Raw genomic sequence first — 72,089 nt, forward strand, 5'->3', positions numbered from 1 at the left:
GTTATTTGGCGTTATGCCAAATGTGATATACTTCATCTTTTCTATTTGTTTTTCATGTAATTATAATTTAATGTGATTATTTACAGTGTGCACCATAATGTTGGAGATTTCAGCCCTTCATGAAGTGAAAGTGTTGGTGTGTAAAAGCTGATTATTATGTGAGTGTTATTTTCTCTAATTTCTCTCAAGTGATAAATAAGTGGGTAATATAAAAATGTACTTATGTTGTTTTGTTTTCTTTGAACAGTATTCCCACTGCCGGATTGTGAAGGTTTAGAATTGTTGCATTACTCTCTTATTTTTTATTTTTTTTTAGCATTTTAAAACGGTTGTATTCTTGTATTGCCGTGTTTAAGAGAGAGAGTATTGTATTCGTTATACACCAGTGGACTGTGATACTCAAGCATACAGTGTATCACAGAAAATATTGCACCCTGAGTAATGTAGAGCAGTGAGGTGGTTTAAATTTTATCACCAGCTCTGAGAACCTCAGTTATTGAATTTTGTTTCTTTTCTTTTCTGTTTCTTTTGTGATCATTTAAACCAAACTATTCCTTGTCAATTAAATTGATAAACAACATCGGAAAATAAGTTATTTTTCTTTATTTCACATCACATGAATAAACTTAAAGTAAATAGAACCCCCTTATGTGTTCCCGGTGGTAAATCTAAAATCCCCGGTCACATCAAGAACTTTTGTCGAAGTATGACAGAAATAAAGTCAAACTGGTAATAATAAGTGCAACAATGTGTAATGACTCGAAGTCAGTTGTAGTTCTTGTGTTTCTCTTTTTTCTGTTATTGTTTTTTCTCTTTCGGTCAATGATTCTGCTTATTAACATCAGGTATCTTCAATAATGCTCAATCATCACTTAATCACTTAATTATCTCATTAACTTCAACACTGCTTCAGTGTTAATTTTAACACCCTGTAGTGTGACACATATGTACACTGAGGAGTGTTAATTTAACACTGGGGATTTTGCTGTGTGCTATTCAATACAAGCATAACTAATATCACACTAAATGTCTTACTGTGTTTTTGAGTTGTTGCTTCGCTCTGGCTGAGTTTTCGGTCCTTATTAGCATAAATATCTTCATCTCTGTCCAGTCCCCTCTCGTTGCACTTGCTGTAGATCTTGCTGTCAACATTTTTATTAATGCCCTCCAGCTCCATTATGACTTCTGCATCTCTTCAGTTGAAGTGTGGACTTTAGGAGGACGAGTGCAGGGTTTAATATAGAGAACCTCTCCTAGAATTTACATATTGCTGACCAACAAGAATTCAAACTTTGATGCACTGTACATCTTAATGCAATGAATGTCAATCATGCTGGGTTCATGACCCCCATGTGCTGTGTTAAACACATATGCACACTTCCTTCCAAAGAAACTTACTTTTACACCCTGCTGAGCTTGTTCATCACACAACATAAGGTTACTCTATGTTGAAGATTATAATATGCATTATGCATTTCTGCATCAATATTGAATCAGTTCACTCTAAAAGTGTATTGTTTTGGGACAGTAATCAGAATAGATGACCTTGCTAGACTTCTTTTATTAGGACATTTGCTTAAACATTGTAAGTCAAGCTGGTATACATTATTTAATTTGCTGAGTAACAGGATAGTTATATAAAAAAAGCAACTGTCAAAATTAACTCATGTTTAACATACATTGAAAGCTGAAAATTAAGCTATCCTGAGTTTTGTAATATGATCTTGTCATCAAAAGCTGTAGTCTGGCATTAGGGCCGCTTTGACTGATTATCTGCAGCCGAAGCGCAGATCCTGCTGGAGACTCAACATGCCGTCGTATTTTTCTTTGAGTTCAGCGCTCGTCTTGCTCTGCTCCAAACTGGGCCAAAACTCCACCCAGAGCGTACCGACCGCTGAAGAGGAAGCAGAGGAAGTACATGTTAAACAAGGTCTTACATGACAAACTTTAATGAATGAATTAAATCCTTTGTCCTTGATCATTCTTCAAGAAAGTCTCACATTTCTTTCACTCTTACAGAATTTGAATTGTTGTGTTACAACAACTTAGCATTTTTCTAGCATGACTTAGCATAGTTGTTTAAGTGCCCCTGTGGTGAAAAGCCAGCTTTTAATGTTGTTTATGTCTATGTGGTGTTTTAAAATGCTTAAAGACAAACCATGTGCTAATTCATAAGTCGACACCATTGCTGAGTATTTTCTCCTTAAAACTGCAGTGAACCAAAGACAATCTCAAAAACACGGGTTGAAATCGCTGGTGTTTCTGACGTCACAAACTACCTTGTAACCAATCAGATCAACGTGTGATCGTCAATGAGTGGATCTCTGAGCTGAGTGAGTGAGTGGAGGCAGGGCTCATTTGCATATTCATAGAACCGCGTATACTAAATGAGGCAAGGGTGTAGAGTTACATTCAAGCTATTTTATGAGATGAAGAACTTTTTTTCCCTAGAAAAAGTCTTTTAAATATGTAATTTTAGTGATCAAAGGAGAGTTGTTTGGGATAAAATGATAAAATGATTGACTACAGTCTGTGGGACTTTAACATTTTCTAGCATGATGTAGCACGTTGTCAGCATGTTTGCACATGTTGCTAGCATGGTTCTAGCATAAATTAACACATTGCTGGTTGTGCCGATAGACGATAGTATCGTGTATCGATGATATAGTCAGAGATATCGCTGCTGGCAGATGCCTTTGACGATATCAATAAGATAATTGGCTTGTTTTCCCATTAATGTATTAAATCATTATTATTATTATTATTAAGCTAGTATTGTTATTAAATTAGGAACTACAATAAATTTGCCTTGCCTAAATTCATAACGACATCACCACATAACTACACTTGCGACATCACTGACACACGCATATGAGGACTCCTCAAAGAAAATGTTTTTAAAACAGACTAAAAAACTACTTCCTACAACAAAATTTAATTGCAAGGTGATCCATTCACAAATTGTCAAGAGTGCTTGTTTTAACAGACGCATCATTCTTATACAGAGCCAAGATGAAGACGGCATCGTTGTTCGTCAGTATTTTGTTTCCATAGCACATTAACAAAACATTTAATGACACTATAATAACAATAAAACAATACAATTACAAAATATTAATGATAATAATAATATCAATAAAATGATATACACTGTAAAAAACAAACCGTAAAAAAAACTATTTTCTGGCAGCAGGGGCACCAGAAAATGTCTGTTTAAAAACAGAAAAATACTGTCAGGAAAAAAAACAGATACACTGTAAAAAAACATTAATTTCTTATCCTATAATTATGGTTTATTACTGTTATTCTACTAAATAAAATCTTTAAAAAACGGTCAATGACTGTCAGCTACGGCTGCCAAACAAAAAACGTAAAAATAAAGTAAAATATCCTAATTAAAAGTGCAAAAGACTTTTACAGAAATCTTTTTTTTAACAGAAACACAGTTATTTCACATTTATTTTCTGATTTTATTACTGTAAAACATGCAGTTAATTACATGCATGATTTGCTGTGACGTCACTGCATCAACAACTACACAGCTACTGTCTCTTAAAAAAGCAACATGTACGGATCTACAATGCATGGCATAAAATGTCGTTGGGTAGCAATATTCAATTTGAAATGTAATATGCAAACTGACAATGCAATATGTAAAATGGCAATGCATTTCTGTACTTAAATTTTAATTTTCCCATACATTTGTGCAATGTTTGGTGCAAAATGAAAATGAAAATTCAATTATATAATTTACATTTGCCATTTCATACACTAGTTTTGATATGTAAATTGAATACATATTTTTAAAGCTTAAAATGCATTACAGAAATCATTCGATATGTTTAACATGTTCAAGCAAAAACTGTGGCTATACATCACTGCATCACTGTATTTTCCTGCTCATCCTGGACTGAAGCTCAGGCTCTACTCTTCAACACAATGGTGACACACGAAACACACCATACAGAAACACTTTAAACCCCAACAGTACATTGTTTTTTACGGTAAAAAAACGGCAGCTGTGGTTGTCAGTACTTTAAATACGGTAGCAACGTTATTGGTTTTACAGACTTAACTTAAAATTTACAGTAATAAACCGTAATTCATTATCTGATATAATGTGAATTTAACATCCTATTGAAGTAATAATATCTGTTTTGTACCATTGTAATAATACACTGATAACCAACAATCACAGCAGTGATGAGAGTCACATGATCAATCAAAACTCATCACAAGCAGCTCTTCCACAAGAAATGTAATACTAATATAATAGAAGCTGCACAGTGTCATTCACACAAAAATTAAACACCATCATGGTAACACACATGAAATTTTAAAAATGCAATAAACATTAATTTTAATATTTATTGAAATATTAAATATGTCGACACGCGTTCACGGAGATGGATGCTGGCGTAGGACGTAGCGAAGGAAGCGTTGTGACGTAGAACGAACGTGACAGCGCAGCCAGAGAGCAGAGCAAAACAAAACTCTACGTTCGTTCTACGTCACGACGCTTCCTACGCTACGTCCTATGTCATACGCCAGCATCCATCTCCGTGAACGCGCGTCGACCGCTACCGGACGCTAGTTATTTTCGTTTATAAAGTTTTAAATATGTATATTTTTACGACAAAACCGCACGGATTACCCTCAGAAGGACTTCATTTATCCCCCTGGAGCCGGATGGATTACTTTTGTGAAGGATGCATGCACATTTTGGGACTTGAAGGAGGTGGACCCCATAGCTTCACATTATAACCACTGAAAGATCTAAGACATTTTCTAAAATAACTAAAAATGTGTTCGTCTGGAAAAAGATTGACATATACATCTCGAACGGCTTGAGGGTGAGTAAATCATGGGTTAAATATCATTTTTGGCCGAACTATCCCTTTAAGACGAGTGAAATGAATATTATAAATAAATTTTAAGTTGGACTGAAAATTTTTATTCTTGCCGGTGTGATATGTAACCACTTCCTATTTAAAGTTAGTACTTAAAAAAACAGAACTGTTACATTAAATCTTTGAACATTTTTTCTAAGAACATGTCAGAATTTTGGCTTGTAACCGTTTAATTACAACGAAATTTGTTAATTAAAACGAAATTATTGAAATATACAACGTATCTACATTCCGGAAAGAACAAAGAATAACCAATAAAAGTTTAAATACTAAATAATAGCCTGTGGTTTGTGTTTGTTTTGTTAAAGGGGCATTTCACCCATTTGAACATTGTTTTTTATTTAAAGTGGGTCATATATGTAGTCGAAATGTAAAATAAATTTTGAATTTGGTGCCTTTGTGACCGAGAAAAGACAAAAAATAACTTCAGGACGCATTTGTATGAAAGACAACAACTCCCACAATGCACCACATTGCACAGCTCCGCAAGCCACTCCCACTAATCCAGAAAGCGCATATCTGCCTATAAGAGAAATCACTCTTCCGTCTACAAGGCTAGCCACCACCAGAGCTTGAAATTCATTTCACATTCACACAAAATGTCTAGTTAGTTGGCAAACTCATTAGTGCATTACTCCTCGTTTGTATTTCTTTCGAAAAGGTGAATTATTGCATGGTACCTGGATGTTCAGTCAGAACATATGCGGCGCGAAACTAGGATAGTTCACAACACAAACGTCCGTGTCCTCGTCTGATTCAGAGATTTCGTCCAGGAGAAATTGTCATCGTTGAAATTCTTTGCCGCAGACGGACTCTATCTCTGTGTTCGTAGCGGTTCGTAGTTGCATAGTGAGATCACCGGCGCCACCAGTCCGCCCTAACTCGAGCCAGTCTGGGCTCCTCGTCTGCGGCAGGCAGGTCTTCTGCCTCAGGTGCTCTTCGCTATAATGCGGCTTGTAAAGGTAGCCACAAACACCTGATTCAAGCATCAGACTTCCGAAATCCTCTTCCTCTATATCATATTGAGTACTCTCCTCCGCTATTGTCATAACTTTACATCTGTCTCCACAGCGCCTGTTAGCTTAGCTTCAAACAAGATGGAGGATATTGCTTTCAGTTTCAGAGAGTAAAGTCCCACCCACTGATCTGTAATAGGTCTGTAGCGTGAGCGGGTCCCGCCCCCTGGGAAAGATGAGGAACGAGTGTCTGTAGTCTCAACAGAAATCCCCCCCTCTTACACTTCCTCCTACAATGACGCAAAATGACGATTTTTGCGTCATTGTAGGAGGAAGTGTAAGAGGTAAATAACGGATTTCTCCCATATCAGGGGAAAATGAGAGAGTGTTGCACGACCATTCAATAGTATGACTGGGTTTCTAACAATGCAAAGCTTAATGCAAATGGGTGAAGTGTCCCTTTAAATAACCCAGTTCCCCGCAACCTGGTTAAATGTTCTGGAGAATCAATATGGTTTTGTTTTCCTCTCCTGAGTTTTTCCTCAACTCTTAAAGGTGCTATAAGCGATCTCGGTTGGCATAACCTCTTGTTGATGTTTAAATTATTATCAAACAAAACGGAGGCTAGCTAGACCCTCCCTCCTCCTCATCCGCGCACTAACCCCCCGAACCCCACCCCCACATCATTCTTGTCGGTTATTGGCTGCACTGTTAGACCTTACCGTTTTTTTTTACAGTAAAATACTGGCAACACTGTTGCCAGTAAAATACTGTTAATTGTACAGTTCTTTACTGTAATCTAGTTTGTTTCTGTAAAAATGCACTAAATTATAGTTAACTAATTACACTTGCAGAAACCGACTGCCTTAAATTGACCAACTGTCATTTAAATGTATTAACTAAAATGTATAATGCATTAATAATGTGAGTAAAGTATTACTGTGAACTTCTTTTATTTGAGACCACTAAAAAACTATTGTACATAAAAAGATTTCCACTGGCTCAGCAACTACACAGTCACCGCCTGTTAAATAAAGCAACATGCAGCATATCATCAATGTTTGTAGATCTTCTGCTGGACTGAAGCACAGGCTCATTTGCATTATTAAAATGACTGTCCACGACAGCCAAAATATCGCATCAGATCTCGCGAGACAATAATGCCTTCAGAAATAAGGGTCTGAGGAGCTCTGTGTTTATTTTTTTTCCACTTTTATTTTTTAGAAGGGCCTGAAAGACTATAATAGAGCGTTGGGTATCCAAGGTAATACAAGGTTATGACTCCTTTAAGGAGAGTGTTTGGATTGGTTTATCCGATACTGAGAACGAGGGCAACATGAAATGGGTGGATAATTTCACCACTGAAAACCACTGCGTTCAGTGTACATTTGTTTGTAAATGCATCTTCTCATATTTACTGTCTGAGTGCTTATATTTTAGAGCTGTACGGGAATTGAATCTGATCCATTTTATTCAGGTTTTGGGACAGCGGCGAGCCGAATAGCTTTCATGGTTCAAACGAGGACTGTGTTGAACTGGATCCTGCAAGAGGCAGTGTGAACAACTAGAATGATCTCTCATGTTCAGATATGAGGAAATGGGTTTGTGAGACTTAACATCTATTTCTTCATCTTCATGATATTTAATAATGATTTGACCCATATTTTTCAGCTTAATTTCTTTTCTTTTTTTTCTCTTTTTTTTTTATTTATTATTTTTGGGGAAGGTTCAACTAATCAAAACTAATTTCTTAAAATAATTAAGATTTTGTGGTTTCATTTGTTTTGTTTTTTTGTTTTTTTTGTAAATGTTATGTGTTTTTCCAATATTAATGATTTATTAATTTATGGAATCATTGTGAGGTTCCTGTATTCTACTTTCATCATGCAAACTGCTGCTTTGATGTCAGATTTAATTTATTGTTGTAATTAATAGATTTCTGTAATAGAAAATCAAGAGCGGAAGGAAAATGTAAAATTGTTGTTCACAACACTCATAGTCTATGGGCCCTATCTTGCACCCAGCGCAATTGACTTTGTACACTGACGCATGTATCATTCCTATTTTGCACCCGCGCAAAGCGCGCTTTTCCCTCCACAGAAGCACGTCGCTAAACTAGGGAATGAACTTGCGCTCCCTGGGCGGTTCAGCGCAAAAAAGGAGGCGTGTTCCGGCGCAAACGTTCCTTCATGCTATTTTGCAGGTTTAGAAAACAATTGCGCCACTAACCAGGAAAAAATAGTTTAAAGTCAGTGGCGCGTTGCGCATGTTATTCATATGCTATTTTAAGGGCGCATGCTTGGCCATAATCAATGTAGCGTTGGGTGCACAACGCGCATACACTTTGATTCTCTCATCTACACAGAAGCAGCAGTTTTCATTTTTGCAAATCATACATTATTATGATAGATAGATAGATAGATAGATAGATAGACAGATAGATAGATAGATAGATAGACAATTTATTATAAAAGCATACATCTAGCTTACACATTTACCCAAATTATCATACTCCTTTTTAACCGAAGTTAATTTGGGTGGGTTTCTCCATCCCCAACGTCCCTGACGAGAGCGTTGCTCTCCTTGGCTGTGAACCGCTCCTGGCGCGCGTCTGGCAAATCCGCCGTTATAATAGGAATCCGCTTTAGAACAAAGCGCGTCCCCACATAGCAACATTGTGTCGGCCCAGATCCGGCCCACATCTGGCACACGTGGAAAGATGATCTGGCCCACATGCAGCATGGATCTACGGCACTTGAGTGGCCCACTCCTGTTTGCCAGATCTGGGCCACAAGCAGGCCATAGCAATGCCACATGTCAGCCAAGAGCAAAGAAATAAACCAGAACTGGACCTTATCTGAGCCACAAAGTCTGTGTATATTAAATATGAAGTCATCTCAGCCTTAATAAGTTAACAAAAAGAATCACTGAAAGAAAGAAGAGAACAGAAAAAAGAGACAAGCAGAAACACAAGAACTACAACTGACTTCAGACACAGCCTTAGAGGAAATCAACTGAAGAGAAAAGAAGACATTAAATCTGTGAAGATCTCAGCAGAGGAGGATTAAACAACTCCACAAACAGCATTACCAGCTTCACTTATTACTAACCAGACTGACTTTATTTCTGTCAGACGTCTACAGAAGTTTTATTGAGAATTAACAGAGGTTTAACTCTAATGTGTTTCATTTGAAGTCACCATAACAGTGATGAGTGCTTCCATTAGTTGGGCTCTTAACTCGTATTATATCTTTTGTCTTCTTTGGCCACTGTGACAGTGTGTTTGTCAAACACATTTGCAGCAGCAAAGAAAGCTAAAGTGAAATGAGATCAGGTGATGATGGTTACCTGTTGATGGTTTTATAATCATCATGAAATAACTTGTTTCACTGATGTCTTTGAAATCTAACAATTGTTTTGTTCCATTAATATATTCTCATCACAAACCCTGTGTTACTGCAGCATGAGATTTAGCAATATTATAACAATCAGTTAGAAGATTTTAACAAACATGAGCACGAAAACTGAAGCAATGGTGACACACAGAGACATGAGAAATCAGCACATGAATCTCAACAATGGTGACAATATTTTTTTTTTTAAATAAACAGAATAATTCAGAACATCACTGAAAAGCTACTAAATGTCACAACAAAAACAACAGCAACAAAATAAAAGCAAATATTTAGAATCAAACAAAATTATAGGACAATTCAGCTGCATAATTTATTCATGTTGCAATGCATGCTGGGAGTTTTGTACTATGATGGTACCCAGCATGCATTGCAGCAAGGTACTTTTGATTGTCACCATTGTTGAGATTCATACGTTGATTATTGATGTCTGTGTTTGTCATCGATCAGTAATGTTTCATGCTCATGTTTGTTAAAGTCTGCTAACTGATTGTAATAATATTGCTGGACCTCACGCTGCAGATGTTACGTATGTATGCAGATGTATGTAATGTGAATATATTAGTTGAACAACATAATTTTTAGATTTCAAAGACATCAGTGAAACAGGTTATATCATGATGATTATAAAATCATCAACAGGTAACTATCATCACCTGATCTCATTTCACTTTAGCTTTCTTTGCTGCTGCAAATGTGTTTGATAAACACACTGTCACAGTGGCCAAAGAAGACAAAAGATATAAGAAGAGTTAAGAGCCCAACTAATGGAAGCACTCATCACTGTTATGGTGACTTCAAATGAAACACATTAGAGTTAAACTCTGTTAATTCTCAATAAAAGCTTCTGTAGATGTCTGACAGAAATAAAGTCAGTCTGGTTAGTAATAAGTGAAGCTGGTAATGCTGTTTGTGGAGTTGTTTAATCCTCCTCTGCTGAGATCTTCACAGATTTAATGTCTTCTTTTCTCTTCAGTTGATTTCCTCTAAGGCTGTGTCTGAAGTCAGTTATAGATCTTGTGTTTCTGCTCGTCTCTTTTTCTGTTCTCTTCTTTCCTTCAGTGATTCTGCTTGTTAACAGGCTTATTAAGGCTGAGATGACTTCATATTTAATATACACAGACTTTGTGGCTCAGATAAGGTCCAGTTCTGGTTTATTTCTTTGCTCTTGGCTGACATGTGGCATTGCTATGGCCTGCTTGTGGCCCAGATCTGGCAAACAGGAGTGGGCCACTCAAGTGCCGTAGATCCACGCTGCATGTGGGCCAGATCATCTTTCCACGTGTGCTAGATGTGGGCCGGATCTGGGCCGACACAATGTTGCTATGTGGGTCTGCTCTTAAAGGGAATGTGAGATGACGCTCTGATTGGTTTATTTCACGTTACGCCCAAACCACACCTATGAATAATGAAGCTACTTCAGACCAACCCATTTTAGATTTGCGCCTGGCGCAAGAGTCATTTATCCCGCTGGGAAAATAGCAACAGCGCCAAGACCCGCCCAGAAAGTTACTTGCGCTTTGAGCTTTGACACTTGCGTTTCAGATCGTTAAAATAGGGCCCTATAATTGTGATTTTGACAGTATATCTGTTTTTTGTTTTATATATAATTTTCAATTAAAAATGGTCAGTTGCCATTACACGTGTTTTCACAAGATACTGTGCTTGTGTCAAACAAACTTCCAACTGTTTTCTATGCGCGACACAACACCTGTTTTTGAGCAAGGAAAGGTGTCTATGTTCAGGAGAGGCTGAGAAGTTTCTTACAAGTGATGGAAATGAAGAACATTTATCCTCATTTTTATGCCTGCAGCACCAAGATCGAGACCCATTATAAAATTCAAATTATGTTACTATATTGTTTGCAATTTTCTGTTGGGGCTTACTGAGTAACTAATCAATTACAATGGACTGATTTTTAAGCTACTATAGATTCCCATCATAGTGAAAATGGCAGAACAGTGACATCTACTGAGAAAAAGAAAATGTGAATCTCCTGTTGTCACTCACCTGTGTTTAATAACAGGAAGTCCTCATCCCACAATCTCTATTTCCCATCATCCTCTCTGTTCCTGAACACGACAGCGATGCAAATCATCATTCACTTCCAGTTCATGGTCATCAACACACAGGTCCAGTTTGGCCTGTTTTAGGGTGTTTGAGTCAGTTTAGGTGATCACAGATTCCTCTTGTTGGACGTTGTAGACGTTGTAGAACTTGATCACAGGGAAAACTACACACAATGCTTTGACTATATTATATATTATATTATACTTTATTATACTATATCATACTGAAAAATATTTTAATCAACATATTGTGTTACATATTACAGTATATTGAATAATAGGCCTACATAAGGAATTGCCACTTTTCATATATGGACAAATATATTTACAATATATTCACAATGTAAAATGTAATTCCTTGAGTGTACTTAGAGAACGTGGAAAACGTTTGCCTTAAAATTCTCAAGGATGTTTTACTCAACATCTTAAAGGGATATTCCACCGTTTTTTCATATTAAACTATGTTATTCCCTTAACTAAAATGAGTTGATACATGCCTCTCTCATCTCAGTACGTGCACTGAGATTTAACAGCAATTAATTTAGAAGTGACCAAACACATCAACGTTTTCCCTTTTTAAAAATACTTTTGGAAGTACTTCGACTGGCGCAGTAAAAAGTCACGCCTGATCCTCTTCCTCTCACTTCTGTCAATAGCGGAAAGAGGATCAGGCGTGACTTTTTACTGCGCCAGTCGAAGTACTTCCAAAAGTGCTATTATGCCATACATTATAGTTATCCTTTTTAACCTGCTTAGAAAAGCGCCACGTTTTATTTTGTGTCACCATACTTGGTCGTATACCTACTCGTGTAACTGTTTTTAGATGGGGAAAACATTGATGTGTTTGGTCACTTCTAAATTCATTGCTGTTAGATACCATTGAATATACTGGGGTAAGCTAAGTGCTATCAAAGTGTCACCGCGCGCCAGAGCGATTAAGTGCACGCACTGAGATGAGAGAGGTAGATGTGTGGAGGCTTTCCACCCAACTGACAGAGATTATGCTTTTTACTTACTAAAATTAGTCTATTTAAGAACAGATTTTTTTTTCTTCTAATTTCTAGCTCCTTGCTACCTGCCACACCATCCTGTTTAATTGATAGCATTCTGTTAACAGACCATACCATGGTCAGACTACAAATGACCCCATATCAGGAAACAGAAAGAACACAGATGTGGCTTTTTAATTCATCTTTATTACAAGATGTGGGATTTAAGGAAGATCTTCGAGCCCATATTAGGCTATATTTGGAGACCAAGGTCCCCACACACAGCTCCCTCTGCCATAGTGGCCTGGGAGGCCATGAAGGCCTTTCTAATGGCCTATATTTATTATTCAATATTCTTCTCATAAGAAGAGGGTCAATGCAGCTAAACTCATAGTAAGGAGAATTAAGAACACTGAAGCTAAATCAAAAAGGAATATATCTGAATCTATTTTAAAAGAATTTACCCACTTTAAATATGAATATAATATTATAATATCAAAAAAAAAAAAAAAAAAAAAAAACCCTGAATATCTTTTGTCCAGGGCCAGGCAGACTATTTTTGAATCGGGGGATAAAGCAGGGAAATTTTTGGCTAGGTACATTAAACAAAAAGAGTCCAAATCTTCGGTAGCAGCAGTGATGACTGGGGATGGAAGCCTGGCAACTAAATCTAGGGAAATAAATGATGTATTCAAGAAATTTTATATAAATCTTTATACATCTGAAAACACTACCACAGACAATGAGATAATGTAATTTCTCAACAAATTATACCTTCCTAAGCTGAGTGTCTCACAACAGTAGGACTTAGATTTACCTATTAGTTCACAGGATACTTTACAGCAGAATTTTTTTAATGTTATGCAGAAGACACATTACCATTATTTGAAAATATGCTTGCAGAAGCATTTGAATTTGGCAAATTACCTCCCTCCTTAAACCAAGCAATTATCAAACTTATACTTAAAAAAGAAAAGGACCCAACTGACTGTTAAAGCTATCGTCCACTTACTTTTACATCCTGCTGAGCTTGAAATATTGGAAAATTACACAACATAAGGTTACTCTATGTTGCAAATTATAAATAATATAATATGTGCAATTAGTAACCTTATATTGTGTGATGAACTTTATGTTGTGTAATTTTCCAATAATTCAAGCTCAGCAGGATGTAAAAGTAAGTTTCTTTGAAAGGAAGTAGCACTTCAGTCTGAAGTTCATCACCTCATAGTGACACTGTAATCAGTGATTTCTAATAATAGTAAAAACTTTGTAAAAGTTTTCGAGAGAGTTCCACTTGTAATACTTAGCTGTTTCATATGCAAACATGTCAGCCAATCACAGGTGTTTACACTGAAGTCTCACACAGACACGCCCCTTCAAACAGAGCATTCAAATCAAGGCTAAAATCATGCTAGGAAAAATGCCTTTTATTTCTAAATTAAAAAAATCATACTAACATTATAAGGGAACCCCAGCAAACATTATAAAATAATAAAATAATCCAGTGTATGACCCCTATAAATCAGTACCCTCTAAAAGTGTAATCAGTAGGGGTGACCCCAAATAGGAAGATTCGATGCTTCGATTGGAGGAGCCTGATTCGACTACCGATCTCACGGTCTAATCTTCGCAGAGGTGTTACGAAATGAGGATCATGCCACTTTGGCTATATGGGGGCGCTCAATGTCTGATTTCACATAGAACTACCGGTTTTCTGTCAATGCGTTAATATTCAGCCTATTATGATAATGCTGTATATAAAAATGAAATAAAGAAATAAGCTTTTAAATAATACATATTTTTTAACGTGCGTGAATAAATCCAAACACTCCGCGTCCCCGTGACAGATTTAAGTTTCACTTTCAATCCGTAACCGACAGAGGAGCGTCTTGGCGGCAAGGATTTAAATCTTTAAAATAACAATGTCTGGGATAAGAAAATATAAAGTGTGGATGTACACCGTCAGAAAGGATATTCTCCAAGGCTGGATTTAGCATCAGGAAAACCATGATCGCACTTCTGCCGGCCAACTTTAACAAGTTTCACGTTAGAATGTATTTTATCCGCGCGCACAATTTGAAAAGACTCCAACGGACACAGACAGAGTGAAAGACTGGATTTGTTCTCTCGATCAGGTAGGGTACAAGTGATTTCAAAACTTTTTAGCCAGTTCTAATTTGATTTTTGGATGCTGTGAGTGTGAACATTTTTAGCTAAAAAGACTGTCACTCCAGTTTAGCATTTTGTCTCTGCACACTGTTAGACCTTACCGGGTTTTTTTACAGTAAAATACTGGCAACACTGTTGCCAGTAAAATACTGTTAATTGTACAGTTCTTTACTGTAATCTAGTTTGTTTCTGTAAAAATGCACTAAATTCTAATTCAAGTTAACTAATTACACTTGCAGAAACCGACTGCCTTAAATTGACCAACTATCATTTAAATGTATTAACTAAAATTTGTAATGCATTAATAATGTGAGCAAAATATTACTGTGAACTTCTTTCATTTGAGACCACTAAAAAAATATTGTAAATAAAGAGATTACACCATCTGTTAATTAAAGCAACATGCAGCATATCATCAATGTCTGTAGATCTTCTCCATGACTGAAGCACAGGCTCTACTCTTCTGCACAATGGTGACCCAAAAAATAAATTTTACAGTAAACTACTGGCAACAGTGTTGCCAGTATATACCTGTTTTATAAATTACAGTTTATTTCTGTTAAAATACATTTTGTGGGTGTCTTTTTTATCTTAAACTGTTAACCCTTTCAACCCCACAGGAAAATCCACACTACAATGAGTAAAAAGTAACATTGACAGTGTTGCAGTGAGATAATTAAGGGAATATGTAAGTGATTGTTGAGCATTAGTGATGAACACCTGCTGTTAACAAGCAGAATCACTGAAGTAAAGAGGAACACAATAACAGAAAATAGAGAAACACAAGAAATACAACTGACTTCCAGCCATTACACATTATTACACTTATTATTAACCAGTATGACTTTATTTCTGCCATACAGAAGTTATTGAGATGTTTAATTGAAAATGTTTGATTTGAAGTTACCATTATAGAGATCAGTGCTTGCTTTAGTTGGGATGCTGATGCTAAAACATTAGATTTTCATTTGCTGCTTGAGCTGTGTTTTTGCAAGTCACACTTGTACACCCACAGTTTATGAATGATTACGGTTGTAATGCTTATGATGACAAAATCATCATATTGCCTGTTCATTCACTAAGGAATTAATTCTTATTCATTCAGAGTTTTATCCTCGATCAAAAGTGTTACATTAGCACTACTGTAAAACTACAACAATAAATTACTATGACTCTTTTTTTTTTTAACACATGATGCATAAACCAAAAAAAACAGACCTACACTATGTTTTAGAAACACAGAGATATCACAATTTAGCACATTAATCTCAACAATGGTGGCAATATTTCTTTTTTTTATTATTCATGCAGCAGTGCATGCTGGGAGTTTTATATTATCCTGGAACCCAGCATGCATTGCGACATGAAACTTTTCACCATTGTTGAGATTCATATGCTGATTGTTGATATATGTGTGTGTCTGAGCCAAGCAGGAGTAAAATAAAATTGAATGCACTATATGATTGTTATTGTTTATTTTTCTTGATTACAGAAATATTGATATCATTTTGTAGATACACAGATTTATGCTAAATATGACATACCCATAAATTCAATAAATATATACAGAAAACATCTGAAAATCAGACATGTCCAAGATGATTGTGACATCATCACAAAAGAATAAAAACACCTAATCATCTTCCTCTTGACTTTTTCTTGCCATAACAAATGTGTTTTATAAACTCACTGTTACAGCAGCCAGAGAGAGATGAATAGTAATAAGTGAAGGGACAAGAGACCAACTAAAGCAAATACTGATCTCCATCATGGTGACAACAAATTTTATTATTAACTAAATCTCTGTTAATTCTCAACAAGAACTTTTGTACATGTATGAAAGAAATAATCGTAAACTGGTTTGTAAACTGGTTTCACACTCAGTGTTGCTGGAAGTCAGTTGTAGTTTTTGTGTTTCTCTTTTTTCTGTTCTTGTTTCTCTGTCCTTCAGTGATTCTGCTTATCAGGTGTTCATCAGTTTCTCAATTCACTCACTTCTTTTCATTCAAGTGGACTATATTAGTGAACTAATGTAGGGAATAGTGAATGAGGGTATAGGGTGTGATTGGGAAAACAGCCTCTGATTGTCGACTTTGAGCACTGTTAATTCACAGTATATTCCTGTAGGCTATTTTTGTTTTCTACGGTATATTACTGTTTTAATGGAAAATGGTATGATACTGTCTGAATTTGGCCTTTTTTTACAGCAAGGGTTAACAGTGCATGTAATAATTTACTGCCATAAATTAGGGCTGGGCGATATATCGCACGATATTGTTAGGCGCATCTCATCAGTAAAGCCGGTTCCTTGATTAGTAGTAAATCACCATCACCTGCTTTTCAAGAGTGTTAAAGTTAATGAGATAATTAAGTGATTAATTTAGTGATGATTGAGCATTATTGAAGACACCTGATGTTAACAAGCAGAATCACTGAAGGAGAAAATCACAAATTGTAAGCCACCGTTATGGTGATGGGTGTTTGCTTTAGTTAGGCTCTTGACCATTATGATTAATTTAATAATTTTCTATTATTCTTTTTTCTTTCATGTCGGTGAGGCCATCTAATTTGTAACTTTTTTATTATAAGAATGGGGTAGGAGTTTATAAGATTTTTTTTTTCTTCATCCTACTCCTGTTCTTCTTGTCATGGAATGTATTTTTGTTGTGTTTGTTGGATTGTTGTTGTGGCATTTCGTGTTGCATTACCATGAAAAGAGAATAAATAAATGAAGTGAAATGAAATGAAAAATTTAGATAATGCTGTAGATAGAGCTTTTACACTACACTGTTAACCCTTGCTGTAAAGAAGGCGTAATTCAGACAGTATCATACCATTTTCCATTAAAACAGTAATATACCGTAGAAAACAAAAATAGCCTACAGGAATATACTGTAAATGAACAGTGCTCAAAATCGACACTCAGAGGCTGTTTTCCCAATCACACCCTATACCCTCATTCACTATTCCCTACATTAGTTCACTAATATAGTCCCCTTGACAGAGTGAATGAAAAGAAGTGAGTGAATTGAGACACTGATGAACACCTGATAAGCAGAATCACTGAAGGAGAGACAAACAAGAACAGAAAAAAGAGAAACACAAAACCTACAACTGACTTCCAGCAATACTGAGTGTGAAACCAGTTTACAAACCAGTTTACGATTATTTCTTTCATACATGTACAAAAGTTCTTGTTGAGAATTAACAGAGATTTAGTTAATAATAAAATTTGTTGTCACCATGATGGAGATCAGTATTTGCTTTAGTTGGTCTCTTGTCCCTGGACTTCTTACCATTCATCTCTCTCTGACTGCTGTAACGGTGAGTTTATAAAACACATTTGTTATGGCAAGAAAAGTCAAGATGAAGTTGATCAGGTGTTTTTATTCTTTTGTGATGATGTCACAATCATCCTGGACATGTCTGATTTTCAGATTATTCCTGTATATATTAATTGAAATTATGGGTATGTCATATTTAGCATAAATCTGTGTATCTACAAAATGAAATCAATATTTCTGTAATCAGGTCTTCTGAAAAATAACAATCATATAGTGCATTCAATTTGATTTTACTCCTGCTTGACTCAGACACACACAGACATCAACAATCAGCATATGAATCTCAACAATGGTGAAAAGTTTCATGTCGCAATGCATGCTGGGTTACAGGATAATATAAAACTCCCAGCATGCACTGCTGCATGAATAATAATAAAAAATAAATATTGCCACCATTGTTGAGATTAATGTGCTAAATTGTGATATCTCTGTGTTTCTAAAACATAGTGTAGCTCTGGGTTTTTTTTGGTTTATGCATGATGTGTTAAAAAAAAGAGTCATAGTAATTTATTGCTGTAGTTTCACAGTGGTGCTAATGTAACTTCAAACAAACATTTTCAATAACAACTTCTGTATGACAGAAATAAAGTCATACTGGTTAATAATAAGTGTAATAATGTGTAATGGCTGGAAGTCAGTCGTAGTTATTGTGTTTCTCTATTTTCTGTTCTTGTGTTTCTCTTTTCTTCAGTGATTCTGCTTGTTAACAGCAGGTGTTCATCACTAATGCTCAACAATCACTTACATATTCCCTTAATTATCTCACTGCAACACTGTCTCAATGTTACTTTTTACTCTTTGTAGTGTGGATTTCCTGTGGGGTTGAAAGGGTTAACAGTGTAAGATAAAAAGACACACCCACAAAATGTATTTTAACAGTAATAAACTGTAAGTTATAAAACAGGTTTATACTGGCAACACTGTTGCCAGTAGTTTACTGTAAAATTAATTTTTTGGGTCACCATTGTGCAGAAGAGTGGAGCCTGTGCTTCAGTCCAGGAGAAGATCTACAAACATTGATGATATGTTGCATGTTGTTTTTTTTAATAGGCGGTGACTGTGTAGTTGCTGGTCCAATGGAAATCTTTTTATCTACTATAGTTTTTTAGTGGTCTCAAATGAAAGAAGTTCACAGTTTTACTTTGCTCACATTATTAATGCATTATAAATTTTAGTTAATACATTTAAATGACAGTTGGTCAATTTAAGGCAGTCGGTTTCTGCAAGTGTAATTAGTTCATTTGAATTAGAATTTAGTGCATTTTTACAGAAACAAACTAGATTACAGTAAAGAACTGTACAATTAACAGTATTTTACTGGCAACAGTGTTGCCAGTATTTTACTGTAAAAAAACCCGGTAAGGTCTAACAGTGTATATACTTTTATAAGACAAACACTGATATACAATAAAGTCCAAATAAGAACACAGTTTAAAAATAATCCATGTTAATACATTAAATATAAAGACAGAAACACTGACATATTGCTCTCAGAATATATATTTTAAATTGTATGTAACACTTCTCATTTCCTCAAACATTAGTGACACCATTAACAACACCATCTGTGACAAATTCTTTAAAGTAATTTTCTGCTTACTGCGCATTTCATCTTTTCCTTCATCCTGGTCATTACTCTGTGTTGGAGATACAGTTGCGTTCCTAATATCTCTGCGTTCAACATTTTGATAAATGTCCTCTGCATCCATTATTCACTGTGTCGGACAGTACGTCTTCACAGATGAGCTGTGATCTTTAGAATGATGAGTGTTTTTTATTTGGTGCCAACTCTATAGGAAGTGGTTTCATTTCACACTGGCCTTCGACAAGAATAAACACTTAAGTCCAACTTATAAACTCATTGCAGACTTGTACATTCAACCACGTTATCAGCTTAAAAAGTCAACAAGAGGAATCTGTGAGCACTCAAATAAACTTAAACACACTTAAACAGGCCAAACTGGTTGTTTGGCGCACTGGGCCCTGTCCCAAATGGCACAGTTCATATGCACTTTTCGTCTTGTGGATTAACAATGGCTGCTACGTACGTGTGTCTGTTAAGTCCATGAGACTGTAGGGTGTCCCATTTGTCATTTTAGGTCTCAGAAGGGTGCTCTGTGATCGATATGTGCCCTCAGTGCGCACTTTTGGCGAACAGCACTGATGTGAACTCCACAGCAGACATCTTCCCGACAGTCAAAGCGGCGTTACGTCATGAAAGTGCAGACTATCTCTACTAGGAAGATCTCGAGTGCTTAGGGTGCCATTTGGGACAGGGCCCTAATGCGCGGTCGAGACTCAAGTGCCTCAAACAAGGTGGAGTCAACTCGCCTATGCCCTGATCTAGTTCCCCTTCTGGTGCACCAGAAAAGGGCTACTTCACTGAATAGCCAGGGTGACCGGAGGATTACAGTGAATGCTTCCCCGCCCGGTAACCAATCTGTGTGGGCCCCTCATTCCTCTATCGCATCGCAAACATGCTGAGACTGCGTTCGTGGGTGGTTTATGTTCTCTCATGAGAGCATGATCACATCGGCACGGTGTTCGTCTTGCCTTTTTCATAAGGGCTTGAGCGCTCAGCACGTGTGCCGTCGAGTTTGACGGCCATGTTCACTATTTCACATGCCTGGCAGCTTCCGGATGGGATTGCTGGTCCTTCTCATGAGGGTCCAAGCATTTCATTCGGGGCTCCAGGGGAGGATCAGATGTTGATCGCTGCATCGGAGAGGCCTGTTACGCTCTGGAAATGAAGATGATGCTGAGCTTCCCAATATAATGGTGTGCATGCTCATGCTGAATAAGATTCAGACTTAACAGCCATGCTTTCCCAGGTTTCTCTGGGGGTGCAGTGTGCCGCGTAAACGCCTTGCCCCGCCCCGTGCCTTCCCGGATGTGTGTAAAGAACTTTGGCAGTATGGATGCATATTGGTGCCAATATGGATGCATATTGGTGCCAATATGGCAAGCCAAACATGACTAAATATGCAGAATTTTTTTTCCTCAATGATGGAGCAGCTGTGCTACTGCAGACCGCCTCTTCCCTGCTTGTGATGGCCACCCTGCAAGTCAGTGGAAGGCCAAAACACTCGTAGTTCTGAGTTGGGGTTGAGCTGCGCATGGTGACTGACTGTGATTTAAGACACATTGCTGGCCCTCAGCCAGACGATGTCCACCATGGTGGTCCAGATGCGCTTCTCATGCAGGGCTGAAAGGAGAACAAAGACTTAAGACTGACCAACTGATATTGCAACAAGTCTGGACGAAAAATATGAAGATGACATCTACACACAACAGAAAACATGTTATGGACTGTGCCACCGTTGGACTCCATGTGTGTGGCCAACAGTGCCAAGCAGTGAGTTGTAAGATTGAAGGCCAAGATACACTGTAAAAAATAAAATCGTAAAAAAACGGTCAATGACTGTCAGCTACGGCTGCCAAACAAAAACCGTGAAAATAAAGTAAAATATCCTAATTTAAATGAAGTGCAAAAAACTTTTACAGAAATTTTCCTTAAATGTTTTACAGAAAAACACTGTTATTTTACAGCTATTTCCTGAATTATTACGATCAAACACCTTCATTGTAAAAAAAATCCCATTAAAAAACAGTCAAATGACTGTCAGCAATGGCTGCCATACAAAAACCGTAAAATTAATGTAAAATATCCTAATTTAAATAAGTGCAAAATACTTTTACAGAAATCTTCATTAATCTTTTTTAACAGAAACACACAGTTAAAACACAGTTATTTCACATTTATTTTTTGACTGAAAAACATGCAGTCAATTATATGCATGATTTGGTGTGACTATATGTCACTACATCAGCAACTACACAGTTACTGTCTGTTAAATAAAGCAACATGCAGCACATCATCAGTGTTTCTCTGCTCATCCTGGACTGAAGCTCAGGCTCTACTCTTCAACACAACGGTGACACACGAAACACACCATACAGAAACACTTTAAACCCCAACAGAACATTAAACACTACCAGATCTCTCAGGATCTCAGCATCTTCACTTATTACAATCCAGACTTTATTTCTTTCATACTAACATTCTTATTGAGAATTAACAGAGATTTAGAAGTTGAAGTTTTATTGAAAAGAATAAAGTTTGATGTCACCATGATGGAGATCAGTGTTTGCTTTAGTTGGGCTCTTGACCTTTTAGTGTTTAACTTAAGTTTTTCTCTGGCTTCTTTAACTGTGTGTCTCTGATGCACATTTGTAATTGTAGCAATCCAAGAGAAACTCAGATCAGATGATGTTGGTCACTTTTTAGTGATAATAGTCATCATGTGTCCTGCTTTATAAGTACCACCTGAAGTGAAATATCTGATTAAATTGTTAAATATTAGTTGTTCATTTTGCATGATAAATCTGCTATAGAAGATCCTGCAGTGCTGTGATACTCAGACTTTGTGAAATCATTATACAGAAAATGTTTTGACAGGATCATATAGACTCACTCAGACATCAATAATCAGCGTATGAATCGCACAATGGTGAGAATGAAAAAAAAATCTGAATTACTAAAAGGCTTTGTTGGTTGTCACCATTGTTGAGGTTCATATGTTGATTCTTGATGTCTCTTATACTACTTAAAAAAATTAACCAGCTCAAAACTTTTTCTGTACGATATATATATATATATATATATAAAAATATATATATATATATATATATATATATATATATATATATATATATATATATATATTTATATTTATATTTATTTATTTATATATATATATATATATATTTATTTATTTATATATATATATATATATATTTATTTATTTATATATATATATATATATATATATATATATTTATTTATTTATATATATATATATATATTTATATATTTTTTTTTTCAGATTGTTTTTATACTGATGCCACAATAGCCTATTTCAAGGATTATGCGAAATATTACAATATTAATTATAGACTTTGTATAAAGCTATACTCCATCTACATATTATGTAATCTGAGCTAATGTATTCATAGTTTTGACTGTCATATCAGTGAATCAGATCATCATATGATGACATCATCAAAGAATGACCAAGATCATCTGATATTTTCTCCTGCATTTATTGTTATAACAAATGTGCATCAAATACACAGTTAAAGCAACCAGAGAAAAGCAAAAGATAAAAACTCAAAGGTCATGAGCCCAAGTAAAGCAAATACTGATCTCAATCATGGTGACATAACATTTATTTTAAAGTTTTTTACACTTTATTTAAATTAGCATATTTTACTTTAATTTTATGGTTTTTGTTTGGCAGCTGCAGATGCCAGTCATTTGACCCTTTTTTTACGATTTTTTTTTTACAATGAAGGTATTTGATCATGATTATTCAGGAAATACCTGTAAAATAATTTTATCATTTAACTGTTTTGTTTCTGTTAAATTACAGATTATATTTGTCATTTTACATACATTTTTATGTAAATTGAGAAAACAGAAAAAATACTGTATGAAAATTACAATCAATTTTCTGTATAAAAAATGTGAATTACTGTAATTTGTCATTAATGTCACAATACCTAAAATAACAGCTGAATTTTTATTTTACAGATATTATTTGTAATTTTACAGTGTTTTGAGTACAATTTAAAATTAAAGAAAATGATCGTAAAAAAAATCACAGTTATTTTCTGTAAAATTAGGATTTTTTTTTACAGTGTATGTTTACATCGGATGTCTTCTAATTGTCACACCTTTAGTACGGTGGGGGAAGTTGTAATAATCTGGCCATCCCATCCTGGCCATTACTCTGTGTTCGAGGTCCAGTTTTGTTCTTAAAGAGGGGGGTGAAACACTCAGTTTCAGTCAATCTCATGTTAATCTTGAGTACCTATAGAGTAGTATTGCATCCTTCAAATCTCCAAAAAGTCTTTAGTTTTATTATATTTATAAAAGAAAGATAGGCTGTACCGAGTCTTTCCGGAAAAAAACGAGCGGCTGGAGGTGTGCCGTGTGGGCGGAGCTAAAGAATCACGAGTGCTGTTCACTGTTTACTTGCTGTGCTTACGTGCCGATAGCTAACAACACAGACATTTGAAGCAGTTTTACTCACCGCCTGCGGTTCCAACGCACGACCGTGAACCTTTATCGTTGGGACTGCTCCATCCTTAAGCATTAGACGATCTGCAAATCCGGCGTCGAACTGGGCCTTGTTTATAAAACAATCATCGTCGAAATGCAGGGAATAAACAAGAACACTTGCACAACTCCGTTGATGCTCTGGAAAAACAAACTCCATCCACTGGTCCCTTAACGCTGGGTTCTTTGGGAATCTGTGCAGGGTTGTCTTGCCCTGGCAACCAAAAACACACTTCTTTGGTGACATTGTTTATTTCTTTAACTTCCCTAAAGCCGAGCACAGCGCTTCGATGGGCGTACTGCTTCCGCTCTCTCGCTCTGGTCTACGGGTGCGCGCGCGCGCCCTTCCGGGAGATGCCCTTAGGACCCGTATAAGGAAATTCCGCCCCATCTGACGTCACACATGCCCATACTCGAAAAAAACTTTCCGAAACTTGTGACAAACCGGAAGGAGTATTTTTGGCACAGAAATACTCCATCAAACGTCAAATCAAACTTAATTTTTTAAACTTTGTCCATGTTTAGCATGGGAATCCAACTCTTTAACAGTGTAAAAAACTCAGTATGCATGAAATAGCAGTAAATAGTTGTTTCCACTAAAAAAGTATTAATTTTTACAATACAAATCTTTAAAGGCTGTTTTCTCAAAATGTTTTTTTTTCTCATACTCTGAGCCAGAAATCTCCACTTCAGCAGCACTTACATAAACCAAACGTTCAAGTTGTATTCCTATCTATATTCTTAAGGCTTTTTACAGAGGGGTTTGGTCATATATCGTTCAAATTCTGATTTATACAACATTTTATACCTAAAAACAGGGTGAAACTGGATTTTTTTTGGCTGTTGACAGTCTTTTCTGATTAATGGAGTGATAAAAAGAGATATCCAAAATCCCCTCTGTAAAAACCTTTGACTTTAATATCTCAACAAAATGAAACAAAAATTTTGAATCTGGCTTTATCCAATGTTCAGATTTCTCTTCTGGAAAATATGTAAATTGGCGCATTTTTAATGAGACAATACCTACTTTGCATATTTAAACATAAATATTCTAAAAACTTGCAATACAAAAGATATTTGTCTTAATGTCAGTAATCAACTGGGGAAGCTTCATGCTGATATCTATTAGTTATTTTTTATTTTATTTTTTCCTATTCACCTGGGGTGTCTCCCCTTAATATCTTTGTGTTCAACATTTTGATGAACACATTATCATTTGAAACACAATCCATTATTTGCTGTGTCTAACAGTATGTCTTCACAGATGAGGTGTGATCTTTAGAATGGTAAGTAGTGTTTTTAAAGTAGTGTAAACCCTAAACAGGAAGTGGTTTTATTTCACACTGGCCTTCGATAAGAATAAAGACTTGCAGTCCAACTTAAAAACTCCCTGCAGACTCACACTACTGTGTTTGTGTATTGTACATTCAACCACATGTTATCAGCTTCAAACGCCAACAAGAGGAATCTGTGAACACTCAAATAAACTAAAACACCCTTAAACAGGCCAAACTGGACCTTTGTATTGATGATGCAGAAACAGCAGAAAGTGCCTGAATCTGATGTTTCTGTTCCTCTCTGATCACTTCAGTCTGATAAACCTGCTCTCTGCTGCCCCTGCTGGACTGGAGCAAATATAGCCATAGTGCAATAAAGCAGATACACAAGAATGAAATAAAAACAAAATTTCTGTGATAACAATGACAAATGACAATTTTATTCAAAGAGAAAGTTTCAAAGACACACATTATCAGAAATGTTGTGATTATGTGTTTCCATAAAACAATAAAAGAATGTAAGAAATAAACAAAACCAACATCACTTCAAAACAAATCAGTTGCTCTACAGACCATCTATTTCTGAAAAAAAAAAAAGAAAGAAAAGAAAACGGGATGCTGTTCTATGATTTACTATTTCCTTCAAAAAGATTAAAGCTAAATAGCCACTCCAAATTTTGGATATTACACAAAATGATATTACACATAAAATTAGATATTATTTGGTGACAAGTTTTGCTCACAGTAATCTTCAGCAGAAATGATGCAATTAAAATAATAAAGTTGAAAAACATGAGTCAAAGGATTATTAATCATGAACGTCTCATTTCTTTCCCAAAACCTGAATAACATACAATCAGATTCAGTTCCTGATGTGTTATATGTGGTCAGTGTATGTGGTTTTCTGTGAGTGTTTTATTCAATAAAGGATAGCTGAAACCCCATCTCTTCCGTGAGCACTTAACCGTGTGTTTGCCAGAAGTGGTTAACCACTTAACCACAAAAAATATGCTATGCTTTCACTTTCCTTTAATCCCTCCATCTTAACTCTGAGCAATGTCTGAAACTTTGTATTTTGAGCACTTCTTGTGTTTGTTTGCCTCTTCACAATGAATCGCTTGCTGTAGCCTATTCCTCATTTATACGTTGCTTTGGATAAAAGTGTCTGCAAAATGATTAAATGTAAATGTTTTATCATTTACCCTTGTTTCAATGTTGGATTATTCACCCATGTCATGTTGCCCTCGTTCTCAATTGTTACCTTTTTCTCTTCGGCGCTCTCCGTCTCAGCAGCCGTGTGTGTGTGCGTAACAGTTCACTAGTTACTCAAGTCCATGCAAATGATGAGTTAGACGAACTGTCCTGAGTATGCTGCTTTATTGATCTCTTCGGCATGCATTCACATGGCTTTCAATGTTGCAGTAAACATAAATACTCGGTTCATTTCCACTGAATATAACAAGGAATATAAGGAAACATATCTACTCTATTCAGCGCTGCACACGCGACCATGCGCGTTCTCAACTACACTATCCATAATTCCCTCCCGCGCGAACTACAATTTCACGTCCTTACGGCATTGAATCTTTTCTCCTTTCTCCCACAACACGTCAGACAAACCAATCCACACACTGCATGAAAAGACTCAAATCCGGCAATATCCGGGCATGGTAAACTCCTGTGTAATTTGATGTTTGCCGGATGTATGTGGGAGAAAGCGGTTCAGAGTAACACGGAACAGTATATTTCCAGACAAACCCGGAAACCTCACATATGCGGACATATACAGGAATCCGTGAAATTTCACGGACATATAGGCCTACAGCTGAAACACTGCTGGGTGTGAGAGGACTGACAACTGTTAGGTGTGAAGACCTTTCATATGTTAATGACTGACACTAAAGGTGCTGGGTGTTCTCAGAGGGTGGGGTGGCAGGGGAGGACTTCAGGATTGAGAATTCAGAAATAAATAAATTAAGGTCCTGAAACAAAAAAACAACGTCAAAGAACTAGCAATGACTAAAGCCTACTAGGGTTGGTTCAAGTCGCCTGTGTCAGGGCCTTAAAACAACTGCATGAAGAAAGTATATCTTAAATATCTTTTATATATATGTGGCGAGGTGATGGATCGGGTAAGTTACGGTTACACTTATGAGGAAAAGTATAACTAAATGGAGAGCAGACTACGCCACCCCGTTTCACTAAACGGAGAAATTTATACAAGACACGCTGGTTCGTGACCACAGACGACAAGAGACGTGGATCAGAATACAAAAAAACACTTTTTTTATTTTATCAACAATAATTTAATATATAAAAACTTTGAGGTGGACAAAAGTTTTGCATTGTTAAGTGTGCACCAGGCCAGAAATAAAGAAAAAAACAAAAATAAAGAACACAAAAACACTTTTGGGCTGAGGCTTGCCAGCAGGGAGCTAGCTGGACAGTGAGTGTCCTAAGATCACACCACTCATCAAATTCCACTCCACACAACACTCACACTCACTAGGTGAAAGACACACAGGTGCCAACGGCAAAACACTCTGTGAAGGAACCACCACCAAAAGAGGACAGACAGCTAGCTTCCCTGCACGGGGCGGGCCTTCAGCTCCTGAAAGAAGCAAAAAAAAAACAATATAATATACTTTCACAGTTGGCTGCAAACGTATGAAATTATAATAAAACAAATTCAACAAAGAAATCGACACTCTGCAAATTACTGGGCACAGTAGTTAACCTGGCTGGTGGTGACCTAGAGCCACGTTACAGCCGCCAAAGGCTATGAACAAGAGTGAAATGAACCACAAAAAAATACAATTAAACATTAAATCACAAAAATCGAATCCAGGATTACAAAAACAAAAAGAAAATGTTGCTCCCTTCACAGTCTTTGAGGAACGCACAGGGCGAAGAGCTCAAGGATAACCAAACGGCTGGTGGTGATATACATTAAGTGGGGCTAGATTATGCCATCACATGTACGTCATGCATGGACGGACAGCTCGGAAACTAGCCACACACTAGTACCACCAGCGTTTACAACCATATGCAGATACAATATAAACTAACGGAAACAAATAATGAATCACGCTGGTCACAGTGATATTAAATGGCAGCAGAACAAAACAGTGCCGTCTTAGCGACATTGTCAATGGAGCATTTTGCCCCCAGTCCACGGTGATGAACCGCTCACAAGTGGTTTAATGCACTAAAAAAAAAAATGAAATCAATTAATAAATGAAATTAAAAAAACACCCACCTCAGGTTATTCAAGTGGTTAGATTTACCTACCCAATGGTAGATCGCTAGACCCACAGAAGATTCAGTTACTCACACGCAGTCTCGTTCACAATAGGCAACCCGCAAGTGTACAGAGATGTTGCATCTGCTCAAACACATTAGCCGCGCTATGATGGAAACATGGGTTTACCGGAGATCACATCAAAACAAACGTTAGTCTGTCAGAATAAACATACCTCGGATAGGGACAGCCTGCACCCAAAAGCAACGTCGCATTGATTCGAACAGTAACCTGGCTAAAACATGTACACATTCACTATTAACGTGGGAATGCATTAGCAACAACATTAGCCAAACAGCTAGGTACATACCTCCCACGGAACTGCGCACGCACCCCCAACAAGTCACTGAAAAGAGCCGGCTCTTTTTGACTCACAAACGGCTCTTTAAAAAATATATGTTTTAACTCGCTGAAACAAGTCCACCACACAACTGTGCAACGTGACTATTCACATATTTAATTGTCCATAACAACCCAAAAACTATAGCCTGCTTGTCTTGCACATCTAATTAATGGGCAAAGTTATGACTGACTATTTTTCTTACCTTCTTTTTTTACTTTTTAATGTGGATATTATTGAGCTTGTAGAAGTTTAGCTCTTGCGTTCTTCTGAACATCTTGCGCTGCAATTGCCCGATGTCATTTCTGAGTCATATCAGACCATTATCTGTCTCTCTTTTAAATGCATATTCCACAGTGGTAGTAGGCTACGATTGGCTGTTTTAAAATATAATTAATATCGAAACAAAATAACCCAGGCGGTCTCATCTAAGAGACGTTTAGGCCTCCTCCATAGTACTGACAGCTGGGCATAGCTTGCAGGTTTGCTTAGTGGCAAACTTTTTTCATTTGTTTGGTTCAACCGCCACCCGCCCGAATTTAATTAAAATATTATTTTTCGTCACGTCATCCGCCTGATCCGCGGTTTATCCGCATCTCTAGTGTGTGTGTGAGTTTGCTCGGCACTCCCTCATGCAGTTTAATTGGTTGACATCGCGTGTATGATTGACAGGAACAGAATGTGAGGCTGATCAGACAGTCGAAACAAATGTGTGTGCGCCTTTAGGCCTATATAATTATGTTTTTGTTGGTTTTTGAATTAGTCAATTATTTTAAATGCAATTAAAATCATTCATTATTTCATTATTAGCCTACATAATGATTTAATTTCTATAGGCTATATTTTTAAAAATAGAGTCGGCTCTTCAGATATGCGAGCCGGCTCCCGTCGTTCACCTACAAGAGCCGGCTCTTAGATCCGGCTCATTCGCGAACGACCCATCACTAAACGTCCGTGACAATGACGTATACCAGGTGGCCTGAACTCCGCCTTAAGTAAGCCAGGGGTGGCTGCCGATAGGCTGTCACCCCCGTCACTCAACACAAATCACAGGGCGGAATCTAGCCCACCTTGCCACATATATATATTAAAACAGACTAAAGACTAAAATAAACACCCTGTCTGAACATAGTCAAAAAAACATCAGAATATTTAATTAAATAAATTTAATTAAATAAACAAAGGAAATGAATAGAACAAATAAAGGAAAATGAGCCAAACATTTCAGAATATCAAATTTTATTGTGAAGTTTTACAAATCGCATTGCAAAATGCATTGACACCATTATATGAGATCTGAACTGAGATGGACAATGACATCACGGTTTTCTCCAAAGTGGCGCTAATATATATGAAGAGCTCAGATGCAAAAGCCTCTAAGTGCCATCTGAAATTTTCTTCTAGAATGATCATTTTAATCAAGCTCATATATTTAAGTTCAGTAATTTCACTTAAATGACAATTAATAGGTCACATATTTCATTACCATTTAAGTGAATTTACTGAATTTCATTACCATTTAAGTGAATTTACTGAATTTAAATATGCAAGCTTGATAAAAATGATTATTCTAGAAGAAAATTTCAGATGGCACTTAGAGGCTTTTGCATCTGAACTCTTCATATATATACATATATATATATATATTTTTTTTTTTTTTTTTTTTTTTTTTAAAAACATTAATCACCACTGAACCTACTTAAGCTGGACTTGTGACGCTATTTTCTTCTGGAAACAACTTTGTTGCATTATCTTCCTGTTATCTCTGTAAAGCTGCTTTGAAACGCTGTATAAATAAAGGGGACTTAAATATGCAAGCTTGATAAAAATGATTATTCTAGAAGAAAATTTCAGATGGCACTTAGAGGCTTTTGCATCTGAACTCTTCATATATATACATATATATATATATTATATATATTTATTAAAAAGGTAGAAGGAACCTGAGCTTTTCTACTCCACTGAATTGAGGTGCGCAAGCAGGCTCACTCGTCTCGGCACACTGTGCCCGAACAGCACTACTAGCTTATAAAGACTGAGGTCACTACAGTTAAAATCTCTTGCTGAGTTAATACACCTTTAAACTATGAACAAATATGTATTTTTATGTTTGTGTGCCTCAGCATTTCTGATCCACCGAGAAAAAGTGGCGCGTTTCCACCGAGTGGTACGGTACGGTACGGTACGGGTCGGTACGGGTCGGGTCTGTTAACCATGATTTGGCTAGCGTTTCCACCGCCAACAGTACCCTTACTTGATAGGCGTGGTGTATTCCAGAAAGTAGTGATAACGTCACTTGATAGGCGTGGTGTATGACGGAAAGTAGCTTGACGTCATTCGATCGCGCGGGAAGAGGAAAGTTCACCGCAAACAACAATGGAGGACATACAGCAGATCCTATTCTTGCTTCTCGGTGTGTGGCTGTTTATCTCAAGGAAGAGACAATATTTGTTTGAGCAAAGGCTACATGCTGCAAGGAAAAACACAGCGGAAAAATACAGGGGAATTCGGGAAATTTTAAGGAGCTGGGACGAGACAGACAACCGCGCGAGTAAAGACAAGGCAAGACAAACACGACGGCGCAGGCGGGTAAGCTTGAGCTAAGCTAACTTTTTTATGTCATGTATTAATGTATTTCGTCTTATGTGCTAACTAAGCAATATTGTTATAGATTAAATAACCCTACACTGAATAAATAAGTACAATAAGCCCTGCCTGTGAAACCAGATTTTAACTGTGCCAACTGTAAACTACAGTCTATTCATTAAGCACTATGAAGGTTACTTTTTAAGATCATTAAACTTTTACATGAATCTGTTGATGCCTATATTATTACAAGTGCAATACTAGTTGTGGTTAATGATAGATTAGAAGTATAATTTTGAGAAAATAGTTATATCTGTAAGCTATTTTTTCTTTGTGCTTTAATGACACCAAAGTTCCCTCTCTGGTGCAGTATATTAGATATTTTAACAAATTTATATATTCTATCGTGTCCAAGGGTAACTCTTACAATGTTTATAATACTTTATATAATACTTTATGTATTTTTTCATCCGGCGTATGATAGTTGCACTTTTAATTAAATGACCCACCATCACTGCGACATTGTATTAATCTTAACTTTTTTGTTTGTTTGTTTTCTAGATACTCAATCTGGTGCAAAATCAGCGCCGCAGACCAACCGTTTGGACTTTCAGCCGCTCAAATGACTGGTGGGATGTGATCGTTCCAGGATTCACACACACACAGTGGTTGAACAACTTCAGGATGTCTGAAGAAACATTTATATTCCTTTGTGCCATGGTGCATCCAGCAATGGAAAAGCAGGACACAAACTACAGAGAGTGTGTTCCCCTTAAGAAAAGAGTTGCCATTGCACTATGGAAGCTTGCAACCAACAGCGACTACAGAAGTATTGGCCATCTTTTTGGAGTCAGCAGAACAACAGTGTGTCGGTGCGTCCAGGAATTCTGCAAGGCCGCTAGCATGTTGTTAGTTCCAGAACAGATATGTTTCCCTGACCAGCAGAAGTTCAAAGAGATGGCAGCCTACTTTGAGAACCGGTGGGGGCTTCCACAGTGTGTTGGTGCCATTGATGGGTCACACATACCCATAATAGCCCCAAAGGAGTACCACTGCGATTACTTTAATAGAAAAGGCTGGCATTCCATCATCCTGCAAGGAGTAGTTGACGGAAAAGGACTATTTTGGAGTGCATATGCAGGAATGGCTGGAAGTTTGCATGATGCTCGGGTTCTGAGACTATCTACATTGTGGGAGTTGGTCGAGCGTGGAAGCCTCTACCCAGCTTGCACCAGGAACATCAGTGGGGTGAATGCTGGCTTTTATGTGCTAGGAGACTCTGCCTACCCTTTGCAGAATTGGCTCCTAAAACCATTCCCTGACAATGGCCGGCTGACAGCAGAACAACTGACCTACAACAAAAAAGTGTGCAGGGCTCGGGTGGTGGTAGAAAATGCTTTTGGGAGACTCAAAGGAAGGTGGCGGTGCCTTATGAAGAGGAATGACAGCGACATCGAACTGGTGAAGTCCATGGTGTTGACTTGTTGTGCTCTGCACAATCTTTGTGAAAGGCATGGAGAGGATTACCAGCACGAATGGGATACACCTGTTGCTGCAGAGCCTGTGGTGCCACTGGCACAGGGTGCAGAGGAGGAGGGCAGGGATGTACGCGAGGGTCTGATGCGTTATTTGAACAGTTAAATCTGTTGTACAGATAGCAAAGGCACACCTGTGTAAACGCTAAGTTTTGATTTTATGGACATGAATAAATCCTTTTTACTTTTACCCTGCCTCTTCATATTTTGTGAAATATTTTTGCCGCTGCCTCTTATGTAGATGGTGTTTAAACATGAGGTATAATTCATTTTGGGTAACTATATCAAATGGCCAATCTGGTAACGCTTAAGATAATACTGCGCAAGTACACATAATTTACAGCATACCTTTTGGTAATTATAGAGTGTGTACATGTAATTATAGGGGAACAATTTATAATATTTGGTGAATAAAGGAGTAACAACCATGAAAAATACAAATAAAATGCAGTATTTCATAACTAAGCTACCCAACTAAGGGCTAATTATTTTAATATTACATGGTATGTAGCTTATGACCTATTATGCTAAAAAACATGGAAAATTACAAATAATTTATGCAGTAATTCATGATTACAGCCCGGAAAGTACTGCGTAAGTACACCGAATTTACAGCGTACCTTTCTGTAATTATTGTACATACTTTATAAGTACACGTGTAATTATAAGGGAACAATTTATAATATTTATAATATTAATTTATAATATTTGGGGTAAAGGACTTATTACTCTGCAATACCTATGACTGTAAAAATAAATAAATTCAGATTGTGTTTGCAATAAATGTAAAGTAACACATTGCTAACTATTTTGTATTTAAGGCAAGCATAATCTCCCAAATGGCCATTATGGCCAAGGTAGCAAACAATAGATGTCATTGACACCAGATGACAGGAACATTAATAAAACGACCTCAATTTATAGAATGGGTAAGGGAGGAATTGTGTGAGATGGCCATTGAACACAGGACACATGAGGTAATGAAAAAGTACTTTAATTTAAAAAGTCAAACAAATGCTATTGACAAAAAAATGAGCTGTGCGACAGAAAAAAGGTTTTGTAAACAAGTGCAAACAAAAATTAAAAGTGCAAACAAAGTAAACGAGTGCAAACAAAAAACTAAATAAGTCCAAAAAAATTAAACAAGTCCAAAAAAGTAAACAAGTCTAAAGTGCTGTGTGCAAAAGAGCACAAGTGGCTGGATCATGGCACAGGGTTGGGGCGACTACTCAACGCCTGCACCAGCTGACTGAGCGTGCCGAGGAAGGCCTGATTGAAGCTTGCAGACTGCTCCATGTGTTGGCGAGTTAGTTCAGCCTCATGCCGCCTTGCCTCACGTGCATCCTCCAGCATAAGTTCGAAGCGCCGGTCACGGCGTTCCTCCATCCTCTCCAACCACTCCTGCTGCTTCTCATCAGCTGCCTGCATCTCAACCAGGGCCGCATGAACATCCTGTTGCCCCCTTTTCCTCTTGCCTGGAATGCAAAAGAGACAGGAATGTTGGTTTGTTTAGCGAAGCATTTTGATCCTTGTGATTTGAGCCAACCAATATTATGGGGAGATATCTACAGTACTACAATACAATGTCTAAATTGGACATGTATATATTAACATATGACGATAATGAACTCGTGATACAATATTGCGATACTCCACGACATATGATAAAAGGTAAAAAAAAAAAAATTATTGTCGATTAAAATGAAAACTTGGATATTACATTGTGGGTTTAAATGGATAGGCTTGGACTTGGTGCTTGTAACCCAAGGACAATGGTGACACCAGAATAAAAATATTCATGATTCTGAAGCTGAAAATACTGAATTATTTTAGACGAATATTCTTAACGTTCTGGTAATAAGACATTTGCCATTATGAGGACCCACAAATATTCCCCCATTGCATTAGTATACATCATAAGCAACATTATATAGTAATTTAATGTAGTACTGACACTCTGAAAACATGAATTTTTTCTCACATAGTAATTTTTATTTTGGGAGAACTATCCATGATACATATTGTCAACATCCACAATACGTATTGTTGCGCTTTTGTATTGCGAAATATATTATGGCACGATATATTGTTACACCTCTAGTATATATTATTACAGTATTATACATTTCTTTTCACTCTGGTGTTCATGTCTTACCGATTGTAATACGCCGAGGTTCACTCGAAGTTGATGGAGCAGATTCTGGTGGTGGTGTCGGGGTTGATGTCCTGGCAGGCGAACTTGAGCTTTCAAGGGTGGAAATCTCATCAAGTGCCTCCATTTCCTCCTGACAGCTAGGATGCTCAACTGAAAATTTACAAAAGTCACGTTAATAACACAAACGGCAACAATGCGGTTGAGATAAATACAGAACATACAACGTAGTAGGACTGAGTGGGTAGCCAAACAAAGCATTTTTACTTTGTATAATGTACATAAGTATTTTTTTTTTTTCAAGTATCTATAATTTTATAAGAGTAACTTTTATTGCACTACATTCCAAAGCATAATATTGTACTTTTTACCCCACAACATTACTGTACTGTTTAAGCCTATTGAATGTGGACATTTTCACCTTGCTCTGATATTTCATAATAATTTTCAGACGGAGTTCTTACTCTTTCCTTAAGCTATATCATTGGACCCATCTCTCTTTAATATATATTTAGTAGAATATGTTTAGTAATAAAACAGTTGTATTTTATTAGGGTATCTGTAGGCTACAAGTAACGTTACTGGACATGTACTCCGTCCACCACAGGCTAATAAACTAACGTTAGCGTTTTGCTAGCTTGCAAATGATCGGTTGATACCACACTGGCTGGCTGACAGACAAACAACAGACTTGCACAAAAGTTGTGCATTGAACGTAAGCTTTCCCGTGATCGATGTATACTAACGTTATATTTCACAATTACAAACTTACCGGGAGGCTCCATCATCGACTCCAGCAACGAGGTAGCCGTATCGATGCCTCCTTCTCGTCCCAAACTCGCCGGTCTGTGCCCGTAGATGGCGTCCATCATTTCTAGCCACTTCCAATTTTTTCTGTGAACACCACTCCGGCTGTTGTGGTCTTTCACCTTACGATAGTCACTCCGCAGTTTCTTGCATTTAATGCGGCACTGCTCGGACGTCCGCTGGTAACCCCCGACAGCCATCCTCTCAGAAACATGCTGAAAAACCTTTTCGTTTCTCACCATGCCATCGAGTTCCCTTTGCACCCTTTCTTCACCGATGATACCCAAGAAGGTCTGCACCTCCTGGGTCGACCACGGTAAAGTTATGCTGCGCGGCGACATTGTTGCGACGGTGTTGTAATTTAAAAATGGCGCCTCGTGTGTTGTGTCTTTCCCCTTGCGGCACGCGCAAATGACGATTCTCTGTCAACCAATCAACGTTCTGCAGTGAGTCTAGCTCCACCCTTTAGTACCGTTCCACTGTGCTAGGTACCCCAACGGAAGGGTACCCAAAAAGTGGTACGGTACGGTTCGGCTTTTTGGTACCATTCTCAACTTTTGGCAGTGGAAACGCAAATAAAAGGGTACCGACCCGACCCGTACCGTACCACTCGGTGGAAACGCGCCATAAGTGTACTGTCGATCACGTGATATGACGTCATGACGTGCGGCCCTAACTGACGTTACCTGAAAAATCTATCCAAGATGGCTACCCTCTCGAGCGACGTGGTATCCAGCATGAAACAACTTGTAAGTAAACCAAAACACTTCAAAACTACTTTGTTTGTTGTAATATTGTAAGAATATCATATTACACGTGATATTTGACTGTTAGATGAGGCTATTTTTAAGTTGCAAGCGCGGTGTCGCGGGCGCGATTGCCGTCAGTCCGCCTGCTAGTGACAGAATATCCTGTGTACTGTTAATGTCGTGGCAGGGCAATAATGTTAACGTTAGTCAATTACTCTTTTCAGCAAGCAGTAGTCCTTCTGTTTTTAGTGTGTTGCTGCTGTTTGTGTTAAGCGCCCTGCTCTGGTAAGTTCTATGTGATGTTATTCCTACATGCACCCAAATGAGCTAGTGGCTAACGTTAGCAGTTACGTTAACTTTTACTCAAACAAAGATAAGGTTATGGACATAATAGTTACCGAATGACCTATGCAAGTTTTTATTAAACCTTTACAAACGTCTTTTCATTATAGGTTTAAGTGGAAGGAGTGCAGTGAGCATCCCCCAAAATCAAGGTGACTCAAATGTTAATTTAGGCTGTAACTATTTTTCACCATTTCTTTTATTTGGAGCCTAGCAGCTAATTCATTAGCATCAATCAAAAGTCTCTTAAAAATTAAATATCTTGTTGTCTGTTTTTGTGTGCATGTGCAGACCTACATTGTCACCAGAGAGCAACTTTTTCAGTAAGTTACATTCACTTGAAATTTTGTATCATTAATTTCTCATTAAAGAGGTTGATTGCATAATTTGACTGGTTTCATATTGATTGTTTTATCTGTGCAGGTGAAGGACTTCTTGGGGAAATGGCCGGCTCTTCGGATTGAATCACAGGTAAAACAGACTCACTTCTCTTTTCTGCCACTCTTCACACATATTTCTATGCCAAATTTTTAATATGTATCACATTCAAATGGAACAGCAAATGCCACTATTCACTGTGTGCAAGTGCATGTGACCATGTTGCTCAACAATGTATTTTAACTGAACATGTTGCATCACAAATGTGTTTTCTGTTGCAAATCGAGTATTAGTCTTTTTATATAATTATTTTTGTTTGTTTTTGTTTTTGTAGCTTTGTGCTGAGTTCCAAGTTCTTGACCAACATACACCTGCACTGGTGGCCTTGTATAGGCAGAAGGCGGAAAGATATCAGAGGCGCTGCGTGACGTCTTAAAGATTTATGAACTGATATGTTTTGTCTCTTATGTTTACTGTGATGGCCAACTTATTCAAACTGAAAATTCAGTTTTGTGGTTCTTGCAGATTGTGAATCCATTTAAACGCTTTTTAATTTCAAACTTTACAGGAATCTGTAAGGCGCCTCCATAATTCAGAGAACAACCCACACAAATACGATCCACAAACCGGGTAAGACTGCGTATTGTATACTGTGAATGTTAGTTTAATCTACTACTATATGGATTTGAAATACCAAAACTGAATTTCATTAATGATGCCTGCAACTTTTTCCCCCAGAATAAATTCATCACATAACCTGGCTGTGACCACTTACCTCTTCGAAGAATTAAGGACAACTTTTACAGACGTTGACCCTGAATGTGCAAAAGGTAATCTTAAAGATGTTGTAATCATTTTAATGTCCTCTGTTTTACTTAGTTTTATTGGCATTACATTTATTTATGATTTATTCAACAGGTTGCAAGACGTATTTTGAGACTTTGCGGAGGAAGTATTCTTTGGCTCAGCCTGAAAAGGCCCAGAAAAGAAACACTATGAGGAACATTGCAAAGAACCGTCAAATAAAGAGACGGGTAAGTTAAGAAACTGGTTAAGCAGGTTTTTTTTTTTTTTTCAGAATGTAACTGTCACAACCCTCTGTGTTTTAGTGGTTAAATTACTGTCATGTTTTGCAGTTGCTGGAGACCAGGTCCAGTGTTGTACAAACCAACACAGAAAGGGAACTGGGGAAGACTGCAACAATAGAACTGATGTCTGATGAAGATGCTATTGTTGATGGAAGGCCAGTGTGGATGGTGAGGTCTCCACCAAACAGAACCACAGAGTTATCTGCTCTCTGCCAGGTACAAACCAGACTAGAGGCTGACCCACGCTACGTCACACCACCAGTGCATCATGGCAGTTTGAAAAATGAATATTTACATATATTTTATATACACTTTAATTTCTATATTTCTTATTTATTGATATTGTATACTTTGTATATTTGTTCCTTTTTGATGTGCATGTTGCTTATCTCCACGTTTTGTATTTTATTCCTTTACACCTTTGTTCACATTTCTTTTTCCCCATTCATTTTAATGTATGTTTATAATGTTCTTTGGAATGTTCATGTTATATTTGTTTTTGTTCCTTTACATTTTCATCCCTTCAAATATTTTTGTTCCCCCGTTCCTTTTTAATGCTTGTTTATAATGCTCTTTGGAATGTTTTATTTACCTTAATAAAAATGTCAGACTTTCTCATTGTTCTTTGTGTGTGTTTTTAAAATTATATTTAAATGTATTAAAATTGTGGGAAGGGGGGGTTTAGTGTATACTGAGCAATATCTGCATAGCTGGCCTATAACCAATCAAATCACTGTGCGATAAGGCCTAGGGTGGGCTATGTTCTAAAAGTAACCAATCAAATCACTTTCCTGGGCTTTCAATGTGTCCTGTCCTCCAATAGTGGTCTAGGTAATGGGAGTGGTTTTAAAAGAAAAGGACCAATAGGGGGGAATGCCAAAAGGTGCACAAAGGTGTGAAAATGTTCTCTTGAAAAAACCTTTGAGGGATTACTTGCCATGGCAACAAATGGCTGTAGCACGGAAGTATACGTCCACAACATACATCCGATTTGGTATAATTTCGGATGTATACGGATATATACAGACCCATGGAATTTGAGCTATCCGGCCAGTATACTCCTGGATTCTTCCGAATTTCAGCAGTGTATAGAGGAGTATACAGGTCCGGATACACCTCTTTTCATGCAGTGACACACTGTCCTTGATGAATGAAGTGATGTGCCTTAGTGTGAATAAAAACAGGAATAAGTGTGATTCCTCTCATTGATTAACAGTCACACAAACTCACCTGCTTCTCTTAAGTGTTGATGATGATCAGATCAGTTCTCAATCCCTGCCTGCTCTCAGACCAGCTCATCTCCTCGTTGGACATATAAAAAAAAAAAAACTGGACCACACATATCCAACAGTCCAACTTAAAAACTCACTGCAGACTAATACTACTGTGTTTGTGTATTGAACATTCAACCACGTTATCGGCTTCAAAAGCCAACAAGAGGAATCTGTGAGCACTCAAATAAACTATCAAATTTGTAAGTTATAGCACTCAGTTGAATGTAGTAGTTCACTAGCTAATCAGTAACGTCTCAGCTACTTATGTAACCTCGGTTCCCTGAGATAACGGGAACGAGTATTGCGTCTTTGATAGACACTATTGAGAAACTCCTTTTCTCCAAATTTTGTAGCCTTTACTTCAAAAGTTACTGCATAGCCACCTCAACCCACACAGCAACATTGTGACGTCCCAGATACGGTCCACATCTGGCACATGTGGAAAGATGATCTGGCCCACATGCAGTGTGGAATGACGGCCCTTGGGCAGACCGCTCCTGTTTGCCAGATCTGGGCCACAAGCAGGCCATAGCAATGCCACATGTCAGCCAAGAGCAAAGAAATAAACCAGACCTGGACCTTATCTGAGCCACAAAATCTGTGTATATTAAATATGGAGTCATCTCAGCCTTAATAAGCCTGTTAAAAAGCAGAGTCACTGTAGGAAAGAAGAGAACAGAAAAAGAAACACAAGAACTACAACTTGACTTCAGCCACAGCCTAGTGAAAAAAAGTATACTTTGTTGTATTTGAAATGTATTCCATTTTCAATAGTATTCAATAGTACATTGCAAATATACTAACAAAAATTTGACTATTTTTAAATATATTAAAAGTATATTAGCATCATGCTTTTACCTTTTTCACAATACAACTTTTAACACACTTTAAGAGGCAAGTCTCTCCCCCGGAGTACCTCCAAAAACAACAAACTAAAATAATAAAGAAAACAATAAATAGTAAACCGTAGTGAGAACCGGCGCTAAGCAAGGCCCCCCTGGTTTACTCTACCTACCCGGAGATCGCCCAGCACCACTAACTTTATCTGCTCATCAAACAAAATTAAAGTAATCCGAAATCTTGACGAGCCCACAATTTATGTTACGAACCCTTTTGTTAAAAGTGGCTACGTAAGGGTTTCACAACATAAAGAAGGACACGTGAAACACGAGTGCGCTGCGTTAACGTTTATTATACTCACAAACATGTAAAAACTCAAGAAACACGTATCACAGATAAAGAAACATAATAAACTTCAAATAATATGAAGGTAACAAATATTAACAAGACGAACAGCAAAGTCATTTAACTAAATGAAAAGGAAAAGAAAAGCTTGTTCGCTGGTTCTCCTCTCTCCTGCCATGCTCCGCTTCAGCGTCCTTATTATAGTGAATCAGAAACGACTCCAACGAGACACGGGTGTAAAATGATACACAGGTGCAGACCTAATAATAAACTCAGACACAGAAAAAAACACAGAGTCATGACGTCATCACAAGGAGAGGAAAACACGAGACACAAACCGTAACAGCTGGAAGCCCAAATTATGTACAAATAAACAACTAAATACTTGAAATCGTTTAAGTTGTGGGCCCTGAATCTATAATCTATGGAAGTTTAACGTTTTAATGGAATTATGGAAATAAATAAACTTTTCCATGATATTCTAATTTTTTGGAAAGGGTCTGTACATTGTGACTTAGATTTAATCAACTGAAAACAGTGTTTGTAAAGGTGTGAACCATATGGCCCATAGAAACTGATGGGTGTGAAAAAACATTGCTCACGGTAGATTGCAGTGTATCGATCTCCTGTGGGAGGTCCTAACTGTTTTCCTTTGTTTGTAGCCCTTTTGTCTTCATGTATAAAGTTCAGTCACACAGAGAGAACTTTGGGTTAAGATTGTTGAAGGGTGACATGCTAACATCGCTGCTGAAGGACTGCTACACTACAAACCTTCAATAAATTCTTCTCCCTTACGAGACCCTCCATCACTCCACCTGCTCTTATGAGACCCTCCATCACTCCACCTGCTCTTATGAGACCCTCCATCACTCCACCTGCCCTTACGAGTCCCTCCATCACTCCACCTGCTCTTATGAGACCCTCCATCACTCCACCTGCTCTTATGAGACCCTCCATCACTCCACCTGCTCTTATGAGACCCTCCATCACTCCACCTGCTCTTATGAGACCCTCCATCACTCCACCTGCCCTTACGAGACCCTCCATCACTCCACCTGCCCTTACGAGTCCCTCCATCACTCCACCTGCTCTTATGAGACCCTCCATCACTCCACCTGCCCTTACAAGACCCTCCATCACTCCACCTGCTCTTATGAGACCCTCCATCACTCCACCTGCCCTTACAAGACCCTCCATCACTCCACCAGCCCTTACGAGACCCTCCATCACTCCACCTGCCTTTATTGCCTCAGACTGTGAAGCACAACACATCACGCAACAACCTCAGGCACGAAGGCACGGCTCACCTCTGGCGGTCAGCTGATTCATCAGAATAAAGCCGCAGAATGGGAACCGCTGTGTTGAGACGGCAGAAGGATGTGGGGTTCAGCGCCTGTAGTCTACATACATGATTGTAGTCTGAATAAAGCTTTGTTTCATGTGTTGACTTGTATATCCATTTGTTTATTGTGTGATGGTGGCTTTCATTCATTATTTTACTAATTTATTAATATTTCTCATTGTTGTCAGTAAATAAAATACAATTATTTAATTAATGTTTTATTTAATTGTTTGAAAGAAAATGTAGATATGTTCATTATATACACATCTAGAGTGTATTAAATCATGCATAGCTATGTCATATGACACATTACATTTTGTTTGTTTTATTGAATTATATCATTTTCAGTAAAAAGTAATATAATTAAGTATTGGTCAGCATTTATCGTTGTTATTATTGTATGTTTTGGGGTGGGATAGCAAAGCAATTCATTCTTTTTAATATAAATTAAAATTCATTCATTCAATTTTTAATATTAATGATACATTTAACTTTTTTCCGAGTACAAAATCAACAGTTTTCTCCAAAGGCGAATTTTCGCACAGCTGCCCTTTGTGCAGACATTACAAACGCTGAGGAAAACCATTCTAGGTGAAAACCATTCTTATGAGGTGTGTGTGTGTGTGTGTGTGTGTGTGTATGGGTGATTCTTAGACTATGGGCACTTTTATGTACTTTGGTCATATTTTTAAAAATACATACAATTTTGGACAAAATCCTCTTTCTTTTTCAAACTAACAATAAAACCTCCTTAAAAACTTTTTACTACCTTTCTATTATGATTTTTTCATACTTTTCAACCTCCTTATAGGTGTCAAAATCACTGTTTTATCCTTGTCGCACACCCAGACTTTTTAACTTCAACAATGAAATAGTTTAAAAGTATGACTTATCTGGTAACTATTAATATACCTAAATTAAGCACTAGTAAAATAATTAAAATACATTATAGTATTTAATGTGAGACCACCATCAATATTACTTTTTATACAAAATATAGCTGTTGCACAGTATTGGTGTCATTTCCACCACAACACTGTATTGTCCCTTTAAAAAGTTTGTGTGAAAGATTGTTTAGGTGGTTTCTATGGAAATGTTCAGAGACATCAGAGCACATGTTGGACATGGAGGCAATTTAAAATTTTCATCAAGAACAAAATAAGAAAAATCAAGGTAAATATTGCTTGATCAGTTAATATATTTATTCTATGTCATTTCCAAACATGCTGTACCTTCAAGGGTGTTTTTAAAAAGTTAAACATTTTAAGTTAAATAAGAGTATTTTACATACATTAAATGCTAAGTATTAATTCAAAGCTAATCAGTGAAGCTATCTTCCATTTTTTCACAAAAAACTACAGAAATGTCATTTCCACCACACTGCCCTCTGTGGTGGAAATGACAGCATGTGGTGGAAACATGCTGTACCTTCAAGGGTGTTTTTAAAAAGTAAAAAAATAATAATAAGTTAAATAAGAGTATTTTGCATGCATGAAATGCTGAGTATTAATTCAAAGCTGATCAGTGAAGCTATCTTCCATTTTTTCACAAAAAAACTACAGAAATGTCATTTCCACCACACTGCCCTCTGTGGTGGAAATGACAGCATGTGGTGGATATGACATTTATGATTACAAAGTACAATTGATATGGATTGCAAGAGTAGATTGACTTTGTGAATTGAGTTTACTGAGTGTGATGAGTTTAAGAGTTTTTCAAATAAATATTTCTCTAAATATTACTGTTTCTCTACATTCACGTTAATTCATTGTCATTTCCACCACCACCCTGTCATTTCCATCACCACACACATTTTTTAAAAACATTTAAAAATTTCTCATCACACATTAAAAATGTATCCACAATTTACGAGATCATGCTCTACTTAATATAAAAATTCAAGTTATTTATTTTCTAATAAGCTCTTGCCCAAACCAATATTAAATTTCAGAGTGTGACAGGTGTACAGTTCACCATTTGGTCCTTAGGGCAGTTAATTTATCTCATTGACGAATGTATAATTATTGTTATTCTGTTGTTATAAGTTATTCTGTTTTTAAATAACAGCTGTATATAGAGATGTGGTGGAAATGACATTTGTTCATTGCAGGTCGGAAAAAATGTAAAATATGAACCATTTCTCTTGTAATCTAAGTTTGTCCTCTTACAGACCTTAAAACTAGACAAATTATTTAAACTTATGAGACTGTGTTACGTGACTTTTGAACAAGTTTTTTTTTTATTCAACTTCACAAGCATATATATATATATATATATATATATATATATATATATATGAGATTTTTTACACAGGAAAAAAGAACCTACAAGGTTGAATATCTTTATATATTTTCTTAAATAATTCATTATAAAACATTTAAAAAAAAAACATTTTTTGTTATTTATAGGCCTGAGGGATGAAACGAGAGTTAATTTCAACAAGAAAAAGAGGAAAACAAAGCAGTTAGCCACTTGTGGATGAAAATGTTTGGATATAAAAATAAAAAAATTAACAACATATTCAAGAGATGACAATTTTGGGATATCCTAATAAAAATAAATAATATCGTTAAGGATAAAACGGTGGGTCACATTAGTAGGGTTAAATATAAGAACTTAAATCAACCCTAAATGTATTCACAAAATAAATGGGCAGCAGTTTCTTCAAAAAGACCACAAAATGAGCAAGTTTAATCAATATCAAGATATTTACAGATTGATGAATTAAACGTGTTGTTCAAATCTTTTAAGTTGTTGCGCGTGTGATAACGCGTCGTAGGTCACATGGCAGATGTCCGGTTCGCATTCATACTCAAGGAGATCAGGCTATAAAGTACCTACTCTTTTAGCGGTCGTTAAGTAAGTACTTATTGAAATTAAGTACCTACTCATTGAGTATGCGGTTTCGACCGCAGCCCTTGTTCGCTGGTTCTCCTCTCTCCTGCCATGCTCCGCTTCAGCGTCCTTATTATAGTGAATCAGAAACGACTCCAACGAGACACGGGTGTGAAATGATACACAGGTGCAGACCTAATAATAAACTCAGACACAGAAAAAAAACATGACATGACGTCATCACAAGTAGAGGAAAACATGTCATGAGACACAAACCGTAACAGCTGAGGGTTGTTCCATAAAACAAGATTAGAATACAAGCCAGGCTTATTTTGGTTAGTCAGACTTATTGTCGGTGGATTCTGTTTCATAAAGCAAACTTAAAATAGTTCAAACTCAGTTACCCTGGCAACTTATGCTGGGAAACTAGCCTGGTCCAGGGCAGACTAACTGTCAGGCTAAACCACAGCTGTTACACAGATCCTCTAACACTGACCGACAACAAGAACACAATGATATTACCACTGACACTCTCTCATATTTTATATATATATATATAGAGAGAGAGAGAGAGAGAGAGAGAGAGAGAGAGAGAGAGAGAGAGAGAGAGAGAGAGAGAGAGAGAGAGAGAGAGACAGAGAGAGAGAGAGAGAGAGAGAGAGAGAGAGAGAGAGAGAGAGATAGGCCTATATATGTACTACAGGTTTTCTTTTTTTACTGGCTGAATGTTTTGTGCCCAAGATTTTATTAGATTGTTTTAAAGATTTATGAATAAATTTCTCTCTGGTTTTGTCTCAGCTGTAGTACATGTTCATGATTAGAAGAACATTAGAACACAATCTAAAAAAAGCTTTGTAAAGCAGAAGTTAAAATCACAAAATTAAAAATAAATAATTACAAAAGCACAGTATAAATTTTAACTGGTAAGATGAATCTGAGCTTAGTAATTGACAGTATATTAGACTACATTTGATTTACCCCATTACAATAGTCCCTTTACTTGTATTGCTGTCATAAAAATACAGTAGGTTTAAAATTCAAAATAAGGCACATTAAATGTCCAAATAACAAATATTTTAGCATATATATATATATATATATATATATATATATATATATATATATGATGTCTTTAAACTGTCAATTTGTATAATTGCGTTAAATGTATTTGAATTTAAAGACATAATAAAGTGTGTATATATATATATATATATATACACACATATACAAGGTTCTCTGCTCTGTCTTTGCTATCTGTGCATTTTATAGCTTTATTGCAGGGTGCGTTTTGTTTTTGCAGGAAAATCAGTTCTTACACTTTAAAGACATCATATTTTCCCACAATAAATATTCCTTATTTTCCCTTCTACTTTTTTTTCTTTTGTGATAATACCCACCAACACACATGATTAGAACAATAACCAAAAAGTACATAGTAAGACACTTTTACATGATTTAAGGGGGAAAAGACAAAAAAACAATAAATAAATATTTAAAAAAAAATAACATTCACATATTTATATCACTCTTATAATGACACATAGGGGGGGGGGGGGGGGGGGGGGGGGGGTATATAAAATGTAGTTAATGTAGGCTAATATATATTCCTTTATTTTATGGAATATTCTTTGATTTTAGAGTTGTATAAAATACATTTTCTCTTAATTTCATGTTATCCTCTCCATAATGTACTTTAGAAACTAAATCTACTCATTTAAAACTGGGGATTCTTGCTTTCTCCAAAAAATTATTGCATTAAAAGCTGTAATTCTCAGCATTCTAAATAAGAAGGCCTATATGTCATCTTTATTAAGTAGCATCTTTATTTTCTTTATGTATTTAGTTTCTTTAAAAAAAAAATCTTCCCTGAATTAGGCTACTTCTGTTCACTGAAGTACTTCTGTTCGCTAGAAGTTCACTGCAACTTATCCAACATCCTAAAGATAAATTATTATAATTAGAAGATATTTCTAGTGTTATAAAATATCGCATATTAATTTTCCAAGCAAAATGTATATTTTTAGTCAGAATTATTGCGCTCCTATTTGGCGCGCATGCGCGCAGCAGCGCTCGTTCAATATGAAGATTAGCAGCATAATGGATACATTTGCATGACTTTCTAACATTTACAGATGGAGAATATAACTGTAAAATGTAAAAAAAAAAAAAAAAAAAAAAAAAAAACATGTCACAAACGCATAAAACAGCACAAAATATACGCTGTTTGATGGTGGATCGATTTGATCCACGATCGACCTCTAGGGCTGCTTCAGAAACGCGTGCACACGCAATTATATAGACTAGATAAACCTGGATCAAATTAGTGAGATTGCGTGAACTTAAATTACCTTTTATGGAACCACTTTAGCCCCAACTTATTTGTTAGGCTCATTCAAGTCCGGTTTTGGAGTTTAATCCCCGCTTTTCTAAGCGTCTTTTATAGAACAACCCTCTGGAAGCCCAAATTATGTACAAATAAACAACTAAATACTTGAAATCGTTTAAGCTGTGGGCCCTGAATCTATAATCTATGGAAGTTTAACGTTCTGAATGGAATTATGGAAATAAATAAACTTTTCCATGATATTCTAATTTTTTGGAAAGGGTCTGTACATTGTGACTTAGATTTAATCAACTGAAAACAGTGTTTGTAAAGGTGTGAACCATATGGCCCAATAGAAACTGATGGGTGTGAAAAAACATTGCTCACGGTAGATTGCAGTGTATCGATCTCCTGTGGGAGGTCCTAACTGTTTTCCTTTGTTTGTAGCCCTTTTGTCTTCATGTATAAAGTTCAGTCACACAGAGAGAACGTTGGGTTAAGATTGTTGAAGGGTGACATGCTAACATCGCTGCTGAAGGACTGCTACACTACAAACCTTCAATAATTCTTCTCCCCACAAGAACTCTGGTCAAGCTTACTTATTTTATGTATTGGAGAAATCTAATACATTGGCGAGCCACCCAAACCACTGCTCGGCCAAATACACCAAAATCTAATAACACTCTTGAGTCTGGAGCCATATAAACTCACAGGAGAGTTCATTTGCTGTGTGTGAACACTTGCTGTCAGACATAAGTGTAAATAATGGAATTAGAGGACGTTTATGAAAATGATGATATGAATTATTACCTAACTGTACTTGGAACACAGAATCCCAGCCAGGACGAAGGAAAAGACGGAAAGTGCAGTAAGTAGAAAGTTTCATTTGAAGTAGAAATGGTGCTGTTCACTTTTGAGGAATCTTTTCTTTTCTTTTTTTTTTAAACAATGTGTCCATATTTGTAAATTTAATAACATGAAGTTGCATATTTAACTGTAGATATTCCACTATGATTATTAAATAATACATTTTTTTTTGTTGTTAAAAAAGCCTGTGTATTGTCTAAAGATAAAGGTGGATTTATTTGAGCCTATTTCTTAAAATATGAATTCGAAGTGAATTGTTGTTAACCAATGTGTGTGTTTCTATGTTTGTCAGGAGGACGCTGGTGTTTGGTGTTGAAGACAGTGTGTCTCGGGCTCATTTGTGTTCTTCTGCTGGTCTTCATCACACTGTACATCACCATCACAGCAGAGAGAGACCTGTTAAAGAGTTACAAGAACACAGATGAAGAGTTCAATCACACTATCAACAGCTTACAGGACAAGACTGACCTAATGACTGAAAAAGACCAACTGAAGAGCAACTTCAACTCTTTGAGTCAGAAGAAACTGGAGCTGGAGACCAGAGTCAATGATCTCAGCGCTGAGAAAAGCCAGTTACAGAGAAGTTTTGATTCTTTGAGTCAGAAGAAACTGGAGCTGGAGACCAGAGTCAATGATCTCAGCGCTGAGAAAAGCCAGTTACAGGGAAGTTTTGATTCTTTGAGTCAGAAGAAACTGGAGCTGGAGACCAGAGTCAATGATCTCAGCGCTGAGAAAAGCCAGTTACAGAGAAATTTTGATTCTTTGAGTCAGAAGAAACTGGAGCTGGAGACCAGAGGCAACGATCTCTCTGCTGAGAAACCCCAGTTGGAGACCAGAGTCAAAGATCTCTCTGCTGAGAAAACCCAGTTGGAGACCAGAGTCAATGATCTCAGCGCTGAGAAAAGCCAGTTACAGGGAAGTTTTGATTCTTTGAGTCAGAAGAAACTGGAGTTAGAGACCAGAGTCAATGATCTCAGCGCTGAGAAAAGTCAGTTACAGGGAAATTTTGATGCTTTGAATCAGAAGAAACTGGAGTTAGAGACTGAACTAAGGATGTTATCCAAACAAGGTTAGTACAAATGGATTTATAAGTTTATTTGCACTTTACAACACAAATAATGAGCTAAGTGTTTATGTTTATTGAAAGGAAGTGCCAGTTTTTTCATATTCAATGAGTTGAAGAGCTGGTCTGAGAGCAGGCAGTACTGCAGAGATCGAGGAGCTGATCTGATCATTATCAACACTGAAGAGAAACAGGTGAGATTGTGTGAGTGTCTGTTCAATCAGCGAGAATCAATGAGAGGAATCACACTTATTCCTGTTTATATTCACACACAGAAACTCATATCTTCATTCAAGGAGAGAGTGTGGATTGGTTTGTCTGACATTGAGACTGAGGGGATCATGAAATGGGTGGATAATTCACCACTGAAACAAAGGTAAGTGATAAAACACTCACAGATAAACACTTCGGAATAATTTGTTACGTCCTTTTTATATTCATTTAAAAAATTAGATAATCTCAACCTTCATAATTACACACACACAATCATGACAACAACCACAATCAAGAAAACACTTCCCATTAATAAACTGTATGCACAACCCGGTCACTCTAAATGTGTCTCTATAGCACGCATTGTGTTTATCATGCAATTTATACGCAAAAATGAGTTTTTAACATGCGTTTGACACTGGGTTTATTGCGTGTATAATACACACGCACCCCACACCACTACTAAACCTACCCATGCGTGTGTATTATATGTTTGGTTAGAATTAGTGGTGCGTGTGTGTATTACATGCAATAAACTGCGTATCATATGCACATAAAAACTAATTTTCACGTATAAACTGCACGATAAACACAATGCGTGCTATAGAGACGCATTTTCATGAGATCAGGCTGGTATGGATAAATTGTTCTCTCTTTTACTTTTCTGCACTTTAACTTCTGCTTTGCTATTCTGGTGCTGTGAATATTGTTGGCTCTTTTATGATGAATGGCTTGTTAAGCTCCTCATTTGTTGTTTGCTGAATGGATAAAAACTTTCATTGAACATCTGGGGTCCTGAATAACTGAAAATCTTACACATTTTACTCAGGTTTTGGTACAAAGATGAACCGAATAGCCATCAAGGTTCAAATGAGGACTGTATTGAACTGGATCCTACAAGAGACCCTGTGAACAACTGGAATGATCTGCCATGCTCTTTTACGAGTAAATTTATTTGTGAGAAATAAGTTTCATCCAGTCTTGTTGCTTTTGCTTCTATTATTTTAGTGAATCATTCTTATTGTAAATGTATTATTTCTGATTGAGGTTTCTGTTATTGTTGTGTTTTTTTTTTTTAAACTGCCATCTGATCTTCATATGAATTTAAAATTGTCATTATTTTATCATTGCTTTATTTTATCATTGCTATAATAAACTCACAACATCCAATTTCTCACGATGTGAATGACGGTGATCTGGGACACCAAACCTCTGATGTGTCCATGAATCTGAAATTCACGACAGAGCTGCTTTACAAACGATTTACACAAAAATGTGTTCTACTTGTGTTTCATGAATGAGGCCCTTTGATATTTCTTTACAAGCTGTTCAGACATTGGCAATGAAAAAGCAATTACATGAAAAAAAAAAAGAAGTTTACTATGGTAATAATGGTTATTATTTTACCATTTTATTGAAAACAAAAGCAATACAACATAAAAGCAGTTTCACAGACTCTCAATATCAGAAAACAGGGTGAATCAGAGCAATCTGGGACACTTTAGACTTCTACATTTTTATGCCACAGGCTTTATAGCGGTTCTTTAATAAAGTTATTTTCCAGCTAAAGTTAGTTTTGATTGATTCGCTTCCGTCGCAACGATCATTTGTTATTAATTTAGGGGAGATGACCAACCCGATCTCACGGGAAAACGTACAAATTCTACGAGGTGGCTAATTCGTACGAATTCATACGACCTCACTCGTACGAATTCGTACGATTTTTGCAAAATCGTACATATTTTACGAATTGCCCAATTCGTATGAATTCATACGAATGACCTACCCCTGACCCCGCCCCTAAACCTACCCATCACGTGGGTTTAGACAAATCGTACAAATTCGTACGAGTGAGGTCGTACGAATTCGTACGAATTAGCCATCTTTTTATCATTCGTACGAATTCGTACGAATTGGTCGTGAGATAGCGTTGAGATGACACCATTCTCTCTACACAGACTTTAAACGCGAACCTGTGAGAAACGCTGATCGCGTACACATGCGCATTAAGAATTGGTTCTATAGTTATGTGCGTTTGAATATATGTGCGCAGGTTTGTAATTCCCTACAAACCAATCCTAAACATTACATTTCACATGAAAGCAGTTAATGCTTGATGAATTCAACTTGCATTGTTTTAAAAGACGGGACTCTTAATAATGAATTATGTGATCACTGTTGATTGATTCCATAAGAAAATAGAAGTTTAAGCATGAAAAAACAGGATGATTCCTATTTCTCACAAATCCCTTTTTTTTTTAACTCAGAGCATCTGAGATCATTCTAGTAGTTCAGGGAGTGTTTTCCAGGATTTAGTTTAATACAGTCCACAAGTGGTGGACAAACTAGCCGTTAGCAAAATGATGGTGATAACACTGCAATCAAATAGCGTCACGCTATGACGTCTCTGTGTTTCCATCAGAACACCTAGTTTACACATTACACACAACTGGCTAAGACAATTAGCAGATCTGTAAGCTAGTTCTTTTATGTCTTCCCTGCTGAGCTAAAAGTTATTTTATATCTCTGATACGTTTTCTTGTTGAAATTGAGAACATTATTTTGTTAACCACCATTCATCAACAGTAACAGTGAGTCAACTGGCTTGTTTAGTTCATTATCTATTCCATCTATTTCATATATGCCATTGTTATGCCAATGCAGCTTATAGCTTGTTTTAGGATTCACTGTGGAGTATACAGTAAAAATGTTTTAGTATTTAATGTGTCAACACAGTTTTACATTTTCAATGGCACTCAAACCAATCAATTAATCTTAACTTGGGTTTTCTGAATAACCAAAGCATAGTATGTGAATAGTACAGATTACTAGATTTTTATAATTAAGACATAAAGTAAAGTTAACTACTACTGGATTTTTCAGTGTAAAAAAGTAATGATTGAAATTTTATGTTACAGTTTTCAGTTACTCAAATATTATTACTCCATTACCAACTCCATCTCTACGTCAGAATAAAATTTCTACTTACTGCACATTGGAGCTTTTTCTTCATCCTGCCAGAGACTCTCTGTTTGTGGTCCAGTTGTGCCTTCGGTAACTCTATTTACAATATACCTGCCTTATTTCATTATTTGCTCTAACTCACAGTCTTACAATACAGTAGCCTATGTGTTCACAGATGAGCTGCGGTCTGTACTGTAAGACTGATGAAAGAACATGAAATCAAACATCCTGCATTAAACAATAAAAATCACTAATCTGGAGATCTCGCCTCTCCCTATTTCCATCCTTTCACCCTGACTCAAATCACTGAAAGTTCACTAAGAATGTCAAGATAAAACACATAATGTTGTCAGGGTTCTACCCTGGCAGCTTTGTCTGTGTTGTCTTTGTTTCATGTCTCTGTTTGTGCTGTGCTTAATGGCTCTGTCTTTGTTTGTGTTGGCCATGTGCTCCTCTGTTCCTGCTTCCTTGTTTCCCTGTACCACGCCCTCTTGAGTCCTCGTTTGTCTGAGAGTTGTCACCTGTTCCTCATGTTCTCTGCTCCCTTGTTATAACGGCTCCTGAATGTTTTTCCAGACCAGAAAAATCACGCTTCAACTGATGCCTTCAATCTTTTAATGTCTTCCTTTCAGGAATCAGGATATTCAATATCACAAAAATTGAATGGACACCGTGAAAAAACAGAAAAATAAACCAAAATTACAATCCAATTTGTTGAACTGACTCTACCATGACATCCCTCGAAACTAAAAACTGAAATCAATGTACACAGTACATCAAATTATAAATAAACAATAACCAAAATACATACAAACATACCGTGTGCTTTCCAATCGGGACTCAGGAGACATTAGTAGACAATTTTTTGCTCGAACACTCTTTCGATTTTACCTCTTTCGATTTGTGTGCGACACCTCGTGTTTCTCTCTTATCTTTTTTCTTTTTTCCTTTTTCCGGCAAGCACGCAAAATATAAAATCACATGACCAATACGTCTTATATTACTCCTTTTCCCAGTAGGTGTCACTATTACCAAACTATCATTGTAGATCAATACAATTTTCACACAAGTATTACCACAAAATTTATAAAACAAAACAAACAAACCAAAAACCTTTCAAAGGTGAAAAAATATCTGCGACAGCTACACTTGTTGAGTCCTCGTTTGCCTGAGTGTGTTCACCTCTTCCTTGTCTGAGAGTTGTCACCTGTTCCTCATGTTCTCAGCTCCCTTTATATGTGTTCTCTTGCCCTCATGTTTTACAGTTTGTTGTCATTGAGTGTGTTGTGCTGTTACTTATTGCTCATAGTTCCAGCTATACAGAGGTGTAAATATGGCAGGACTTTTACTCTTTGGCCCCTGGATTACCCACCTCTACTTTTAATAGTCCATCTTATATAGTGCTAAATTTACTCAGGAAGTGATTTCATTTGACACTGGCCTTCAATGTAAATATAGACTTCCTGAAACTCTCCTCAGACCCAAACTCTATGACCGTATCATCTTGTACATCAAACCACATGTAGAGAGCAAAATCTCCATCTTGTCTGGTACAAATGCATTCTTTCCAGATCAGAAAAAGTCACTCATTAGTCGAAACTTCTGTTACTGACATTTGTCAACGAATATAGTCACCGAACCTGGTTTCAAAGAGTTGTTCTCATTTTAAGTATCTTCACTTCTACCAGAGGTGTAAAGTCCAGGTTCAGAAAGTAAAAGTCCTCCTCAGTATTTTGTTCCAATCACCTGGGGCCTCATTTATAAACGTTGCGTACGCACAAAAGAAGGCGTACGCCGCTCTCTACGCAATAATTGGTATTTATAAAAAGCAAACTTGACGGGAAAATGTGCAGTCCTTCACACAAACTCTAACCCAGGCGTACGCACAAAAACGGGTGAAATGAGAAATGGCGATACCGTCGGCAAAAAAGAAACATGTGAAAGTGTGTGAAACTGTAGACCGTTGTGTAAAATAAATGGCAATACTGCCTTTCATAAATAACATGAAGACTTCACAAAGCAAGTCTTACAATTAACAGCCTCGAACACCCGTTAGATCGATCTGCAGTGTAAAACAAACAAAATCAAACGAAGATTAGCCTACAACAGAAATGCAAATTAACACATATTTGCAAAAAGAAAAGTGAAATATGTTCTGCAATAATTGGCATGTTATGCAATTCATCCTCATAACACATCTGTAGCTTTCCCCTTTCACCCACCCGTGGCACACTCTGGCGATGGAGCGCTAGACGCTTTTTTTGCATCGACTTTGATGTCCGACCATTTCTTTTTTATTTCGGCCACGGTCCGAGGTTGTGAGGTTGCAGCATTAACGGCGTCTGCAACCTTTTGCCACTCAAGTGCCTTTTTGGCATTATTAATGCCCACACTGTGCCCTCCAAACAACATTTTACTCCTCTTTTCCACCTCGCCAACGATAATTTCTACTTCACATTGACTGAAGTTACGTTTCTTGGTTTTGCTCTCTGTGTTTGCCATGATTTCGCAATCGATGAATATTAACTTGTGGGCGTTTCACGGACTATTTATGGGCAACTATGGGCGTGACATGAAGCCGCAAAAGCTGCGCTACATTTAGAATTGATTGTGATTTATTAAGGAAAAACTGCGTAGGATGTGCGTGCGCACGGTTTTATAAATCCGAATATTTCTGTGCGTACGCATGTCCTATGTTTCATCCGTACGCAAATCCTACGCAAAGTTTTATAAATGAGGCCCCTGGATTTGATAAACAAATTAATTAACAAGTCCAATTCCTGCAAGTCAATAAGTTCTCGAATATACTGTCCACTGTGTGAGAATGATCTTTAGCCCCCTCTAGTGGATAAACATAAGCACACTTTCTGTCATTCGCTTTAACCGTGTTTCTTTTATGAGACACATGAAGTCCTTTTCATTTCTTTTATTTTATTTTTTTTATTATTTTTTTTAGTTGCAATACTGTGGTGCTCAGTGACAGAGAGGATGATGATCTGGGCCATGCACCATGATGGTAGCTGAACAAACTCAGGGTTACAGGATTAGTTTTGAGTTGACAAAACCAAACCGATCCTATCAGGCTTTATTGGTACCATGATGCAGCTCATCAACTTTCTCTGTCAACTCAGGCTTTGATCCTCAAGCTATGATTACTCCACGCGCGCGTGCACATAAAAGAGTGACGTCGACACTGAACAACCAATCGCGGGTAGAGCGAGAGCGATATATTTTTCCGCGGAGGAGTAAGAGATAATCATTCATAATTACGATGAATTTAAATATGTATTTCAAACTCGAAACAATGCGGTCTCTGCGGCCAAAGCAAGAGAAGACTGTTGGAGAAAGATTGCTGATTGTTAATGTGTAAGTTAAACAAATACGTTCTATATTTATGTAAAATTATGTATGTGTATGTAGCCTATACATGTAATATAGCCTATAGCCTATTTTTATAATATATAAAAAATGTGCATGTACTAAGAAAGATTAATATTCATTGATTTTTAGATGCAACCCCAACTCCAAATGTTCTTGGCAGCAGATAAAGACAAAATATAAAAATATAATTCAAAGTGGTGAGTATTTACCACAACCTTTTATTATTTTTGTGAACATTTTATCACAAACACTTGTTTGCAGCAAACAGAAATAAAGAGTTAAATTCAGAAAACCAGAATACACTGGCGGAGGAGTTGGCTCTGAGTAGGCAATAAGGGACGGACGATTATGGATGGGATTACAGGTGCTGTACAGTCTGACACTGGTGCTGGCTCCTCTAAGCAAGTAACACTGGGTACGTGTGCAATACATTACTACGTTTTTAAGTTTTAAATATGCACTGTTAACCCTTGCTGTAAAATTCTGACAATATTATACCATTTTCCATTAAAACAGTAATATACCGTAGAAAATAAAAGTAGCCTACAGGAATATACTGTGAATTAACAGCGCTCAAAGTCGACACTCAGAGGCTGTTTTCACAATCACACCCTATACCCTCATTCACTATTCCCTACATTAGTTCACTAATATAGTCCACTTGAATGAAAAGAAGTGAGTGAATTGAGAAACTGATGAACACCTGATAAGCAGAATCACTGAAGGACAGAGAAACAAGAACAGAAAAAAGAGAAACACAAAAACTACAACTGACTTCCAGCCACACTGAGTGTGAAACCAGTTTACAAACCAGTTTACGATTATTTCTTTCCTACATGTACAAAAGTTCTTGTTGAGAATTAACAGAGATTTAGTTATTAATAAAATTTGTTGTCACCATGATGGAGATCAGTATTTGCTTTAGTTGGTCTCTTGTCCCTGGACTTCTTACCTTTCATCTCTCTCTGACTGCTGTAACAGTGAGTTTATAAAACACATTTGTTATGGCAAGAAAAAGTCAAGAGGAAGATGATTAGCTGTTTTTATTTTTTTTTGTGATGATGTCACAATCATCCTGGACATGCCTGATTTTCAGTTTTTTCCTGTATATAGTCATTGAAATTATAGTTATCTCATATTTAGCATACATCTGTGAATCTACAAAATTTCTGTAATCAGGTCTTCTGAAGAATATTGCAATCATATAGTGCATTCAATTTTATTTTACTTCTGCTTGACTCAGACCCACACAGACATCAACAATCAGCATATGAATCTCAACAATGGTGAAAAGTTTCATGTCGCAATGCATGCTGGGTTCCAGGATAATATAAAACTCCCAGCATGCACTGCTGCATGAATAATAATAATAATAAAAAAGAAATATTGCCACCATTGTTGAGATTAATGTGCTAAATTGTGATATCTCGGTGTTTCTAAAACACAGTGTAGGTCTGTTTCTCTGGTTATGCATCATGTGTTAAAAAAAAAGTCATTGCATCTTATTGCTGCGTTTTCACAGTGGTGGTAATGTAACACTTTTGATTGAGGATTAAACTCTGAATAAGTGAGAATGAATTCCTTAGTGAATGAACAGGCAATATGATGATTTTGTCATCATAATCATTATAACTGCAGTCATTCATAAACTGTGTGTGCACAAGTGTGACTTGCAAAAACACAGCTCAAGCAGCAAAAGAAAAATTAATGTTTTAGCATCAGCATCCCAACTAAAGCAAGCACTAATCTCTATAGCGGTAACTTCAAACCAAACATTTTCAATTAAACATCTCAATAACAACTTCTGTATGACAGAAATAAAGTCATACTGTTAATAATAAGTGTAATAATGTGTAATGGCTGGAAGTCAGTCGTAGTTCTTGTGTTTCTCTATTTTCTGTTCTTGTGTTTCTCTTTTCTTCAGTGATTCTGCTTACAATCACTTACATATTCCCTTAATTATCTCACTGCATTGTTACTTTTTACTCGTAGTGTGGATTTCCCTGAGGGGTTGAAAGGGTTAACTGTGTAAGATAAAAAAGACACACCCACAAAATGTATTTTAACAGTAATAAACTGTAAGTTATAAAACAGGTTTATACTGGCAACACTGTTGCCAGTAGTTTACTGTAAAATTATTTTTTTGGGTCACCATTGTGCAGAAGAGTAGAGCCTGTGCTTCAGTCCTGGAGAAGATCTACTAATATTGATGATTTGCTGCATGTTGCTTTATTTAACAGGCGGTGACTGTGTAGTTGCTGAGCCAGTGGAAATCTTTTTATGTACAATAGTTTTTTAGTGGTCTCAAATGAAAGAAGTTCACAGTAATACTTTGCTCACATTATTAATGCATTATAAATTTTAGTTAATACATTTAAATGACAGTTGGTCAATTTAAGGCAGTCGGTTTCTGCAAGTGTAATTAGTTAACTATAATTTAGTGCATTTTTACAGAAACAAACTAGATTACAGTAAAGAACTGTACAATTAACAGTATTTTACTGGCAACAGTGTTGCCAGTATTTTACTGTAAAAAAACCCGGTAAGGTCTAACAGTGTGGCTGACTGTATGTTCTGCAGTAGAGGGAAATACAGTGTCCCTGTTGAAGCCAGCACACACACACACAGTCTCCCACACAGAGGTCAGTATGCAGCAGACAGAACACCAAACATAACCTGCTTTACAACAGTTATGCTTTACATTGGCCTATTTTTATTTATTAGGGTGGAGGAAGTGATGAAGACACTCTGTCTGTGTGTTCTCAGACAGTTGCTGAGGTGAATGCACTGGGCTTTTTATTATGGCAAACATTTGAATGTGTGGCATAAAAAAGGGACTGGCCCCTACACATCTCTTTTATTGTAGGATTTTTCACAACCTGCCCCAGAAACTGAGGCCTCTACCTCAATGGGCTTCAGAAGAAATGTGAACAAGGTAAGGATTTAAAACCCTTGACATAAATTAGTCAGTCCTGTGTTTGTAGGAAGTCAAGGAACTTTTTGTGATTTGATGAGCCTCCAGAAAACTTGTAATGATCATGTTTGTGGTGGAATTATGTTTCAGGTGGAAACAGACTCAGTCAGGGCCCTGTACAAAAAGAGTCTTGAACTAGACTGCACACTAAAGGAGACTTGAACTAGACTGCACACTAAAGGAGACTTGAACTAGACTGCACACTAAATTAGACTTGAACTAGACTGTTCACTAAAGGAGACTTGAACTAGACTGTTCACTAAAGGAGCTGGACTGTGAGCTGAAGAGGCTCCAAAAAAAAAAAAAAAAAAAAATCAAAAAGATCAACCAGCTGGATAAAACTGATCTCAGTATGTGAACTTATTTAACCAAGGAACACTTTAGTATGAATATTTATTAATGCAACTTTCTCTTGCTCTCTTTCTCCCTCCCATCCCACAAAACCAATAAAACAGTTTGAGACATATCTGCAGTTTCAATGTGCTTTTATTAAGTGTAATACTGTATGGTGATTGCATCTACATCAGTTTCAGGTCAGTTTCATCGGGGAGAAGCTGGTTTTGTGGTGTTTCTCGCTCCTTTCTACTGGTGGCTATAATGTGCAGAATGGCACATGCAGCCACTATCTGTGATGCCCGCTCTGGTGACTCTGAAGCGCCGAACACAGTTGAAATGTGCCTTTAGGATGCCAAAGATCATCTCTATCTTCACTCTGGTTTTACTGAGGGCCACATTGAAGCAGTGCTGTGGCCCTATCTGAGGGTCATGATAGGGGGTTATTGTGTAGGTTTTTCTATCTCAGTTCAAATTAACAGTGTTTTGTACTGTACCAAATTTAACTTGCTTTCCTCAAAGTGCTGACACAACACAGACTCACGGAAAATTTGTGAGACAAGCACTGGAGCCAGACCATTTGGCATCCAAACTTGTGATCATACTTTCATGACCACAAGTCGTCTGCAGATGAAATGTTTAGTAGATCATTGTTATATCTGTTAATCCCACATAGCAACATTGTGTCGGCCCAGATCCGGCCCACATCTGGCACACGTGGAAAGATGATCTGGCCCACATGCAGCGTGGAATTACGGCACTTGGGTGGGCCACTCCTGTTTGCCAGATCTGGGCCACAAGCAGGCCATAGCAATGCCACATCTCAGCCAAGAGCAAAGAAATAAACCAGAACTGGACCTTATCTGAGCCACAAAATCTGTGTATATTAAATATGAAGTCATCTCAGCCTGTTAACAAAAAGAATCACTGAAAGAAAGAAGAGAACAGAAAAAAGAGACGAGCAGAAACACAAGAACTACAACTGACTTCAGCCACAGCCTCAGATGAAATCAACTGAAGAGAAAAGAAGACATTAAATCTGTGAAGATCTCAGCAGAGGAGGATTAAACAGCTCCACAAACAGCATTACCAGCTTCACTTATTACTAACCAGACTGACTTTATTTCTGGCAGACGTCTACAAAAGTTTTTATTGAGAATTAACAGAGGTTTAACTCTGGTTCATTTGAAGTCACCATAACAGTGAATAGTGTTTCCATTAGTTGGGCTCTTAACTCTTATTATATCTTGTATTTTTTTTGGCTGCTGTGACAGTGTGTTTGTCAAACACATTTGCAGCAGCAAAGAAAGCTAAAGTGAAATGAGATCAGGTGATGATGGTTACCTGGTGATGGTTTTATAATCATCATGAAATAGACTGTTTCACTGAGGTAATTTGAATCTAACAATTGTGTTGTACCATTAATATATTCTCATCACAAACCCTGTGTTACTGCAGCGTGAGGTCCAGCAATATTATAACAATCAGTTAGAAGATTTTAACGAACATGAACATGAAAAATGAATCCACGGTGACACACAGAGATATCAAAAATCAGCACATGAATCTCAACAAGGGTGACAATATATATATATATATATTTTAGATAAACAGATTAATTCATAACATCACTGAAAAGCTACTAAATGTCACAAAAAAACAACAGCAAAAAATAAAAGCACATATTTAGAATTAAAATAATAGGACAATTCAGCTGCATAATTTATTCATGTTGCAATGCATGCTGGGAGTTTTGTACTATGCTGGTACCCAGCATGCATTGCAGCAAGGTACTTTAGATTGTCACCATTGTTGAGATTCATACGTTGATTATTGATGTCTGTGTTTGTCATCAAACAGTAATTTTTTGTGCTCATGTTTGTTAAAATCTTCTAACTGATTGTTATAATATTGCTGGACCTCACGCTGCAGTAACACAGGGTTTGTGATGAGAATATATTAATGGTACAACACAATTGTTAGCTTCAAATTACCTCAGTGAAACAGTCTATTTCATGATGATTATAAAACCATCATCACCTGATCTCATTTCACTTTAGCTTTCTTTGCTGCTGCAAATGTGTTTGACAAACACACTGTCACAGCAGCCAAAAAAAATACAAGATATAATACGAGTTAAGAGCCCAACTAATGAAAACACTATTCACTGTTATGGTGACTTCAAATGAACCAGAGTTAAACCTCTGTTAATTCTCAATAAAAACTTTTGTAGACGTCTGCCAGAAATAAAGTCAGTCTGGTCAGTAATAAGTGAAGCTGGTAATGCTGTTTGTGGAGTTGTTTAATCCTCCTCTGCTGAGATCTTCACAGATTTAATGTCTTATTTTCTCTTCAGTTGATTTCATCTGAGGCTGTGTCTGAAGTCAGTTGTAGTTCTTGTGTTTCTGCTCGTCTCTTTTTTCTGTTCTCTTCTTTCTTTCAGTGATTCTTTTTGTTAACAGGCTGAGATGACTTCATATTTAATATACACAGATTTTGTGGCTCAGATAAGGTCCAGTTCTGGTTTATTTCTTTGCTCTTGGCTGAGATGTGGCATTGCTATGGCCTGCTTGTGGCCCAGACCTGGCAAACAGGAGTGGCCCACCCAAGTGCCGTAATTCCACGCTGCATGTGGGCCAGATCATCTTTCCACGTGTGCCAGATGTGGGCCGGATCTGGGCCGACACAATGTTGCTATGTGGGATGTTACTATTAATTTAAATATTCATCTCACAGAAAATAATCATCTCACATATTCACATCATCTCTACATAAAGTTTTATGTAACAAAGTTCGGGAGGAGCATGTTCAGGTAATCATCCAATCAGCAAAAGAAGAAGCCAGTATAAATAAAGCCTTCCCTTACCTCCTGTCTCATGACTAATTTCTCAGCATCCCGCCACCACCCCATCACCTCATCACCCCATCACCCCATCACCTCACATTAGGCTGGGTCTGATCATAGATACCTATGATCTATACATTTATAGGGGGGAGTACTCTGGGGTCAGGCCGAATTCCAAGCTCGGACAACAAGCCAAATACACATTATAATATTACATCAGATTTCATTAACATGTGAACTCGTGAACTGAACATTAAGGCTGTGATAGGACTTCCTATTAACATATTCTGCCTCATGTTCCCCTAGAGCAGTGGAGATTGGAGCAATAGACTGCATACATGTTGCAATGACTCTAGGGAATCCTATCATAAGATTAACAGAATAATAATAAAGATTTAAAATAATTCTTAACATGTATCATATTGTATAGTACATTTGTGAAATTTGCTTTTTGAAAAAAAAAAAAAAAAAAAGTGTTCATGTGATGTCACCCTATCAATATATGTTACCGGCAATTTTATAAAAGCCCTCTTTTATGGACATGGTCGATAAATGTCCGGGGAACACTATTAATGAAACTATTCATGTACTCCTGCAGAGCGAAGACCACCTTGCGAATGGTTTGACAAACCGTGTTTTCCCCTAGCTTCTGTGCGTCACCACTTGCAAAAAAACGCAACGGAATACCATTTGCGTTACAGTAAGTGCATGAATTTGACGTGTTAAATTCTTTATGTGCGGCTCAAGAAGTTCGCAAAGATAAGACATTCCTTCCGCGGAAAATCTGTATCTTTCATACAAGTAACTATCAGGAAAGGCAAGAGGATTTTGTCATGCTAAAAACTCTTTCTTTACGAAGCACTCGTCTAACAATTTGCGCTGAGATGTCCACGGATTTGGAAGAAAAGGTGAAGTCATTGCAACAGACACTTGGAATAAGTTACGTCACCTATATGTTTCTTTGCTCTCAGCTGATTGGTCAAACTTCAGTCTGAGATCTCGAATCCAGAACATAACCTGCCCCGGAGCAGGTTAGTCGTGCAGCGTAAGATACCATGGCGACAAACACTGATTAAAGCCGAGCTACTTTCATAGTACCTAAAACCCAGGGTTGGCGGAAACTAAACTGAAACATAGCTGGCTAGCCGGCTAAACCGGCTTCATGGTATAGGCCCCAGAAGAACAGAGACATTGAATTGATGCCTTCATGCGTACATCTATTCTTCTATTACTCTTTAAAAACCTAGACAGCAACATATTATAGTTTCGGCCCAGATCCGGACCACATCTCCCACTGGTGTGACTTCCGGTGGGACTTCCGGTGTGAGAACGCTAGGCGCGCTTGTGCTGCCGCTTCACGTTGGTACCTGTTTGTCTACTGTTGTTACGTCTGTTTTTGGATATGTTTTTTCTTGGAATCGACCTTCTTGGATTATTCACTGGACTATTTTACACTTCTGAAACACGTTTTGGATTGTTCTCTGGACTATTCTCTGGACTATTTACACGCTCAAAAGTTCTTGGATAACTGACCTGGCTGTTTCCGTGATCCTGTCACACTGATCGGCTACGAGCCCTCTCCATTCCTATCCTCATATCCCTCGCGACATCTGATACTGTGAGTCTCCCTCTCTTTATCATTTTGTGGTGTCAATCCTTGGTATGGTTGGGTAGCCTTCCCTTCTGTGGATTGTGTGGATTGTGGGTCTGATACGGACCGGTTCTGGCTAACGTAGTTAAACCGATAAATTGTTGTGTAGGTCGCGTTGGTCGTCACTGGTCATGTCGTCACGTATCCACTTGCCGGTTTTGCTTTTTGGTCTTTTTTGGTTTTTGCTGTTTTTGAATGACACTAGTTTCCCTGAGATGGCTCTACAATTTTCTGCAGCCCATCTCAGAACATTTAAAGGATCGTTCCGATTGGCTCCGGAAACTTATAAATGGTGTGAACAACTTGGAATTTTACGCCGACCGCGCTACATTCACCGGTCGCGGAAGAAACTTCGGAATTATCATTACTCCTCTTCTAATAACATTCCAGTTGTCCGTACCAACACCCGTGCGTCGGATACAACACGGCTGGAAAATCGTTCCATTAACCTTGGAAATCTAAGATCATTGCGTTTTGATCCTGACCTTGGAACCTGCAGACGCGCATCTTCAGACCTGCAATGTGCGCTGTTGAACACACGCTCTCTAACTGATAAAGCATCAGTGCTGAATGACATAATCACTGACACAAACCTGGACATGCTACTTCTGACGGAAACCTGGCAGGTTCCTAATGACCTTTTCAACCTAAACCTCTTAACTCCACCTGGGTACACCTATTTCTCTCAACCGCGTCTTCATCGTAGAGGTGGAGGGCTGGCTGTAGTTTGCCGTGAGACCATTCAAATTTCTAAGATCGAGTTTCATGATGTTTCAGCATTTGAATACCTTGCGCTGAAAATGACTGGCCAAACGAAACTGGCTGTAATCTTAATTTACCGACCTCCAAAATGTCCGTCTGACTTTTTCTCTGAGATTAGTGCATTACTTACTCTTGTTTGTGGTAATTATTCATCTGTAATTCTGCTTGGTGATTTTAATATACATGAAAACACTGCACAATGCAATGAATTGATGTCTGTACTGGACTGTTTCAACCTAACTCAACATGTAACTTTTGCTACTCACTCCAGGGGTCATATACTGGATCTCTTATGTACATCTGGCTTAAATAATATCCTTGTAAAAGGTTCTGACTTTGCTTTCTCAGATCATAAGCTCATAAGCTTCAGTTGTAGCTTTCCAATACCTATATCACCACTGAAGAAAATGCTGACTTATCGTAAAATTAACTCTGTGAATCCATCTTCCTTCTCTGCTTCAATAAGGGCTTCCACCTTGTCAGAATGTCTGCTATCTAACTGTCCGTCAGAAATCTGCTGTATATACAATAACGCTTTGTCTCAAATACTTGAGAGCCATGCTCCTGTTAAAACGAGACTGGTTCCATCTACTCGTGCCTCACCCTGGTTCACTCCTGAACTACGAACAATAAAAACTGAGGGTCGCCGCCTAGAAAGACTATACAGGAAAACTGGACTTGTCGTGCACTCTTTGGCTTTTAAAGAACACTTGCTTAAGTACCGTACAGCCCTTAACGATGCTAGATCCTCTTATTTCACCACTACCATTAGGAATTCCAAGTGCAGGCCCAAATCACTCTTTGCAATGGTTAACAAACTCACAAATCCACCACAACATGTTTTTTCGGGCTCTGTAAGGCTTGTAAATAGCTTTTCTCAATTCTTCTCTGATAAATTGAAGTCAATCACTGCATCCATTATCAAAAACACTCCTCATATAAGTGACTCAAATGTTCATTTAAAGTTAGCTGCTTCCGCTCACTCAACAAACTATCTCTCTGCTTTCACTCTAACTACTCCTGCTGCCATAAGTGACCTAATTGTGACATCAAATTCCACATCTTGCCGGCTTGATCCTACACCTACTGTTTTGCTTAAGTTGTGTGTGTCCGAGGTTGCACCCTTCTTAACACACATGATAAACTGTAGTTTGGCGTCTGGCATTGTTCCAGCAGAATTAAAAATGGCTGCGGTGACCCCCATTCTTAAAAAAACAGGCCTAGACCACCTAAATATGGACAATTACAGACCAATATCCAACTTAACATTTTTAAGCAAAGTCCTTGAAAGGGTTGTTGCTTCACAATTGCGTTCGCATTTGGATGGTAATGGTCTTTTTGAACCTTTTCAGTCTGGTTTTCGCCCATCACATAGCACTGAAACTGCCCTTCTTCGGGTGGTTAATGATATTCTTTTGTCCATGGATTCAGGGCTGATAAGCATCTTGTTGCTCCTTGATTTAAGCTCTGCTTTTGACACAGTCTGCCATGAAATAATGATCTCTAGGCTTTCTGATATTGGCATCACTGGCTCTGCTCTTTCCTGGCTCATTTCCTACATCAGCGACAGAAAGTATTACATCACTATACAAGGGTTTAGATCTGCCACTGCTTCACTTACACAGGGTGTTCCTCAAGGTTCGGTTCTTGGCCCGCTATTGTTCATCATCTACATATATCCACTTGGTGACATCATATGCAGGCATGGACTTAAATTTCATTGCTACGCTGATGACATTCAAATCTATCTTACCACCAGCTCCGATAGGCCATTTTTGCCTGACTCACTCACTGCATGTATCAGGGACATCAAGCATTGGATGTCCCTGAATTTCCTCAAATTAAACGATAAGAAAACCGAGATATTAGTGATTGGTTCAACTGCCTCAGTCAAAAGGATGGACCAGTCCTTTGATATTGATGGAATTCACGTTAAGCCTTCGTCATCATTTCGTAACCTTGGTGTCTTATTCGATCCAACTCTATCTTTTGGCTCTCATATTTCTTCTATTGTTAAAAACTCTTTTTTCCATCTTCGTAATATTGCTCGTCTACGATCTTCTCTCACTTTAGCCGATGCTGAAACATTAATTCATGCATTAATCACATCACGCCTGGACTATTGTAATGCCTTATTTCTTGGTCTTCCCAAAAAACTTATTTCAAGATTACAGTATGTTCAAAACTCTGCAGCAAGAGTTCTCACCTCCACTAGGCGTTCTGCTCACATTACTCCTCTGCTTCATGAACTTCACTGGCTACCTGTGGCATCACGTATCCACTTTAAGGTATTGCTCTTAACATTCAAAGCATTAAATGGTCTTGCTCCCCAATATTTGTCTGACCTACTCTACCCTTACCGCCCTGCCCGGTCCCTTAGATCAGCTGAACTTGGTTTATTGTCCATCCCTCGTTTCCGGCTGTCTACTGTAGGTGGAAGGTCATTTAGTGTTAATGCTCCTCAATTGTGGAATTCGCTACCTCTCACACTACGTAATACCTCATCTGTGGCTACTTTCAAGACCCAGTTAAAAACATATCTATATAACATGCATTTTGGATAATGTGACTATCTGTATCCTATGTGACTGTAATGTATGTGTGAGTGTTTAAATGTATTGTAATTTACAATGTAAAGCGACCTTGAGCTTTGGAAAGGCGCTATATAAATAAAACTTCTTATTCTTCTTCTTCTTCTACATCTGGGCTGTGTGGAATCCAAATGTACCAGATGTGGGCCGGATCTGGCCAACACTATGTTGCTGTCTGGGAATAACCTATTATAGAGGTAGAGTGGGGGGAAAACGCCCCCCACCTGTTTTTTCCCCAAAATAACCACTAGAGGGAGTCAAGATGCATTTTTACTGTTGCTATGCACTACGTTGACAACGGGGATATACAAATCTCCATGGAGAAGAGCTGACACCAGCAACGTATTTGAAGAGAAGAGGATTACATGGTAAGTGCAATCATTTTCAGATATTAGTAAACGTGTTTAAGAGAATATTGTTCTGCAGGATATCACAGTGATGTATGATAGATGAATAGTCTGTAGTTTGAGAGCATATGTTATTTATAAGGAATATAATTACATTAAAAAAATTAATAAAAAAAATGTAAAAGTCATAGCTTGTGGAGTAAATGGCCCCTACACTGAGGGATAAAACGCCCGCCAGGGGGCATAGTTTCTCTCTATCATTATTACTATAATAACATATTTCTCTCTATCAAATCCTTTGTTTTACACTTACTGCAGTATAACCAGGTGGTAAAATCAAAATATTTGAACAAAACATAAAAAAATCACCACAAGCTTGCATTAGCTTGCTAGCACAGTTAGCTCACTGTTTGAAGGTGGTTAGGTGACCCAATGATAAAACATAGTGGCTTTTAATGCATTTATTGAATATATTTCACTACATAAATATACTAATTTACAAGTTTAATATTTATTTAGGGGTTTCTGTTTGTCTTGGTGATAGTGGTGAACAAATACATAAATTATCAACCCCATATAGGCCTAGTGTAGAAATCTCATCCTCATATATAAACGCAGAGATGAGCAGAGAAACACTGATGTTATGCTGGCAGTTGTTTTATTTAAAGGCAGCGACTGTGTAGTTGCTGATGCATTGATGATATTTTGGTTTTTCATCTCATGCATGTGTGCTGTTGTTAACTAACAATTATCTGCAAGAGGATTGAGTTAAATTGTTTTATTAACTCATTTAAATTAAATATATTTTTTTGAAACTTAGTGGACTCAAATTAAATAATATGAAATGGCAGTTGACCAAATTAAGATGATTGAAATAAACTAAAATTGCCAGTAAGTTGCTGTAAATTTGACACTACATTTTTTTACAGTGCAGGCCCTAACTTGACCTTTGTATTGATGTCAATTAACTAGAAGGGAATGAATCATGTTTTTAAGCTGGGACAGAGATGATGATTTAGGAAAACCAGAGATAACTTTAAAACACAAGTGGGTGAGTAGGATATTAACATGAATTTACTCAGTGTATAGTATAAGGGTCAGTGTTCTGCCATTTACTTGGATGGTATGAATAAATATAACACAAATGTGAAAAACACCCTTATTCACATTATGACAAACTGGATATTGTGAGTTTATTATAGATTAATCTCAGTTCTTGTATAATGGCAATTTTACATTCTCTTTCTAACAAATTTCATCTGAACATCCATATCAATTGGTACATTACAGTCAATTACAAAACAAAATTGATATCATGATGGAAATTAATATACAATGAAATCAGCCGACAGTGACATGATAGAAACCTCAATCAGAAATGATGTGAGTACAATAACAATGATTCCATAAAAGAATACATAAAAGTGAACAAATGATCAAATCAACAAGGGTTGGAACTTCAAGTCTCACAAATCCCTTTTCTCTTCACAGAGCATGGCAGATCATTCCAGTTGTTCAGGACTGGATTTCCAGGCATCAGTTCAATACAGTCCTCATTTCTATGTTCGTCATTTGGTTCACCTTTGAGCCAAAACCTGGATAACATGTATATCAGATTTTCAATTATTAGGAACTCATGTTTAAATTATAACATCCAAATAAGTTTTAATACGCTAAAAGGTGCAGAAGTGAAAGTGCAGAAAAGTATTGTATTTATAGGAGGTGGTTTTGTATGTGCAGTTCAAGTTATGTGGTTGCAGAACAGTTGTGTCTTAAGCTGTGATGATCACACTTTATTTAAAAAAAAGAGAAAAAAAGGTTAAACTATAATATAGAGCAAATACAGTGTTTTATCACTTACCCTCGATTCAGTGTTGAATTATCCACCCATTTCATGTTGCCCTCTTTTTCAGTGTCAGACAAACCAATCCACACTCTCTCCTTGACAAATGAAGATATGAACCTCTGTGTGAAAAAAACAACAAAAATTGTGATTCCACTTTCTCTCCTTAAACACACACATTTAGAAGCAATGCCTCTAAAATGATGAGAAATTAAAGAAAATTAGAAAATAAAAGTGTGTTGTGAATGTGATGAGGGTGACATATGCTGTAAGATAATATTTTTTTCTAAATTAGTGGAGTGTGAATTTTTTTACTTAAAAATGTAATGTTCCCATTTAGTCAGTCACGTTCAACGTTACATCGATACTGACATATTAGGGTCTCGGGAGCTCCAATCCTCTCTGAGCAATGTTCCAACAAAAACATCAGAAGTGCGCGATTCCACACTCGCGCAGCTTAGAGGGAACATTGCCTCTTGAGTAGTGTAAAAAAAAGAAAGAAAAAAAAACCTGTACCGAAGTATGTTGTATGAGCCTGTGCACTACTCCCAAGTCACGGCGGCCTTGGCACCTGAGGGTAAGAACAGTCTAGGCGAGAGAATAGGAGACGGTAGCATGGGGAGCAACAGAGAAGAGAGAGGGGAGAGAAGAAAAAATTCTTGGTCCGGTTCCCAAAATGCACTTTCATCTGGTCCTCCTCCCGCTGGGGGGACTCCTCTTCAGTGCCTGGTGGTGGCGCTGGGTAGCCCTCGGTGGACGGCTTGACACTTAAAAGCGCTTTTGCACAATTACATGCAACGACTCACCCCTCTGCGCTTTGGAGCAAAAGAGCAGATTTCTCTAAAAGAGCAAGACACCTCTCTGTCCATGCATTCCTATTAGGGCTGGGCGATATATCGCACGATATTGTTATGCGCATCTCGTCAGTAAAGCCGGTTCCTTGATTAGTAGTAAATCACCATCACCTGCTTTCAGATGGAGCGGCATTTACTACAAAGAGCCGTAGTTAACTGACAAGCTGAGCCATATCGCATTAATATCGCGGACGTATCGCCAGCGATATTTAATGCGATATGGCTCAGCTTGTCAGTTAACTACGGCTCTTTGTATACAGCAAAAACTCCTGTGTTAAATGAACACTCCTGGGAGTGTATATGAACACTCAAGAGTGTTGAAGTTAATGAGATAATTAAGTGATTAATTTAGTGATGATTGACTATTATTGAAGACACCTGATGTTAACAAGCAGAATCACTGAAGGAGAAAATCACAAATTGTAAGCCACCGTTATGGAGAATAGTGTTTGCTTTAGTTGGACTCTTGACCCTTATATGTTTACTTTAAATTTTGTTTGCCTGCTGTATTTGAGTTGTAACCGCCAGTTGAACAAAGAGAAAAGTAATTTGATGGTGTTGGTTATATTATGACAATCATCATTTGAACTTGATCACTGAACTCATTAAGATCCTTCTTTCTGACGTAGATTTATGTTGTTGGTTACAGCATAACTGTGATTCTGCATAAATGCCCAGATTTTTTGATATAATATAAAGGATTTCTTAAAAGTTGTTTAAAAAAAAAAAGTACTTTTAGGCACACATAGACGTCAAGATTCAGTCTATGCATCTCAACAATGGTGACGAGCAAAATATTCAATTAGGGAAAAGTAAATTACATAGACAATTCAGATCATAATTTATTCATACCGCAATGCATGATGGGAGCCATTAATGAGTTGTGATTGGTGGCAGCCACTGCAACATGCTTTATTATTGTCACCATTGTTGAGATTCACAGGCTGATTATTGATGTCTGTGTTTCTAAATAAATTCATTTGAAAGTCTTTTGATCAGAACAATGTTTATTAAATATTTTGGATAAGAAAAATACTGATAATCATATGCTGTAGAATCACAGAGCTGCTGCTAACAAGATAAACCAAACTATCTAAATAAGTTTAATTTTTCAGATCACAGCATGATTATGTCAAAACATAACCAACACTGTCAGATCACATTTTACTTTGTTCATTTAACTGTTATAAATCAATAACAGCAGACAAACAACAGTAAAATTTAAAGTAAACATATAAGGGTCAAGAGCCCAACTAAAGCAAACAATGATCGCCATAACGGTGGCTTACAATTTGTGATTTTCTCCTTCAGTGATTCTGCTTGTTAGCATCAGGTGTCTTCAATAATGCTCAATCATCACTAAATTAATCACTTAATTATCTCATTAACTTTAACACTCTTGAGTGTTAATTTAACACTCATATTTTAACACTTTACACGTGTGGACTCATATACACTTCCAGCCCCAGGAGTGTTAATTTAACACCGCTCCATCTGAAAGCAGGTGATGCCGATTTACAAGGAATCAAGGAACCGGCTTTACTGACGAGATGCGCATAACAATATCGTGCGATATATCGCCCAGCCCTAATTCCTTTGTTGCTTCCTGTCTTCATCTGACATCCACGATCGCTGTCTCACATGTCTGGGCCATAAGCATGCTGAGACAACGTTCATGGATGGTTCATGTTCTCATAGTGAGAATATTGACTATGTCGACACAGCTGTCGCGACTCGCTTTTCTCGTAAAGGCTAAAGACCCCTCTGCTGTTACCCAGCCCACCGCCTGTGTATAAAGTGGTTTCTCTATATGCGGTTTCTGGACGTAACACGGAGGACTTAAGACACTATCACTCAACCCAGAGCTCCCTATAAGGCCTGCAAGGCTAGCTTATGCTTTGTAGTGGAGTCTG

General features: G+C 37.2%; 2 protein-coding genes and 3 long non-coding RNA genes across 6 annotated transcripts; 3 read left to right on the forward strand and 2 right to left on the reverse strand.

Annotated features, from left to right (window-relative positions):
• Nucleotides 1-27,514: 27,514 nt before the first annotated feature.
• Nucleotides 27,515-28,889, reverse strand: LOC311077808. Of its 2 annotated transcripts, none has more exons than XR_014604996.1 (2): nt 28,543-28,889; nt 27,515-28,459 (listed from the first exon to the last, which is right to left on the reverse strand). It is a non-coding gene; the product is annotated as an uncharacterized lncRNA (long non-coding RNA). The 2 variants fall into 2 exon arrangements; XR_014604997.1 differs by having other exon boundaries at nt 27,515-27,862; nt 28,543-28,872.
• A 2,175-nt stretch (nt 28,890-31,064) lies between these two features.
• LOC311077793 (uncharacterized protein) lies at nt 31,065-33,203 on the forward strand. The gene is made up of 2 exons (XM_084106416.1): nt 31,065-31,481; nt 32,040-33,203. Exons 1-2 carry the CDS (start codon nt 31,269-31,271, stop codon nt 33,117-33,119), a joined length of 1,293 nt encoding a protein of 430 aa, XP_083962542.1. The 5' UTR covers nt 31,065-31,268; the 3' UTR covers nt 33,120-33,203.
• Nucleotides 33,204-33,991: 788 nt separating this feature from the next.
• Nucleotides 33,992-36,566, reverse strand: LOC311077801 (uncharacterized protein). Its single transcript, XM_084106426.1, has 3 exons — nt 35,938-36,566; nt 35,169-35,318; nt 33,992-34,488 (listed from the first exon to the last, which is right to left on the reverse strand). Exons 1-3 carry the CDS (start codon nt 36,311-36,313, stop codon nt 34,217-34,219), a joined length of 798 nt encoding a protein of 265 aa, XP_083962552.1. The 5' UTR covers nt 36,314-36,566; the 3' UTR covers nt 33,992-34,216.
• Nucleotides 36,567-37,799: 1,233 nt separating this feature from the next.
• On the forward strand, nt 37,800-38,494 carry LOC311077806. The gene is made up of 3 exons (XR_014604994.1): nt 37,800-38,071; nt 38,180-38,271; nt 38,360-38,494. It is a non-coding gene; the product is annotated as an uncharacterized lncRNA (long non-coding RNA).
• An 11,002-nt stretch (nt 38,495-49,496) lies between these two features.
• LOC311077812 lies at nt 49,497-50,604 on the forward strand. The gene is made up of 3 exons (XR_014605001.1): nt 49,497-49,612; nt 49,694-49,794; nt 50,461-50,604. It is a non-coding gene; the product is annotated as an uncharacterized lncRNA (long non-coding RNA).
• Nucleotides 50,605-72,089: the final 21,485 nt, after the last annotated feature.

Source organism: Abramis brama (genome assembly GCF_963993115.1).
Source record: "Abramis brama genome assembly, chromosome: 2".
Taxonomy (NCBI): domain Eukaryota; kingdom Metazoa; phylum Chordata; class Actinopteri; order Cypriniformes; family Leuciscidae; genus Abramis; species Abramis brama.

What these genes read in the sequence shown, in the direction of transcription:
- LOC311077801 (XM_084106426.1), bottom strand. Translation starts at nt 36,313, where the DNA reads ATGTCGCCGCGCAGCATAACTTTACCGTGGTCGACCCAGGAGGTGCAG. An exon ending in GTCGATGATGGAGCCTCCCG is followed by an intron (nt 35,319 to 35,937) that starts GTAAGTTTGTAA and finishes GTAAATTTTCAG; the next exon opens with TTGAGCATCCTAGCTGTCAG. An exon ending in ACCTCGGCGTATTACAATCG is followed by an intron (nt 34,489 to 35,168) that starts GTAAGACATGAA and finishes TTTGCATTCCAG; the next exon opens with GCAAGAGGAAAAGGGGGCAA.
- LOC311077793 (XM_084106416.1), top strand. Translation starts at nt 31,269, where the DNA reads ATGGAGGACATACAGCAGATCCTATTCTTGCTTCTCGGTGTGTGGCTG. An exon ending in AAACACGACGGCGCAGGCGG is followed by an intron (nt 31,482 to 32,039) that starts GTAAGCTTGAGC and finishes TTTGTTTTCTAG; the next exon opens with ATACTCAATCTGGTGCAAAA.